The sequence below is a fragment of the Leptodactylus fuscus genome, chromosome 1, assembly GCF_031893055.1.
Source record: "Leptodactylus fuscus isolate aLepFus1 chromosome 1, aLepFus1.hap2, whole genome shotgun sequence".
Classification (NCBI taxonomy): Eukaryota; Metazoa; Chordata; class Amphibia; order Anura; family Leptodactylidae; genus Leptodactylus; species Leptodactylus fuscus.
In genome coordinates this window covers 83,937,713-84,009,801 of record NC_134265.1, presented here as the reverse complement: position 1 = coordinate 84,009,801, position 72,089 = coordinate 83,937,713, and the positions used below count along the sequence as shown (strand labels likewise).

Below are 72,089 nucleotides of genomic sequence, written 5' to 3'. Positions count from 1 at the left end.
TAAATCCCTTAAGCTGCTTTCAACATCGAAATTGTAATCTTACCATATGCCAAACTACTCTAAATGCTCTCCTGTTGTATTTTGTCTAGGACAATAACAGTAATACAAATTTAAACCATCAGCAAAATCCAGATATGAAATATATCCAGCTTTAATGCGGATTCTTACACTCCTTTTTTGGATACAGTTCATGAATTCTTGTACGTTAAGTATACATTGCGGACAACCGGTTGGCTATAACTGGCTAATATAAAGACCAATCACATTGTACAGATGTATTTAATAAAGCTTTCATATTAGAGAGGTTCGTCAGGAATAAGACATCTGAACAAGGACTGACCTTGGGGATGAGCACCTGTATGGCAGCTACTAACTCTTCTACTCCGCAATGCTCCATGCCTTTATTTAACCCCTAGACATCGCTAATCTGCCTATTTACGTTGCTTTATCTGATACCTGCTGCTGCAGTCACTTTAACTAAAACCAAAAACCTGTGATTTACAACTTATCCTCTACATGTGATAAGTGCTAAAGTTACTGTCTGGAAAGTACACTGTGATAAGGGAAGCTTTAAAGATTTTTTTATCATCACTTTTATCAACAAAATTTAACTCTTTATATGATGATAGTAAAGGGAAAGCGACTTTCCATTCACTTTGGTGCTAGCTGAAGTTGCTCCCCTGCCATCCCCTCCTTCACCTACTTCCTAGATGTTTGCTCTGTCCCATCAGGGAGCCTAGCTAGAAATAATACAAGCAATTCACAGTCATCTACTATACTAAACTACTGGGTACCTTACACATGGTCCAGAAAATAAGCCATGCTGAATATAAAACCTAATTTTTGTTGAAAAACTATAGAAATGTGTAACCCTTGCAATCAGAAGAACTAGGAAAGCAAATTTTAATATGTTTACATGCATTCCTCTTGGGGACCCCTGAACGGAAACCTATACGCATTAAAAAGCGGTTACCTGGGAAACCCGCTGACCCCATAGACTCTAATGAGGTCCGTGTGGTTTCCTCTCTGTTTCCGCACGAAACATGCAGATTGAAAAGTCTGCATGATTCATGCAGAAACTGAGCAGAAACCACACAGACCCCTTTATAGTCTATGGGATCCATGTGGTTTCCTTTGGTAACTGCTTTTTAATTCGTATAGTTCTCCATTTGGGGGTCCCCAAGTGAACGCTTCGAACGGAAACCCAAATGCAGATGTGAACCGGGCCTTATGTGTCCTAAATTATTATTTTTTTAAATAGTTGACATATGCAAAGCCATTAAAAAGATATTACTGTATAAAGCAAAAGGCTAAATTTGGCCTGAGCATTGGGCATCAATGACGCTTAGTCCTGAAGGGGTTAAGTTCCTTGTGTGAGAAAAGCACATACCATACAGTGGGGCAAAAAAAGTATTTAGTCAGTCACCAATAGTGCAAGTTCCACCACTTAAAAAGATGAGAGGCGTCTGTAATTTACATCATAGGTAGACCTCAACTATGAGAGACAAAATGAGAAAACAAATCCAGAAAATCACATTGTCTGATTTTGTAAGAATTTATTTGCAAATTATGGTGGAAAATAAGTATTTGGTCACCTACAAACAATCAAGATTTCTGGTTCTCACAGACCTGTAACTTCTTCTTTAAGAGTCTCCTCTTTCTTCCACTCATTACCTGTAGTAATGGCACCTGTTTAAACTTGTTATCAGTATAAAAAGACACCTGTGCACACCCTCAAACAGTCAGACTCCAAACTCCACTATGGTGAAGACCAAAGAGCTGTCAAAGGACACCAGAAACAAGATTGTAGCCCTGCACCAGGCTGGGAAGACTGTATCTGCAATAGGCAACCAGCTTGGATTGAAGAAATCAACTGTGGGAGCAATAATTAGAAAATGGAAGACATGCAAGACCACTGATAATCTCCCTCGATCTGGGGCTCCACCCAAAATCTCACCCCGTGGGGTCAAAATGATCACAAGAACGGTGAGCAAAAATCCCAGAACCACGCGGGGGGACCTAGTGAATGAACTGCAGAGAGCTGGGACCAATGTAACAAAGCCTACCATCAGTAACACACTACGCCGCCAGGGACTCAGATCCTGCAGTGCCAGACGTGTCCCACTGCTTAAGCCAGTACATGTCCGGGCCCGTCTGAAGTTTGCTAGAGAGCATTTGGATGATCCAGAAGAGTATTGGGAGAATGTCCTATGGTCTGATGAAACCAAACTGGAACTGTTTGGTAGAAACACAACTTTTCGTGTTTGGAGGAAAAAGAATACTGAGTTGCATCCATCAAACACCATACCTACTGTAAAGCATGGGGGTGGAAACATCATGCTTTGGGGCTGTTTCTCTGCAAAGGGGCCAGGACGACTGATCCGGGTACATGAAAGAATGAATGGGGCCATGTATCGTGAGATTTTGAGTGCAAACCTCCTTCCATCAGCAAGGGCATTGAAGACGAAACGTGGCTGGGTCTTTCAACATGACAATGATCCAAAGCACACCGCCAGGGCAACGAAGGAGTGGCTTTGTAAGAAGCATTTCAAGGTCCTGGAGTGGCCTAGCCAGTCTCCAGATCTCAACCCTATAGAAAACCTTTGGAGGGAGTTGAAAGTCCGTGTTGCCAAGCGACAGCCCCAAAACATCACTGCTCTAGAGGAGATCTGCATGGAGGAATGGGCCAACATACCAACAACAGTGTGTGCCAACCTTGTGAAGACTTACAGAAAACGTTTGACCTCTGTCATTGCCAACAAAGGATATATAACAAAGTATTGAGATGAAATTTTGTTACTGACCAAATACTTATTTTCCACCATAATTTGCAAATAAATTCTTACAAAATCAGACAATGTGATTTTCTGGATTTGTTTTCTCATTTTGTCTCACATAGTTGAGGTCTACCTATGATGTAAATTACAGACGCCTCTCATCTTTTTAAGTGGTGGAACTTATACTATTGGTGACTGACTAAATACTTTTTTGCCCCACTGTATATACTTGAGTATAAGCCGAGTTTTTCAGCACAGTTTTTGTGCTGAAAAAGTCCACCTCGGCTTATACTCGGGTCATTACGGTAATTCAGCAATATCATAGTTACAGACCCGGCATCCATCATAGCAGGAGCGTAGTGATGCTGCTGATTTCAAACTGCAGAAGTACTTACGGTACTTCTGCTAGCGGGCCTGGAATACAGACCCCCCCACTCCATCACACGCCGGGTGACGTGGCCACGTAAGCTCAGACCTGCACCCGGCTTGTATCTGCGTTCCAGGCCTGCTAGCAGAAGTACCGTAAGTACTTCTGCAGTTTGAAATTAACAGCATCGCTATGCTCCTGCTATGAGCGTGGCGATGCTGCCGCCCGGAACCTGCCCCGGTGTCTGTATGCCAGGTCCAGATGCTGGGTTTGTAACTATAATGTCGTTGCTCTGCTTCAGAGCGGTCACCATACCAACCGGCACCTCCGCTGTAACTTTTACAGCAGTAATGTCGGAGCTCCCTTCAATCATGCCTGCAATCAGAGATTGCAGGCATGGGGAGCTAGGACATCTCAGCTGTAAGTGTTACAGCGGAGATGCTCTACGATGTCCTGGTATGAGGGGATCGGGCAGGTGCCACCGTGCTGCTGGAGAGAGCAGACGTGACCGCTCTTTCAAGTGCGATCCTTTAGATAGGAATTGCGGCCGGCTGCCGGCAGAAGCGCTTCTGCCGGTGATTCCCCTGAGTGGTCCTGCCAGCGGCTGGCTGCAGTTCTCCTTCAGGTCCGGCCGCTGGGGATTCCCCTCAGAGCTCTTGCCGGGAATTCCCCTCAGCACTTCTGTAAAGGCTTCCCGGACGGCAGTGCTTCTCTTTTTGCAGGGGGTCTAATAAATGCAAAAAAAAAATAAAAATAATTAATTAATTAAAAAAAGTAAAAAATAAATAAATAAAAATAAAGTATTAGTAAATAAAAAGTATTAAAAATTAAAATCCTCACCCTTTCCCTAGAACACATATAAAACTAATACTGGGAAGCACATACACGTTAGTTATCCCTATGTCCAAAAACGCCCGCTCTACATATCTATAAATATATTTTTCCTGTACAGTAAATGCCGTAGCGGGAAAAAAAAAGTTGTCTAACTGCCCCTTCCCCGAGACTGAGTTTCCCCCCTTCCCCCCACTTGGAATTCAGCCTGACTACATCCAGGCTAAGTATAGGGTATCTGCAGTGCTCCTATTCCGTCGGGAAGGGGTTAATAGGAGCACTGCAGATACGCTATATTCAGTCAGGCTGAATTCCAAGTGGGGGAAAAAAACCAGTCCTCAAGCTCAGGGAAGGGGCAGACAGACAACCAAAACACCCCCTCCCCTTCCTCAGCGTCTACTGCACCCAAAAACTCCGGCCATTTTAATTTGTGAAATTTTCCAGTAGCTGCTGCATTTCCCCCCTAGGCTTATACTTGAGTCAATAAATTTTCCTAGTTTTTTTTTGTGGTAAAATTAGAGGGGTCGGCTTATATTCGGGTTGGTTTATACTCGAGTATATACGGTAACTAATTTTTGTCATTGTCATTTAACAATATAGATCATGGTCTCCTTGCCACCCACTATAGTCATAACTCAATTGCAGCAAATTTAAGGGGAATTGATAGATTAGAGGACAACGACAGATTAACAAACTTGGGGTTATTCAGTTTAGAAAATGGGAGATCAAATATCATTGTAAAAAGTACATGAAGGGCCAACAGAAAGAACTTTCTAATGATCTTTTTACCCCTAGGCTGATGACAGTGACATGGGGACATCCTCTACAATTAGAGGAGAGAACATTTCACCAACATCATAGATAGGGACTCTTTACTGTAATTCCATTGAGGCTATTGGATTTACTGCCAAGGAAGTGGTGATGGTGGAGATATTGTGCAAGTTGAAAGAAGTCCTGGATGTCTTGACCAGAAAATTATTACGGATTATGGGTTTTAGATTTTGGTAAAGACAAGTTGATTTATACTGATTGCTGGATTTGGGTCGGGAAGGAATTTATTTTCCCTGATGTGGGACAATTAGAATAAGTTACTGTGAGGCTAAGGCCCACGTTGCGGAAACACAGCTTTTTTTGTTGCAGATTTTGTTGTGGTATTTTGAACCCAAGCCAGTAGAGAATTAAGCAGAAGGTAGAAGTATAACAGCTTCATATATATTTCCCATTCCTTTTGTAGACATTCTTGGCTTTGGCTGAAAAAAATGCAACAAAAAAAGCAGCGTTTTCGCAAAGTGGGGCCTCAGCCTAAATTAACTCCATGCTGCTTGGTCACTCGATAGTTCTACTTTTAGTAAACAGTTTTAACTGCCAGCCTGTCTCCTGTGGCTTTATTTGCACCTAACCTCAAGTGCACCCTAAAACACCATCACACAGGAGACAAAATGGCAGGGAATACCCTTCATCACTGTGGCGATCTAGGGTGTACAAGGATGTGTTCACTTGGAGGTTATTGGAGCTCAAAAATGACTAAAAATCTGCCTCCCATTCTTTTCAGCTAGCAATACAAAAGATGCACGCTGCCTTGTCTTCGGGTGAATTCTGTCTACAATTCCTTCTCTATTGTGATTAACCCCTTCCCGACATGCGCCGTAATAGTACGGCGCGTGTCGGGTCTGTAACTATGGCGACCGCCCGGGAGCCGGGCGGCCGTCATAGCCGCCGGGTTTCTACTGCTTTAAGCAGTAGACAACCGGCTCTCATGCCTCCGATCGGTCCCCGGACCGATCGGAGGCATTAACCCCTCCGGCGCTGCTGTCAAAGGCGCCGGAGGCGCCATCTTCCCGGCGGCGCATGGGCGCCGCCATTTTGGCAGGGATCGCCGGCTCCTGGAGCATGCTCCAGGGCCGACCCCCCGTTGCCATGACAGCCGGGAGCCTTGTTAAGGGCTCCCAGCCAGTCTGCAAATTCTCTCTTTTGCAGGCTGGTGTATACAGCCTGCAAAAGAGATGATGATTTTTTGCAATGCATTGCAATGCATTAGCATTGTAATGCATTGCATTAGTGATCAGACCCCCTGGGGTTCAACACCCCTAGGGGGTCTAATAAATGCAAAAAAAAAAAATAAAAAAAAAAGTTAAAAAAAATATAAAAAAATATAAAAAGTATTAAAAGTTCAAATCACCCCCCTTTCCCTAGAACAAATATAAAAGTACTTAAAAACTGTGAAACATATACATGTTAGGTATCCCCGCATCCGAAATCGCCCGCTCTACAAATCTATAAAAATATTTTTCCTGTTCGGTAAACGCCGTAGCAGGAAAAATAGTCAAAAGTGCCAAACCGCCGTTTTTTCACTGTTTTAATTCTGATAAAAATTTGAATAAAAAGTGATCAAAGCAATAACATTTCCCGAAAATGGTAGAACTAAAAAGTACACCTGGCCCCGCAAAAAAAGACGCCCTATGCATCCCCGTACACCTATGTATAAAAAAGTTACGGCCGTCGGAATATGGCGACTTTTAGAAAAAAAATTTTTTAACACCGTTTTGGAATTTTTTTTAGGGGTCAAAATGTAAATAAAACCATATAAATTTGGTATCGCTGGAACCGTACCGAAACACAGAATACAGGGGACATGTCATTTTGGCTGCACAGTGAACGCCGTAAAACCAAAGCCCATAAGAAAGTCGCAGAAATGCATTTTTTCTTCAAATCCACCCCATTCTGAATTTTTTTCCTGCTTCCCAGTACATTATATAGAATAATTAATGGTGGCATCATGAAGAAAAAAATGTCCCGCAAAAATTAAGACCTCATATGACTCTGGGAGCGGAGAAATAAAAAAGTTATGGGGTTTAGAAGGAGGGGAGTCAAAAACGAAAAACGAAAATCAAAAAATGCCATCGGCGGGAAGGGGTTAAAGGATATAGGCAATACTGCCTGTGTCCTTGAAAGTATTGGTATATACCGGCTACCTCTGTGGGAGGCATATTCTATACCAGGGGTGTCAAATTGAAATATACAGTGAGCCAGAATTAAAAACTTGGAGTTATGGGCAAACTCTGATATTTATTGAAAAAATGTCTACAATTGAGTAAGTTAGAACGATAAACTTTTTCATGTGGAAACAAACTTAAGTTCTGCTTAAACATAGAACAAGCAAAGCTTAATTCAGTTTACTACTCTCTGATCTAGTAGCATAACTAGCAAAGACTGGGTCCCCCAGTAAACTTTTGACTTGGGGCTCCCTCCCCACGGCATGGCGCCCCCTTTCCTGGCCCCAATGCAGTATAACACCCCATTTACAGACACTATAATGTCCCAAAGTGGCCTTCAGACAGTATAATGTCCTATAGTGGCCCCTCTAAACAGTATAATGTATAATGTCCCACAGTGGCCCCTCCACACAGTATAATGTCCCACCATGGCCCCTGCACACAGTATTATCCCCCATAGTGGCTCTTGCACACACAGTATTATGCCCCATAGTGGCCCCTGCACACCACTGTATTATGGCCCATAGTGGCCCCTGCACACAGTCTTATGCCCAATAGTGGATCACCCATGAACTTCTGGAGTCTTTTCAGACTCCAGAATATAATGATTGGAGACCCAGGGGAGGATACAAACTTTAAAAACATTATTACTTACCTCTCCCTGGCTCCGGTGCACTCCCTGCTCCATTCAGCCATCTTCAATGTTGGTACAGATGTCATGTGAGCCAGGCTGGTGTCACGACACATAATGACGTTGGCCTGGCACACGTGACATCTGGGATGTCACCAAAAAGGCCCAAAGACTGCAGGAGCGCAGGAGAGGTAAGTAAAAGTGTTTTTGAACTTAACTCACCTCCCTGAAAAGACCCCAGAATATAATGATAGCAGTTCTGAGATTCGCAGGTCCACGGCTTCACTTACTGATCCATGCTCCTGCTCACAGCTGCCTCCACTTTCCAAGTGGCTCAGCAGGAGCAGGGATTGGTAAGTAAATAGGACCCGTTACCTTTTGGGGTTACTCGAGCAGGTAACAGCCTATTAAGAAATGTCCCGGGCCCTGTGGCTACTGCTGCTACTCCGGTCTTTACGCCACTGCTCTGATCTACTCTACTATACACCCTACTAAACATTTTATATGTTCTCACTGGACAAATATAATTACACTGCGGGCCAGTTCTATACTGAGCCTAAACTTTGTTTATTCCTCTAAGAGCCCCTGGCTTTGGGACAAATATCAGTGATAGAGGAATTTACACCCAGAGTGAGCTGTGGTACTATTCTTGTGAGGACGGGTGTAAAATTGAAGGCTTGTGTACACTGGGAGAAATAAGTAATCAGTGAGAGAACAGAACTTTACTCTCTGCCAATTTTTTTTTGCAGATTCTGCAAAACACTAGTGTGAATCCAGCCTTAGGGTCCATTCACACGGAGTAAAGAATATACGTGTAAAAATAAGACTCCCATTGACTTCAATGACATTTTTTACACGTGAATTTTGACGGTTTTTTTACACGTGTAAAAAAATGTCATTGAAGTCAATGGGAGGGCCCATTCACACAGAGTAAATGCGCGTGTATTTTGGCAAAATACACGTAAAAAATACATGTGTAAAAATAAGACTCCCATTGACTTTAATGACATTTTTTTACACGTGTAAAAAACCATGTCAAAATACACGTCAAAATACACATGTAAAATGTCATTGAAGTCAATGGGAGACTTATTTGGTTTGGTGGTGTTTATTCCCTAGGTGGGTTTAGATCTATTCATAATTAGTTTGTGATTTTATTTTTGGTGTTTGATAAAATCTTTTAGTAGTAAAATAAGGGTTAAGTTCAAATGAGAAAGATTTTTCACTAGGATGAGCTGTAAGTTTTGAATTTCTCATTGGATATCTTGGCATATGGTGGCTGGTTACAGTGGAGGCGCCTAAAACAATTATGTGTATTTTGTACAAGGGGTTTCATGATGTCCAGTGATCAATGTATTCATATATCAATAAAGAGTTATGATGAAAAATTCTCCAGACCTGTTATTTTATAGGGAATACCAGTATTTACTAAAACAGAAATGTTAGGAGAGGTGACAGGTCTTCGTAAACAGCAAGTTCAACTTTTCATCATTTTCTGAGAACAATTATAGAAACTCTGCTAGCTTCATTCAGGACAGAAAAAGGACTAGCAAGCAAATGGACTGTGGAAATGCTTGAGCACCACTTATTGGACATAATCAGTAATTTCAGGTACTAAAATGGTTTGTAAATTACAACATAACTACTAAAAAGGGTTGTGCCTTCAATAAAAACGGGATTAGTAAACTAAATGTGTATTGTAAAGTCATTTTACATTATTTACAAAAAAAAAAAAAATAATTATTTGCAGAAATATTGCAATTGTCTGCTTGTAATAGCACCCCCTGGTGTTTATAATTCATGGATCTATGCATCTAATTAATTAATACTGCAGCCCATGCTGGACTTCATCTTTAAGAGGCAGAGGATGGTATTTGTCCAGCCTAAATTATATGTTCCCTTTTTTTTTTTTTTTTTTTTTTTTGGGGGGGGGGGGGGGGGCGGATCTGTTAGATTTTTTTTTATGAGACTATTGCAGTTATTATTGAGGGTAAAGTTTATTTCAGCCTAAATTAGAATCCTGCTTTTTCAATGAAGATACAGCAGAAGCTGTACTCTATTCTACTTGGCATGCAAGACTATATAAAGAGCCGCACTAGAATGATTTGCACAGATCTATACATTTTAACATCAAGGGGTGATTTTACAGGCAGATCATTGTCATATTCTGACATCCACAAGGTGGTGCTACAGCAGGTTTTCCTATTTCTACGAAGGAGAACTTACTGTCATATTCTTTTTCCAGAATTCTTAGTAGCAGGATGGCTGTTCCGTCCACCACATAGCGGTGGTTCCAGTGAACTGCAGTGCTGCTTCTACTACGGGATAACAATACTTTACAAAGTTACACTAGGTTCACACTAGCGTCACCTTTCTGTTGTGCTAGTCCGTTGGAGGAATATCAGAGAGGTGGGCCGTTGTAATAGCAGTTACACACAGAGCCTGGTAGATCTCATTGTCTATAATGGGGTCCCTCGATGGAGATAGAAGTCCTTCATGCAAGACTCTTTTGTCTGCCATTTCAGTTGGACACTATGACAGAGTCTCCGGACAGATGTGAATGTAGTTTTACCCTAAAATGTATATATTTTCCGTTTTAGTGATGCCACAACATCTTCATTGGCAGAAATTATGACAATATTGCTTGCAAGTAAAAATAAATATCCAATGGTTTATGGGTATCTGGTTACCAATAAGGGCTCGTTCACATCTGCGCCCCAGTCTCCGTTTTGCAGGCATTTTTCAAACCCATTCAAACGAATGGGTTTGGAAAGTGTCCAGCCATGAGCGCCGGTGAGCGTTTTGTGCTCTCTGTGGCAAAACCGTTTTTTTTTTTTAACTGGACACAAAGTCCGTTTTGCTGCAGAGAGCACAAAACGCTCACGGCTGGACACGGTCTGTCAGGTTTCCGTCTTCTGTAGGCAGAATACGGAAACCTGAAAATAGAAATCGAGCGCTGGTGTTAACCCAGCGTAAACTGATGGTACAAGTGCAATAATCGCTGATATAAATAAAAGAATAAAATGATGAAATTGGCTGTGGCTGTAATACATAGCATAGTTTACCTAAGTATTATGGCTGTGTCAACCAGTCCCAATGTTGTGGTCATATTAACACTGAAAGCTCTGTTGGAAGCTTCTGCTTGCTGACAAATTAGCTTGGCATGCTGTACTTTTTATGTGATAAAATCCCTGGCTCACGATGCTGCACCGCACCCCTCCATACGTTACACAGGTCTACTGCACCCACTTATTCCTTACCTGAGTGACAAATGAAGGGGATGCAGTACAGCTGTGAGAGAAAGGAAGAGGTGCAGGCTGTAGCAGTCCTCTCTATGAAAAGGAGGGAGTCTAGACCCCCTGAGGCAGCAGTCTTGTGTCTCCTGAAGTCAGGACCCCCTTCTTTCCATAGACTGGACTGCTGCCTGCTCTTCCTGTCTCTCAGTACTTTACACGTTTCCTGCCCCTGCCTGCATACTATACACATGTTTGCAACATGCAAACCTTTGTAAAGTATGAAGGGAAAAGAACCAGACATGTGCAGCCCCTAGGTATGACACCCACCATAGTAAATAAGCCCCCAGGTCCCATACCTTTTACTTTCATGCTACGATTTGTTGGGGACATTAAAGTGTCCTCATAAGAGTATGTTGCAGAGTTCCAAATTAGATAATTAATTAACAGGCCTAGATGGACTGCAGCCATTTTCTTTAAGCCTGGAGAACTGATTAAAGACACAAGATGGTAGTGTATCAAAAGAGTTCTGATTTTATTATAAGAAAAAGGTAGTTTAAATACATTACAGACAAAGAGCTGGCTTGGCTATTCTAATCAATACAACCATGATTGGTTATAGAGATATAAGACAAGCCTGGCACATGGCTATTGGCTGAGGCCTGATATGATCTGCATCTCATTACAACTTTCCACACTGGGATGGACTTTCCCATGAAACAAAGAAGGATTCAAAATACTTATGTGTGAGCTAACATCCCAGACTATCTATATGTATATATCATGGCAAAAGAGATAAGATGACATGTTCCATAGACCCTGTGTCTATACACTCTAAGTGACCTTCATATACCATAAAATATGACAGAGTGCCCAGATACCATAAGATTAATACTTTTGTTGGTTATGTGTCCATACATCATGTAAAGGAGGTAAGAGATATACAAAGTCAGCTGCATCTTCTCAAAATGAGGCCCTTGAGAGATAATGATTAGCAACCTATGCATTAACGTTCATTATCACATTCCTTAAAGTCTAACAAAGGGCCTCCTTGACTTAAGCAGAAAAATCAGTTTATATGTGAAAGAGTACAAGATGGCTGCCAAAATACAAAGATGGAGGACTTAACTCTAACAAACCTGAGTGGCACAAGCGTATTACAGCTTTAAGCCCCATATGGGTTCAACATGGGCTTCTGGCTGTTACATTTATAACGCAGTGTTACTGTTCATTTACGTGGCACGGCAGTGCTTGTCCTGTGAGGATGGCTGAGCTAACACATCCTAACTCCAGCACCAGTGTCACAGGACAAGCATTGCTGTGTTGGACAAATATGGCTTGAGTACCATCTTTGGCCTGTGTGCTGGGGTTGCCAACATCTGGTGTAAGGTAGAATGTCTGTCCATTCTACCTCAGAAACTACATATCTCCCAAGCTCCTGGACGCAGCAGGATAGTTCCATATTTTGGGTGCTTTCCCACTGTCCAAGGTGGCAGGCATATGTACTAGCTATTCTCCAGATAGAACTCAATACAATGGTGAAGCAGAGAGCCGTCATGTCAGCTTCCTGCTCCACCATTCACATACTGCTAATAAGCATCTTGAGGACACAAGGAGAAAGAATTATACCATGTAGGGGCTTCAAGTAGGATATCATAAGTATAGTAAGTTCAAAGCTGTTATCCAAAGGGGTTCTACAGTTTCAAACCAAAACTGACAGACAAATGTTATTCTTTGTATAATTGTACAATTTTCCAGTATACTTTTTGATACCACTGGTTTCCTTAGAATGAGCATGTAGAAGGGTGATTTATCTTCCACCTTAGCAGCAAATGAAATGTACTTATATCCTGGTTGCCTGTTTCTTTGTGTGGACTGATTTATGTAATTTTATTTTTCTTACTAGCTGGTACCCGCGACTTCGTCTGCGGTGATTGTAGAAGTGGGTAAATACAGGCGCGGGTAAGGTTTTTGTACTGTGTATAAGGTATGGGATATGAAATGTAACTGTGTATCTTGTTTTTGCAATAATTCTGAGAATACGTGAGACTTTTGTGTTGAATGTAATTTGTATTTCAGCTGCTATACGGTGTTCTGAGAAACTGTACATAGTGTCTTTGGGACAGAGGTATTACAAGTGAATATACTTTGATATACGACATTGTATGATTTGTTATTTTCCGCCAGTACATGTACCGTATTTTTCGGACTATAAGACGCACTGGATTTAAAGGAGGAAAATAGGGAAAAAAAATTTTGAAGCAAAAAATGGTAAAATATTTAATATATGGGAGTTGTAGTTTTGCAACAGCTGCAAGGCCACATTGACAGGTGACCCTGCAGCTGTACGGGGACGCATAGAGTGGTTTTTATTTTTGCGGGGCCAGAAGTACTTTTTAGTTATACCATTTTGGGGAATATCTATTGCTTAGATCACCTTGTATTGAAAAAAAACCCGGTGGTTTATGATATATGATTTTCTACTTTTATATATATATATTCTAGGGACAGGAGGTGATTTAGAACTTTTATTTATTTCATATTTTTAAAGCTTTTTTTTTTTTTTTTTTTTTTAACTATTTTGTTCCCCCCCCGGGGGCTTGAACCTGCGGTCACTTAATTGCAAGTCCCATAGACGGCAATACAACTGTATTGCCGTCTATGGGACATTCTGTATATTAGTATTACGGCTGGTCATAGACCCAGCCGCAATACTAATATATAGCAGTGACAGGCCTGGGAGCCTCATTAGGCTCCCGGCTCTCACCCGAACAGGTCGGCTCCTGCAATATCGCCGCGCAGGAGCCGGCCTGCAACTTCACAGGTATGGGGCCGGTGGGGACCGGCCCCGGGGGAGAAGGGGCCACCGATACTGACCCGGCATCCGCTGTACTAGAGAGGTGGATGCGGGCTAGGGATAGACGCCGGGGCCTGAGACATCGCTGCGCTCCCCTGTCCTGCATGAAGCCAGCGGCGGGGGGACGATAGGAGAGGAATAGCATCGCCGCTGCCGCTGCTGGCTTCATGCAGGGCAGAGGAGCGCAGCGATGTCTCAGGCCCCGGCGTCTATCCCTAGCCCGCATCCGCCTCTCTATTACAGCGGATGCTGTAATAGAGCGCCACATTCGGACTATAAGACGCACCCTTCTTTTCCCCCCAAATTTGGGGGAAAAAAAGTGCGTCTTATAGTCCGAAAAATACGGTAAGTTTTGGGCACAGGATACTCTTGAGCAAGCAACATAAAGTTGTCCATGTGAGAAGCCTGGTGTGGCCAAATGTATTCCTGCTACTTTCAGCGTTTGTCCTTGGGATTTATTAATGGTGATTGTAAAAGCCAACTTAAGGGGAAATTGTAGTCGTCTGAATTGAAATGGGAAATGATTTGGTATAATTGGAATGCGTGGGGGTAACACACTGTCACCTGTAGCTGCTCCTGTAAGAATAGTGGCTTCAATGATATTTGTTCCTAGTAGTGTGACACGTAGCCTCGTGCCATTACACAATTGGGGTGCATCGAGATTACTCATGAGTAGAACAGGGACGCCAATCTTGAGTTCTAGTTTATGTGAAGGGACGCCGGGTAATTCTAAGGTGGGCAGTAAGGCAAATTGGTGACATTATTATCGACTGTTATGTGTTCGTGGTGTGTTGAAACGGTACATCAGTGACTTTGGCTCATAAAACCGCAGCAAAATTTGCAACCAAAACGCTGTGTTAATGCAACGTGGTGCTTCAGCCTTAGGCCTCCTGCACACAAATGGCACGGATATGGTTTTCACTGACCTATAGATTAAAAATAAATTGACAGGGCTGCAAATACGGACAGGTGTAGGAAAGGTATAGGACAAATATAGGACCTGCTGTATATTTTACAGCTCAATTTGTCCCGGACACACAGCCGCAAAAACAGGATCTATGTGTATGGGCCCATTGAAATGTACAGGACCAATTGTAGATAAAAGTCTGGCCCTGTGCATGACAGTTTAGTAACTCCATGCGCCTCTTATTAATAGCAATTAACCTCATCATGTCCCTCACATTAACCCTTGTGTAAGAGTTACTGATATGTGACAGACTTGGAGGTAATAATTAAGTATCTTCATTATTGAGGTCTTTTATTAGTACTTCCATATGTCTCACATATTAGTAACCTTTATATGAGGCACACAGGGGTTAATATGAGGAACATGATGGGGTTTATTCCTATTAATGTGAGGCATATGGAGTTACTAACACTAAACTAATAACCCCAAATGCCTGACATTAATGAGAAAAGGAACTAAAGGAAGGAACCTACCGTATTTTTCGGACTATAAGACGCACTTTTTTTCCCCCAAATTTGGGGGGAAAAGAAGGGTGCGTCTTATAGTCCGAATGTGGCGCCTGGCATCCGCTGTAATAGAGAGGCGGATGCCGGCAAGGGATAGACGCCGGGGCCTGAGACATCGCTGCGCTCCTCTGCCCTGCATGAAGCCAGCAGCGGGAGGAGTGATGCTATTCCGCTCCTCCGTCCCCCCGCCACTGGCTTCATGCAGGGCAGAGGAGCGTAGCGATGTCTCAGGCCCCGGCACCTGTGCCGGCGTCTATCCCTCGCCGGCACCCGCCTCTCTAGTACAGCGGATGCCGGGTCAGTATCGGTGGCCCCTTCTCCCCCGGGGCCGGTCCCCACCGGCCCCGTACCTGTGAAGTTGCAGGCCGGCTCCTGCGCGGCGATATCGCAGGAGCCGACCTGTTCGGGTGACAGCCGGGATCCTAATGAGGCTCCCAGGCCTGTCACTGCTGTATTAATATTGCGGCTGGGTCTATGACCAGCCGTAATACTAATAGACAGAATGTCCCATAGACGGCAATACAGTTGTATTGCCGTCTATGGGACTTGCAATCAAGCGACCGCAGGTTCAAGCCCCCGGGGGGGAATAAAATAGTAAAAAAAAAAAGCTTTAAAAATATATAATAAAAATATGAAATAAATAAAAGTTCTAAATCACCTCCTGTCCCTAGAATATATATATATATATATATATATATAAAAGTAGAAAATCATATATCATAAACCACCGGGGGTTTTTTTTCAATACAAGGTGATCTAAGCAATAGATATTCCCCAAAATGGTATAACTAAAAAGTACATCTGGCCCCGCAAAAAAAACCACTCTATGCGTCCCCGTACAGCTGCAGGGTCACCTGTCAATGTGGCCTTGCAGCTGTTGCAAAACTACAACTCCCATATATGAAATATTTTACCATTTTTTGCTTCAAAATTTTTTTTCCCTATTTTCCTCCTCTAAAACCTAGGTGCGTCTTATAGTCCGAAAAATACGGTATGTGTTTCTTACTTGCACTTTGCTAGCAGCTTCCTCTCCTCCTCGGGGAATCTTTGCAGGATGCAGACCACTATAGCAGGCAGAGACCTGAGCGATTAAGCTCCACCCCCTGGGTTTCCTGCACCCCTCTCAAAGGGGAGTGTCCTTATGCCTCAGCTCTAGAAGAGCACTGAAGAGACACTCGGACTTCATTTAACTCTTGCAGGTCCTGTGCTGCTGGCATGCCAGTGAAATATGGCAGGAGTGCCACTCTTGGCACGTGTGCCAGGGGTTGCTGACCTCGGCTGTAGAGGGTAATATGAATTTTGTGGCTTGCTATGGTCCAAAGTGTGTGAGATTGCAGAGATAGTGATGTGAGTGTGGGTTTTGTGGGGGTCCTGGGAAAAACATATGTGCGCTATTGTGACAAAAAGTAGCCTATTACGCAATCCAGTGTAGTAACTATGTTTGTGGAAAATTTCAGTCAAATCGGTGGAGCGGGTTTTGCGTGATTGAGGAACAAACATCCAAACACACAAACTTTCACCTTTATAATATTAATAGGATTTATTGTACTTTATAGCTAGTCAATAGATTCAGGACAATCCTGATCTATAGGGGCATATATGAACACCATGTAGTGCCTATTGTAGCTACTATTGGTTTGCAATATGTTTAGGCCAGGAGCTTAATTCCCCAATTAGGAGAGTGTTCAAGGCAGATGAAGAAGTGTAGTGTTCTGAGGTGAACCTAAGAAGCGGAGGAATACACTGTAATACTATTCAACACAGGAGAAAATGGGGCAGCAGTTGGGAGACATCACCCTGCAAGCATACCATGCCCTCCACTTGGGGTGTACATAGAAACCATGGGTCCACCCTTTCCAAAAGATAGAATGGGTAAAAAATGGGCAGTGGTTATAGAAATATTGTATTTTGCTTGATATTTTTAAGTGCCCAATCTTTGCCTATAGACCACTATAGACAAGCAGTAACCCTTTCAGTAACATCTCCACAGCCTCCTTTGACTATATACTACTGCTGCTGCTTTTTAATTTAAGAGTTAATGATCTCCTGATGGTGAGGGGGTCATGTCTGTCACATTGTATCATAAATCTCAATAAACAGAGGAGGGGGAAGGATTTATGATACTTGGACTGTCAGACATCAAAAGAAATTAGAGAGTTATAAGAGGGTCCTGCGGATCCCCTCCCTCCATGGGCCCCATAGCAATTGTTCTCCCTGCCATGGTAGATATGTTACTGCCCTCCATTGTGGGCTTTTCTGATGTGTGAAGCTTTTATCTATAAGTCAGACACAGTAAATGTGATCAGTTTCTTAAAAGGGACCAGGATACAACTGGAGTAAAATGAAATGGTAAATGTGTTACCACAGTATAGACTGTATATAATTGCAGAATAAAAGAGGGCATTTACCATGCATTTTCTAAACACCCTCCCCGTTCCTAAACACATGGTGTGTAGTAGGGGGGAATAGCAGGAGGACTTTGGTCTCCCATGGCCTGGCAGATTTACTATCATTTACACCAAAAACTAACCTCATGTATAGTCTAAATTTATACCAACTCCTTTGAGTTTTGAATGCTGCATCTTCACTCTGACAGCCAAAGGATCAAGACTGGCATATAAAGAAGTTTTGCTAAAAGGGTTATTGTTTTTGTAATGAAAAGTTATACAATTTTCCAATACATTTCTGTATCAGTTTTTCACAGTTTTTGAGATTTCTGCTTGCTGTCATTCATTTTGCTTACTTCTAGTGTATAATGTCAGTCCATGGTCATGTGATGGACACACAAGTGCACAAATCATTACAGTCACAGCACAGTAATCAGATGTCTGTTTTGGAACAAGCTGTAAATAGGGTTGAACGATCAGGAAAGATCGGATCCCGATAGGTGATCGAGCAAATTTCACGATTGGGATCAGATGGGAAAATGATCGAAAATCAGTTTTTAAAAACAATCCTGAAATCTCAAGATCGGCTCAACCCTACTCCATGAACATAAAGTAACTAGGGTTGAGCAATCGGGATCGTAAAAGATTGGATCCCGATTGGCGATCAAGCAAATTTCACGATCGGGATCGGCAGGATAATGATCAAAAATTGGATTTTACAAACGATCCTGAAATCTCAAGATCGGCTCAACCCTAGCTGTAAACCTGAGTGTCCATTACATGACCACGGACTGTAACAAAGACTGACAGCAAGCAAAGATCTAGAAAACGGCAAAGAATCGATACAGGAAATATATTGTAAAAATTGTATAACTTTTCATTATATAAACAGTAACATTTATTTGCCAAACTGGATAACCCCTTTAAAAGAAGAAAAAAATGCCATGTTCAATTATTTTATCCAGGGCCAGGAAGCTAAAGTAAGTAAAGTGGCATGTTCAACGTGCATATCAGTATTATGGGTGGTAGACATGTCACTATTAGTCTTTAGGATTCACAACTTATTATAGTTTTATTTAATGTGCTGTAAGAAATGTCGTCTATTTGAATAAGTTGTCCAAAAAAAGGAAAAATCAGGTTGGCAATCGTAAGCCTTTGTTGCGTTGTACAGTGCCATTGTGAATCAGCAGGCCAGCAGCGGGCATCATTAGTATGCCGGCCGGGCTGTGTCGCATGCTTCATTAGGTGAATACAGGCCACTCAAAGCCTGAACAGTAAAAGAAAACCAGTCTCACAGTCAGATCCGATTACTGGCCCATTTATTGTGGCCCAGGACGTGAACAGGAAGTAGGTAACAAAGGAGTCATTCCATTTACATTAGGCTTCAGGAATGCAAAATGAACTCTCTTATTACGGAGAGGATTTCAGCTTTATCTCCACATATTGTCTAGAACAGATTTGTTCATCATCAGTTTGCATAATATACTGCTAGGTGAGAAGGGATTTCTGCAGGCCTAAAAATACTGACACGCAAGCATTCTGTCTAATCACTTTAGTCACCATATAGTTACAATACTTGTCATTTTAACTGATGACTGACAGAGTATATTAAAAGGGGTTGTCAGAGTCTGGTTTACATCTGCGTATAGGTTTCTGTTCTGGGGTCCGCTTGGGGACCCCTGAACAGAAACCTAATCCATATAAAAGAGGTTACCTTAGGAAACCCGCGAACCCCATAGACTATAATGGGGTCCATGTAGTTTCCGCATGAAAAATGTGGAGAGAAAAGTGTTGCTTGCAGGACTTTTATGTCTGCATTTTTCATGCAGAGAGGGGAACGGAATCCCTGAATGCAGATGTGAACCGGGCCTTACTTATGCATGGAGAAACTTAAAAATGGTGACCTGGCGCCCGTCTGGTGGAAATAATAGACTCCAGTCAGGAGCCCACCAGGCCAATTGCAGCTCTTACCTGAACACAGTCCCACACAGTGGGGGTGAGGCAAAATGGAAAGGATATATAAAAAAACTGGGAAACGATAAAGTGCTAATGGAAGCAAAATCCGTAATAAACTTAAAAATAAACAATGTTAATGGTTAAGATGAATTGGTTCTGTTTATTGCTCCAAGGACCTGAACAGCAGCTTAAAACGGCTACGCATTTTGACACCGGGCAGGTGTCTTCTTCAAATGATAAAAGGTTCTATGTAACATATGCCAGTACTCAGAACACAGGTTTTACATTACAAATATAAAAATGGAATATAAATCCATCATAAAGATATTTGTAGTGTCAAAGCTACAAGTCCTAATTGAAATATCGCTAAAGCTATAGCACTGGAAATATTAACAATTATTTCCTATACAATAGAAGTATGTTGTCAGTATAAATTCCCCAGATACTCCCCATACAAGCAGTTATGAATGTACTGGTATGATGTGGTTCTCTTCAGTATGGTATAGGAATGAACCACAGTAAACTGAAAGCACATCATTTGTCAAACTAGCCATCAGTCTATGAACTGTTGACAACACTGTTGGCTTGCACCAGTTTGCATTACAAGTGAAAGAACAAAAAAAAAAAAAAGTAGAAAAATGGATAAAATGAAGGAGAAGAGTGGGCAATGGTATGGAAACTGATGGAGTAAGAGTTAGTAAACATGGTCCAAATGTCTGTCGCTGCAGACTGCCTGACCTTTAGAATGGTACCCATGTATTATACACCGTGATTGGGACAGTTTTTTTGGGACAGCAAAGACACTCATTGGTGACTTCCAGGAAAATGCTGCCAAAAACCTAAGAGTATTTGTTCCTAAGAGCACCTAGAAAAGTCTGGTATTGGTTTATTGACTCCTCTTCCAAGGATCTCCTGAGGTTGAAAGTTATGCATACAGTTGTATGAAAACAATTTCTGAAAGATAATTCATGTAAGAAGATTGCACAAAAGGCACAGGCTCAATATCACACGCTGATCACAAGACGACCTTATGTGTTGCCACATCCCAAGAATAACATATAATCCAATAGTTTATGGAGCTGTAGCCAATAATATAAATGTTCATGGTACTAAGAGATCACCAAAAAAGAGACAGATTACCATAAATGTAGTCAGGATTTTATTACTAAATTCTTCAGTTATAGTACATCTGACAATAGCATTCTCAGATTTTACAAATAGTCATTTGACTGAAAAACAAAAATATCCTATTTTCTGCTTATTCTCCAGTTTGGTATTCATGATATGTTGATTTGTAACTGTATAAAATACACAAAAGTGACTGTGATGACTGGGATTAAACTGTTCTAAATTTATAGCGATATTACATATTATCAGACAATTGTATCGCTAGTAAAACATAGCACTTACTGAAACATAAGTAATACCGCCATATACCAGGAGATGCGACTCTAGCAAGGTCAAATGAACCTTCTCTGGTGCATTTATCTGGTGCCACCTGAACTTGTATGTGTCACACTCTCAATGCCAAACTATGGTCTAGAATAAATTCAGTCTGCCCCTAAGGAAATCACAGGACCAGGAAATCTAGGCTGTACTAAAGAGGACCTTTTACAACCTCCACCAACTCTTTGCACCATTCGCTAGGTGCCCATTCACTGATTCTAGCCCAGTTGGAATTTTCATTCTAGTCACCACAGTTCCTCGGCAATCATTTGTTAGTTTCAGCACCCAATGCCAATTAGACTCTCTGCTATCACGTGGGCTGACCTAGACTGGAACAGACATCCTGGGACTGCCCACCTGACACTAGATAGACTATTTAGCATATAGAGTGCTGAAACTAATAGAAATCATTGATCAGGAATTGAGGTGGCTACAGAAAAAATTTCAACTGCACCAGAATTAGTGGATCAGCATTTATTGAAGGCTGCAAAGTATTGGAGTTGGTGCAGATGGTGCAAAGAATTGGAGTTGGTGCAGATGGCGAAAGGTCCTCTCTTAGGAGATTGTAACATATTTATCAAGACCCTATGCCAGAAAAGTAGCCTCAGGTTTGTAACTTTTTGAATGTAAGCGGTGACAAAAATTGTTGCCATTGATGCTTTTTAAGCCTCCCACGCTACTTTTCAAAAATGATGCCTGGCAAGGGAATAATTGATGGCTGAAATCTATATTGATACATTTCCCCATTGTTTTATAAGATTCGTATTTTCTTTTAAAGGGATTGGTTACTTTATCTTCACAGGGATTGTAGCGTTATAGGTTGGACTTGATGGACTAATGTCTTTATCCAACCTCATCAACTATGTATGTATATGTATGTAATTGTCTGGAGGCTAGGTACTAGGAGTCAATAATATGTGCTTATTAGCAGTTAGGCACTGATGGTTTCCTCTGTAAAGTGGGTGTTGATGGCGGATCATGTGTCCTGGCACATGCACCAATAAGCGTCACTGAAAAACACTGCACATGTGCAGCATGAACACACAGATTGACGTGTCTCGTCACATGACCCTCCACCAGTAGTCATGTTTAGGACCAGAGCAGCAGGCAGTACAGAAGTCTATAGAAATAATAGAAGAGATTGGTGCTGAACGGCTAAGAACATCATATTAGTAAACCTGATTCTAGTAGCTTTGTGAATATGATAAAGGTGGAAAACCCTTTAAATTGAGTTTTATATGTGGGTCTTGTGTGATTTCCATAATAACTGTATTGTAATAGTAAACTTTGCGTCAAGGGAAAATATTCCTTAATACAGTGTATGGTATAGAAGTAAAGATCATGTCATGTCTTTTGAACTTCTGTATACGGTAATTAATATTTCTGCGGTTCCTCTGTTGCTCCTCCTGGAAACGCATGATGAAATTTACAAATAAGTGTTACCTTTACCAGTGTCAAGCTGACGTCTCTGCAGGTCCTAGTTAAGCAAACCAAGATGAGATTTAACCCAGTCTCCTGGACTAATAATGAAAAACAGGGCAGAGAATTTAGAGAGAAAAAAAAATGAAGGTTTCCTTAGACCCCACCACGGTGAGACAACCACTGATGGTTGGCGCTCCTACAAAGTTATGGTACATTAATAAACTGATGGTCGGCCTTGTAAAGGAATGAGATGGAGACAATGTCTGAGTCATGAATAGTATTGTCCATATTTTTAGTATTATAAAATTACATATGAAATGAAGGTACAAGTATGTTTAGTACTGTATATCAATGTCAGCACATTTTTTGTAGTAGTGTCATTGTACAGGTGTGAAAAAGGTTGAATCACATATATACAAATGCTATGTAAGGACAATGTACCTACCCCGTATTTTAGCAGTAACCATTAATTTCAATGAAGCATAGAAACCTGGTAAACACCTGAAGCAGGTTAAAACATCACAGTTTCAGTATTTCAGCCAGTGGAAATATTATGCTTGTACTGCACAAATAATTGAAAGAAACTTATAGTTTTAACAGACCATTTGTGATTTTATCATATATGTCTTTGGTCATTGGCACGTAAGACTTCTGAGAATCATCTAAGAAGTAAAGCGGATCGGATATTACTGACGGATCGAACCCTTGTTCCACGAGACGGAATTTCTGTTGTTTGAATGTCCCAGTGACCTCCATGTTTTCCTACAAAAATATTTAAAAAAAAATAGTAATTAACCTATTGAATTCTAGACATCAATTCTTCAATGTTAGTACTAGTAATATCTGTAAATTGGTGAGCTTGCAAGAACAGCGGAGTTCAGAACATTGCAGCATACATAGGTTGTCTAATGTAATTTATACAAGCCTTGGATTCATTCCATACTGAATGTTTAGGCTAAAAGTTAATCCAATAACACGCTCTTTAATAGTGATTATACTGCACATGGCACCATCTTTAAGGTCACTGGAAGCTGGTCTCTGAAGTTCATGATGATATAAAATGCATTGACTACTTTTTCATTTTGCATGATGATTTACAATATATTGCTTGTATCGCAGAGTCCAATGATATGACATAAGGTAAAGTAGTAAAACGTATTAAATATATACTAAATGAATATCCATTTGGTATATATTAGATGAATAGAATAGAAGGTCTAGCCAATAAATAAACGGTAAGGTGGTTACATAATCTAAAGCAACACTGCAAAATGTTCTCAAGTAATAGGCCTAGAGCACTGATGCATGGTACAAGGGTTCATGTTTAGGCGTTTTTACTTTTTGACAACAGTCGTTCCTTCCAACCTGCCCATAAACATGCATACATAGTGGGTTTAGTTAGTATTCATCTAATGCATATGGCAACCTCAAAGGTGTTTATCAGCAGCATCGGCAGGAACTGAGATGAAAAGTTCTTAAAATCAATCCCTAGCTCCCACCATTTTGATGGAGCACAGAGAACTGGGCACTAGTTTTTTTTTACTCTGCAGGATATGGTAGGGAATGCCATTCATTGGCTGTCACAGTGACCTGCCTAAGTCAGCGATTGGATGAGCAGATATTTTCAGCTGTTTCCTGCTGTCGGGACAGGAGAAGGAAGTGCAGCAGAGACCTTAGATGGATGCGAGTCGGAGCCCCTTTAATGCTCTGTTAACATAATAGTAGCCACTAGCCATGAAGAAGTCCCTTGTACGATCTATACAAATTTTGCTCCATGGACCCTACTGATTTCCTTTAACAAAAAAGCAAAGTCCTGTAAATCAAGTACTGCAATACACTAATAGAAGCAATGGAGATTTTTAGTGGTAATACATTTCAAACTGAACTTCAGAAACGTTTCAGACTGCAGGTGCATTAGGCTCTAGGATGTGTCATAACCTCCTATTTATAACAGAACAATGGCAGCTGTAATGGATCTCAGTGAATCCTGACATTCTATAGACATATTATAGGATTCCAGCAACCCTGATACTTTTGTCAGCTCTGCTAGCTATATTATCCTTACAATTCAAAGCATAAGCAAATCTTTAATTTCATTTAATTATATTTAATAAAGCTAGTACAAATAAAAGGTAACAAACGGAGTATGCTTTATTAAAGAAAATTGCCTGCGTCTAATTATTTTCTTCCTCTCGCCTGTGCTCTTATCTTTCTCTGCATTCAACAATCCTGTTTGTAAAAGGATCAGTCTGTGTGCAGACTTCTGTGTGTACAATGAAGTCTCAGGGGAAGGAGGGGAGGCAAGGGAGACAGAGGGCAGAAATGACGGACTGCAGCATCTAATGAGTCATTTCTCTCACAGCAGCATTGGATGTTAATTATAATCCAGCGCTATTGTGAATAAAACTGTCACTGTATACTGCATGAATTACATATTTATAAATTGAAAAGAATAGTTTTAAAACTTTACATATGGACCAAATCTCCAAGACAAGATTATAGCACCAAAATACAGGTCATTATTTTTTAAGCAATAGATACTTTGGAAGCAACAGTACCTGTAGCCTTAAGAATCGTGGATATGCATATCCAGGAAGGTAGTTCACAACATGCTCATAGATGCTTTTTAAATCTAGTGACATGCCAGGCTTTAGAATAATTGACGCCATTCCCACTTTTCCTTCGTGTTCTTAGAGAAAACAAAAGTTATATACATAATTCAGAAAGTACGTAAATAGGCGCAGTCATTTCAACAACCTTTACATAGATGAATAGTACAAGCAGAGCACTTGTACAAGTTGCTGAACTATCTTTTATTGCTATATCCATCTCAAGATAGACTGTAGATCACATGTCTGACTCATGTCCATAGAGAGGGAAGATGCTAGAATGAGGAGGAAGAGAGAGAAATGAGACAAGAAACATAGCTTTTACTATGACCCTAGAATATTATTCCCATCAGTACAGATCAGTAATAACTATTAGAGATGAGCGAGTAGTGAAATATTTGAGATTCGATATTCGTTTCGAGTAGAGCCTCAATATTCGACTACTCGATTGAATATCGAATCCCTTTATAGTCTATGGGAAAAAATGCTTGTTTCAGGGGAAAGCACTATTCGACTAAAGGAAAGTCACTAAGTCCACGAGTAGCAGGAGCAGAGTGTTTAGGAGGAGCGCTGTGCAGTTAAAGCGCACGGACCCCATAGACTATAACGGGTCCGTGTGCTTGTAGCGCACTGCCCGCACGAATGATTCGTGTGGGCAGTGCGCGGCAAGCACACGGACCCCATCATAGTCTATGGGGTCCATGTGCATTAACTGCACAGTGCTTGCAGTTGCGCTGATATTCCATTCGGGAGGGGGAGTCCTCCTGCGGACTCCTTCCGGACGGGAGGCAAGCGCTAATGTGAACCGCCCCTTACTCGTCCTGCAGAACTAGCATTGATTGGCCGAATGCTATACACTATAAAGCATTCTTCAAATCAACGCTGGTTCTGCAGCAGGCTCGTCCTTGCTAGTCGGGAGAGCTGGCAGTTTGCGGTTATGCGGGAGCTGACTTTTTCTCATAGGAATGCATTGACCAGTGTTGATTAGCTGAATGTTATACAGTGTACAGCATTCAGCCAATCAACGTTGGTACTGCCGGAGGCTCGTCTGTGATGAGGCGGAGTCTAAGATCGGACAACAATGGAGACTGCTGTGGTCCGATCTTAGACTCCGCCTCCTCACAGATGAGCCTCCAGCAGAACCAGCGTTGATTGGCCGAATGCTATAGCATTCGGCCAATCAACGTTGGCTCTGTATCGAATCTTTACTGCGAATAGCGAGTAGTATTTGAACAAGTACGAGTATTTTGAATACCATAGTATTCTATCGAATACCTACTCGATCAAACACTACTCGCTCATCTCTAATAACTATATATGTCCTGCATGATCCTGGGGTTGTTTCTAGAAGAGAAATGGTTATAGAGCAGATTCATCCTCTACTCACTGTATTATAGTGTATTGCATCTAGTTTCCACCAACCAGTTCAGAGAGAACTGAAAATTCCAGGGGGAAACTGCTAAAAATTGTTGAATGAAAATGCCACTGTTTATGGCGCCGAATTTACCGCACGTAACATCCTATTGATTTCAATGGGTGCTGCTTGCTTTTTTCTAAATATGGAATTTACCACACAGTAAATTCCACGTGTAGAAAAAAGTGAGCGGTACTCATTGAAATCAATGGGACACTTTTTTTTTTTTAACGCGCGGTAAATTTGGCGCCATAAAAACGCCATTTTGCCCCGTGTGCTTGGACCCTAAGGGTCCATTCACATGGAGTTTTTTGGTGCTGATTTTGATGCTGAATCTGTGTCAGAATCCACGCAGGAAAAAAGCCTCCCATCTACTTCAATGGTTTCCTTTTTCTGCTCGCGGAATAGAGAACCCACTGAAGTCAATGGGAGGCTTTTTTGTCCATATGGATTCTGACGTGGATTCAGCATCAAAATCAGCACAAAAAAACTCAGTGTGAATGGACCCTTATTCATGCTCAGTAAAAACTATATAGTGCTTAAAACAGGGTTAGACAACCTTTGGCACTCCAGCTGTTGTAAAACAACTGCCAGCATGTATACTTGCTTTGCTGTTCTTGGAACTCCTATGGAAGTGAATTGAGCATGTTGGGAGTTGTAGTTTCACAGCAGCTGGAGAGCCAAAGGTTGCTGACCTCTGGTTTAAAGCATACCCAATGTTTTAGACAACTTCATGATAATCTGCAATATGTATGAGCTTTACTCCAAGTTGGTCTCAGCGGAGATTCCAGAGTGAATATCAGTTTAGGAGAATGGGAATAGAACAAGAGCGAGCCTGACAAGTTGAGAAAGAAACTGTTTTCGCTAATAACATATTTTAAAGATTTTTATTTTTAAATTTGCATGTACTATTGATTTTTACAAAGTTTGGTGAAGAATTAGTGACCATTAAACAACATAATTAAAATGGTAAAAGATTAACACCCTCTCACCCCAATCACACATACACTTTCACACAGTATATCTGTCTAGTTACGCCTTTTGACCGCATTCTTTAGGATGGAAAAGCCAGACATATAGATTATGTAGACATGTTGCCCTTTCTTCCAAAAATCTGTACATGGATTGCATAAAAGCTACTTATATATTGAAAGTGCCAAAAGAGGTTTACAAGGTTACTATGATTTAATGGTGCTCCGAGAATTAATATTTATAGCACTGCAATGTTGATTGGGAGGAAAAAATGACATCCAATAGAGCAGGGGTGCTCAACTATGAGACTGAAGTCCAAGTAAAGGTCCATGATGAACACATCCAGGATTTGAGGTATTTTCTTGGACAAAAAGATGTGTCTGACTATAAACTACACAAGAAAAATTAGGAAAAAGTATTTCCTAATGTGGTATTATATTGTGCAGGGATCCCTAAGGAGCATTAAACTGTGGATGAGGGCACCAAGGAGCTTCATGCTGTGCGTGGTGGGCACTAAGGAGTATTATATGGTGGTTTGAGGCACGAAGGAACATTATACGGTGGTAGGAGCATTATACTGTGGGGGTGACAATGAGACATTGGTGCCCTCACACAGTATAATGCCCCATTATTGTGCCTCCTCCTCAATATAATCCCCATTAGTGCCCCTACGCATAATTGATTCATCTCCTACACGCTGTCTCCATTCTCCATTGTGCAAGAGCCCTATACAAATGTAGCAGAGTTATCCAGACTGTCTGCATTGGGATAATTGCTGCAGTGTTATGTCTGATCACAGAAGACAACAAAATGATGGAAAGATGTGACTATGGGGCTTCTACCTTGCCAAATCTAAACAGGTCACCGAATCTGTATCTAATGAATTATAGTTAGAGATATCAACTAATAAATGCTAAGTATTCATTTGGGCGTCAACAGGAAAACAAGCATACATTGACTTTATCAATAATACTAATGTTCATCAGTCATATATTTTGAGTTTTTAAAAAGGTATGCCACTTATGATATTTATACCCCATCCACAGGATTGGAAAAATAAATCAGAGTTCTGGGGGTCCGACATCTGGGACCTCCAATGATCTGAAAGTTCCCCTGAATACTTCATGTGAATAAAATGCTGGTGTACATACATGGACAGTGTTCCGTTCACTTCTATGTGGCTGCCGTAGATCACCCTCCTTGCATTAGCATGGAGCATTCATCGAATTTTGGGGCATCTGCTGTGCTTATCACTGGGTGATCCAAGTGGTCAGGTCCCAATAATCTGACATTTATTACCTACCTGTGTCCCCCCTTCCTGATATATACAAAAATGCATTCAATGCTCATCATTGTTGATCCAGTCTGGATTGTTTAACAAGATTTAATTCTGCTGTGTATACAAAGAAGAAAGTATGACCAAAGGTCACAAACTAAATCTCCCTTCCATGAGAAGGGAATAACTCTATTATACTGTAGCTATAAATTACTTGCTACCTAGGGTGAAAATCTAAATCTGTTGTTCACAATAGAAGAGCAGCAGAATCAAATACAGGAATCTACTGTATATGTGACATAAAAGAAGATGAATAAAAAGGGTTTAAATGGTGAATCATATTAGACCAGCAACACAGATAGTTCATGCGTACCTAAATGTAATGTGTTTTTCCCCATAAAAATATGTGTCTCTGTTGCAGAGATATTCATATATTACATAATAAGCAAATTAACAATCTGAAGCACTGACCGGCCCCTGTTGCTCCAAACTGCTTAGCCCCCCACTGCTGTATTACACCCTCTTTCTTCCCTTGCTTCTTTGAGTGATAGGACCAGGAAGCTATGCTGAAATCTTGCCTGGCCATATGTTCTCATATTCGTGCCGGCATATTAGAGCAGTTTGGAACAAGGGAGTCTCCCTCGGTGCTCCAGCTTACTCATATGCATTATTATGAGTTAAATAAATAAGTCAGCAATGGAGGTGCACATTTTAATAGGGAAACATTACATTCAGGTAAGCCTGACCTATCTAACTGTGTTGCTGGTTTAATATGCTTCACCTTTGTGACAAATTCCCTTGAAAGTGAGTCTATTAGCAGTCAATTGGTTATAAACCTAATTCCATTATCTTGTAGATGTGATTCTACATTTTCCAAATATGTCTCTGTTATTTAGCGCAGGAGCCCCATTTTATGTAAATCACGGTTTTATTTATATGCCAATGAAATGAGAAATGCTTTGGAGGTATGTCATAGCTTGATTGGGGTTTGGTCTCAGCTATAGATTCTTGAGCACACGCACAGCATTTGCCTATGAGTAAAACAACTATTTCCATGAAAATTGGACTCCAAAAATGAATAATAGGTATATTTGGAAACTGTAGAATCACCTCGACAAGGCAATGTGAATAGGTTTATAATCAATTTACTGCTGACAGACTCCCTCTAAATGAAGATATTCTGTATTGGATGCTGCACTTTGGCTGTCTTAGTGCAAGGATTCCAATATATTTATATGCTTGGATGTCTTATGTGGCATAGGGTTGTTTCATATAGTCGTGAGATCACTTTTCACCAAGACCTCAATTCTATTTGAACAATTGGAATATATTTCTAATAATGCTTTAAGCAATATGTAAGGATTTTTGTTCTCTTTTTCACATTCAATTTAGTGAGAATGATTCCATAGACATTAAGTCCAACACAATAAACATAGCGTGTGTTGGGATTCACAGAGGCAATATAGCATTGCTGAATGATATAGTTGAGTAGCAGCAGCTTAGAGTCATACCTACAAGTTAGTTAGTCAGGGGATAGGGACTAAGTCGGGAGATCATATCCCACCAGTTAGTCTCCACCAACAGAGGCAAGTTCCCCAGTTTTGTGGACAACAAGCGAGTATATATGGTGGAGAGGAGACCAACTCCCAGGGCCTCAGAGAGAAAGATACCAATAGGGAATCGAGGGACAAAGCAATGGTGTAGCTATGGTGTGTAATACTTGAAGACATTACCCGTGTGTCTCTCGCAGACCAAACTGATCAACCATTTGAGCTGCCCATTCTATCCAAAAGCCATAATCCTGTGCAGTGTTAAAATGGATCTGACATTGATTAAACCAAAGCAGAAGCTCTGTAACAATACCATTGCATCCTGCTACTGACAGACCTATCTGGGCAGTCTATGGAGAAATAGTAGCAGCCTTAGGAAGAAGTTGTGGGGCTTCAGAATGGACTAAATACTACAGAAGGAAGACATGAGTCAGATGGGTCACATTTGACAGGGGGAGAAGAGACTTCAAGGAACAGAAAACAAAGCTCATCAGTCCAATAATAAAGGAAATAAATCAGGGAATGGCATTTCAGCTTCATCCTTAGGTCATATTGCCAGCTTAAGATTGCGTTGTCCACCATAACACAAAATGGGAGACCAGGGAGCCTACTTAAGAGAAAAATCACCTGGGGATGACAACATCTGCATATTTTAGGACATACTGCATCTTGGGGAGCACCATCCTGAAGCTAATCCTGCTGGCTACTGAAGACAATTTGCTCTTTAGATAGGACAGTAAAGGATATACATTTAGGTCATAAGACTGAGCACTATCCAGGGCTATGAGATTGCCTAAGTACTTAAAGTCTGAAACAACCTGCAGCCCACAGAACTTAGCACCCTAACTGCGGTTGGTGCTATGGAGGGGCATAAAATATGACTCTTGCAGGTAATCGGTAAATCTAAGAATACCCTGAATAAGCTAATGAGGGTGTTATGGCTCTAAGTAAAGTGGCATTACAGATAGACATGAATATATAGGCATATAGAGCTATATGATCTTACTGGGGTCCGAACCTAATACCCAAATATGCAGAGTTCTGCTTATCTTTAAAGAGCAGGAGCTAGATCACAACTGCAAACAATAGATGGGGAGCCCTGTCTGAAAGGAGGAGGACAGCGGCCCATTCACCACCTGTGCCAAAGGGGATTTATACAAGATGGACACAAACCAATCCCCATCACTGACTTTATGTAGGACAGCAAGAAGGTATGACCATTCTACAGAATCAAAGATCTTGGCCGTGTTCAGCAAGGCCAGGGCCTACTCTGGTTGCTCCCACCAACCTAAGTCTCCACTTGAACCCATCTAGTGTTGCCTGACATAGACTTTCCAGGATAATTCCGATTTGGTTAGAACGGACAATGTATAACTTGATTCAGACTGTTAGCAAGTAATTTGGTCAGGATTTTGTAGTCCACATTTAACAAGAAGATGGGAATGTAGAACCCATACTCCTCTTGAGGCCTGATGGATTTTAGGATAACAATATTGATAGCAACCTGGAAACATGGAAAGGGAGAGAGACTACCATTGATAGACTGCCTGGAATACTTATAATAGCTGTGGGCATAGATATGGATACTGTAAATATACCTCAAGGAAAGGCCAGGCCACAGATCCAGAAGCCTTCCCTTTGGCCAAAGAGGTCAAGTTGTCCTTAATCTCTTAATGCCATGAAGTGACATTTTCCTAGCAATAAGACATCAGTTTTTGAGATTGTAAATACCTCTGACTGCCATGACACGAGTAAAAACTAACTTCTGCTACCCCAACCCCTGCAGAGTGATTGAGACCTTAGTCTATATGCTAAGTCAGAAGGAAAGTTGTTAATCACTCTGGGTGGTAGAAGTAGTTGACAGGGAATTGAGGGAATTATAATCCCTAAAATAAGTGATATATCTTTTTATGAGTGTAGAAAATGTGAAGTTTAATCAAATCCATATATCTCCAAGCTCAGCCTCTCCCCTGCTATTCTATACTATGATCAGATTACTGTATGTAGCATAGACATCTTACAGATCAGTTTAATTTATGTAAGATATATTATTACCTGGAACGCCCACTCCATAGATATTGGCTTCTTGTATGAAGTCAAGCATTCCAATGATATCGGAGACTTCAGTCGTAGCAACATTTTCTCCTTTCCATCTTGAAAGAGAATCCACAATTTTATTAAAAATGTACTTATCATACTTGCACTGGGTACATTTAAAATTTTTTGGTTCTAGTACATTTGCCTTCAATTTTTAAAAGTTAAAAACAGACCTTTCACCACTTGGGGCACGTGCGATTTTATATACCGCTAGAAAGCCGACAGCTATCGGTGCTGGTACCATAGCTCTTCACCGTCAGAAGGGCATTTCTGACAGTTAGTCAGGAACGCCCTTCCTCACAGTAGCGCCTATAGCGAGGAAGGCCTCCCTCCCCCTGATAGTGCTCGTCCATAGACGAGTACTAGGAGGGGATGTTCCTCACCGCTCTCACAGTACAGCGCTATAGGCGGTGCTGTGAGTAAGTGCATTCCTGACTGACTGTAAGAAACGCCCTTCTGACAGTGAAGAGCTACAGTACGCACTCAGATAGTTTTTCACCTGGGGCACAGAACATGAGAGCCGATGCGGAGGGAGATGGATTGCCATCTCTACTGCGCATGTCTTGAACTCCCCTCCAGACTGCGCAGGCGCTGAAAGAGAGAAGTAGAGGAGGACCCGTTCCAGACACAGGAACACACGCAAGTATTGATGGGGATGATTGGAGAGGGGGAAGAGTACTGGTCACGTTCCATTTCGGAAGCGGTGAAACGGAACATCACCGGATTATCAGAAAGTGTCCCTGGGGTAATATAGGTAGTTATACTTTTTTTTTTAAATTGATGTAAATTAGAAGTTAGGTGGGGGGAGGGAGGGAGTTTAGTTTATAGGTAAAATTTGCGTTTATCCTGGAAACCCCTTTAAGGCTAAGTCCCCACGTAGCAGGCCCCGCGAAAACCTGCAGAGGAAACGCATTGTAGTTCTTCCCACAGAGCTTTTCACAGAAAGTCCACAGAGTCTTCCTCTACAGACCTTCTGCGCATATGGAAAACGCCAGTGTAATTGACATGCTGAGAACTCCAAAAATGCACCGTTTTTTTGAAAATCGCAGCATTTCTGCTACAGGTATTTTTTGCTAGAATCCCATCTACTTTGTAGGGACTGTAATACATTGCGTTTTTTTTACACGTGGGGCTTCAGCCTAAAAGTTAAAATACCCTTTAAGAAAGTATTATGGAAGGATTGTTGTAGAGAAACAAGACTTTTTTGTTGCTGGCATAATAATAAAAGTATGCTATCTTGAGATATTTCTGCATATATGTTAAACTTATTATAACTAAATGTAAGTCTTATGATCCATGAACTTCTCACAGTCACTGATGTAAACACTGAATGATGGCTGTTGACTTCTAGCATACTGTACATTCTGAATCAGCCCCAGCCGCCTCAGCCTCCTTGTGTCTTCTGATGCCATCACAATAAGCCTAGTCATCCAAGTGTTGATAGCCTAGTTTCACAATGTTCTGAAAGTTGGCAGCTTTTCAATTTCCTTTTCCAGTCTACTGCCGTACACTGGTCCTTGTTAACTATGTAGGGTAAGTGCTAAACATTATATAGGAATTTTTGTAAAGTCATATATTTGTATCTTTATCTATATGTGTTTATTTGTCATTGTGTTAGGGGGGCTGCCACCTTTCCCGAATTTCTCCTCAGCTCTGTGAACAGCATTTAGTGATAGGCTTTGCAGTATATCATGGCCATAGGCAACAACAGACAACTCATTGAAGTCTATGGGAGTGTATTCTAGAGCTGCACTGTGCAGAGAAAGGGAGTAGGTGACTAGTTGGATCATCTACTGCCAATAGTTGATATAATGTGTAAATAATGTTATCTATAGAGGTGTTATCTTCTATTGTAAGCCTGCCTGTGATATAAATGGGATGACAGCTGCAAAAAAAAACTTAACAGAATTGTCAAGTGTCAGTCTATTACTAGGCTTAGTGGTCAAAGTGAAAACTGCAGAATATAGTAAAATGAAAAAAAAAAAAATTAAATTAAATTAAAAATACTTAAAAAATGTTTAACATAAAATTTTAGTTTAAAATAGGTGACATTTTGATGACATTTCCTTTAGGCAGTAATAAAATGTAATAAGATATTAATAAATATGTAATAAGATGTATTTTCTGTCTACTGTGAAGATAGCAGATGTGTTAGCGGTGTCTGTTCACATGAGTCGTGATTATATTTGTAATAGATACATAATGTTGTGCTGGATCCATCATATAATGGATACAAATGGAACCAGGTAGTCCTCACTGACATGAAGTTGGGTTGGTTGAGGTGCTTGCTTGCTGTGCTGTTTTTGTGATCAAAAGTGACAGAACCCTTAAAGGGCAATGTCCTCTTGTCAAACTTGCTTGGCCAGAAACAGGAAGCTTTGTCTTAGGCAGAAGTGAAACACACATGTTTCTAAACTGGCAAAGACCGCACACATGCAACTCACATAGCTCCCTCCATTCTCGCTATTTATAAAATGCTGAATCAGGGCATGTATCTGTTACCAAAACAGAAAGCAGGATCCAACATATTCAGGTATTGCAACGACTTGCTTGTGACCTCAGTGTTTCTGTAAGGCCGGTTGCAGACAACTGTGCTGAAACCGGCCTGCCATGAATTAAAAGCATGGGCTACACGGGGATGTCCTAGTGTGCTGTACGGTCCATTCTTCCACGGCTCCTTTCATTAATGAATAGAAGCCACATGGCACGCGCTGCAAAATAGGACAGGAAAAGCACCTGTCCTATCTGATGCGGCCTGTACTGTCGGCCTGCACACAAGACCGTGAAAATCATGGTCAACTGTACGGGCCCATATAAAAGAATGGGTCAGTGTGCTGTCTGTGAAATACAGGGATAGCATACTGACCCACACCACAGTCGTCTCCAAGGGTCCCTGGAGCTAGAGTGTTGCAAGTAACATGGTAATGGCTTAAATTCCAGTAACTCAGAATCTGTAATAATATGCAAATCACTTACTTTTTCAGATTATACGATATATATTCCAATATACATACATGTTTTTACTGACCTAAACGTATCTCCAATTCTGTCACGGAAGTAAAGAAAATTATCGTGATCTTGAACCATCAAATCTCCAGTGTTGAAATACACATCTCCTTTCTTGAATATATCACACAGTAGTTTCTTTGTTGTGTGCTTTTTATTTCCGGCATAACCAAAAAAAGGATTAGCATGATTCACCTTGGCTATCAGAAGTCCTGTTTCACCTTGACAAAGAAGTGAGAATTAGGGTGGGCGGAATAAAGAAAATATTGTCATTATTATTGACAAATGTCTGAGTGGTGGGGATTGATTGCTAGGACGTCCTGCAATCATGTCAATGGGGGTCTGCAAATACCCCTGAGTGTTTCATGTGAATGGAGTGGGGTTGTGCATTTTTGGGCACTGTTGCATTCACTTCTAAATTAGCAAATTCCATTGGATGGGATATGCATCCATGAGGGGAAACCCACTGTATTTATAAATAAAATGTAGCAACAAAATCATACATACAGTATAATTATACATAGGTATATTCATACCTCCCAAATTTCAAAGGACAGAAAGAGGAACAATATGTGTGGCGCACTATACACGCCACGACAATTTTAGCCTGCCCACTTATACATTGACTCTGCCCTTTCACACCCATTTTTCTTTGTGCCCTAACACAGTATACTGCTCCTACAGTCACCCTAACATTATATGACCCCACATCATAATGCTCCCATCCAAATGCACCACAGTATGAAATCCATCTCCTCGTGCCCCAGTTTAAACTGGGAGCCAATAGAGAGGGACATTAAATTGGGGCAGCTGGAAGGGGACATGTCCCTCTTCAGCTACTCCCACAGTTTAATGTCCTCCTCCAGTTGCCCCCATTTTAATGTCAACCTTCATCTACCCCCCTAATTTAACCACATGAGGACCGCCGTACGTAAATTTACGGCCTCATGTGCTGGTACCTAAAGACCGGACTATTGCCGAAATACGTCCGGCCTTTAGGTACCTTTCTGGCAGGGGGAGGGGTGCGGGGGGGACAGGGGTTAGGTGTTACTAACACCTAACCCCTTCCTCCATAACGTCCAGTCGGAACTGAGTCCGACTGGACGTGTTAACCCTTTCGATCGCGCCGTCAAACATCACGGCGCGATCGAAAGGGATCCGCCGATATTTGAAAGTGATCGGCACCCCCCGCGGCGAGATCGGGGGGTGCCGATGTCAGTAGAAGGTAGTCTGGGGTCTGGCCAGTGACCCCAGACTACCGGAGCCCCCACATACCTGGTGATCCTGCCAGGCGGTGGAGGAAGTGAGCGATGTGTCTCACTTCCTCTGCAGCTTACAGGACACGAGCAGGCTCATGTCCTGCTCGTGTCCTGTCTGCTACTGTGCTGAATCAGCTGATGCTTTCATCAAAGCATCAACTGATTCAAGTGTCCTAAAGGGACACATGAAAAAGTAAAAAAAAAAGTTTAAAAAAAAAAAAAAGTGTATGAAAAAAGTAATAAAGTTCTAAAGTCCAAAAATCCCTTTTTTCTATACAAAATGAATTATATAAAAAAAAGCACTAAAAATTAAAAAAAGCAATGCATATTTGGTATCGCCGCGTCCATAACAACCTGTACAATAAAACTGAAATAATATTTAATGTACACGGTGAACGTCGGGAAAAAAAAACGGAAAAAACTCGCCGGAAGTAATGATTTTTCGCCATCTCACCATACAAAATATGCTATAAAAAGTGATCAAAAAGTCATATGCATCCGACAACAGTACCAATAAAAAGCACAGGTTGTCCCGCAAAAAATAAGCCCTCAACCAACACTGTCAACCGAAAAATAAAAATGTTACGCCTCTTAGAAGATGCGATGCAAAAAACATTGATTTATGTCCCCAAATGTGTTTTTCCTCTGCAGAACTAGTAACACATAAAAAAATAATATAAATGAGGTATCGCCGTAACCGTACCGACCTGCAGAATAAAGGGAACATGTTACTTATACTGTACGCTGCATGGCGCAAAATTAAAAAAGTAAAACTCAATGCCAGGATTGATTTTTTTTTTTTTAAATCCAGCAAAAAAGGGTTAATAAAATGTATTCATAAAGATGTAGACACCCAAAAATGGTGTCATTACGAAATGCATCTCATCCCACAAAGAATAAGCCCTTATATGGCCGCGTCACCAGAAAAATAAAGAAAATATAGCATCTCACAATGTGAAGACAAAAACCCTCAAAAATCGCCAAATTATTAGAATACAACTGGCGGCGTCAGGAAGGGAATATATAAGCTGTGCAAGCGAATATCAGGGGACACCCCAGATTTACAGCTTATGAGGGAACAGACACCAGAAGTGACCCCCAGAGTGACCCCCCAATCATAGGAGCTACTGGGACATAGTAGGGAATTTGGTGTTTGCAATGTCCTCCGCAGAGCTTATATATTCCCTCTTCGCCATCCGCTGTGCAGTCACGTCCGGGATACTAATACTCACTACACCCCCTGATAAATTCTTTGAGGGGTGCAGTTTTCAAAATGGGGTCACTCCTGGTACCCCATGGAATCCACTTTTCTGGTACCTTACAGGCTCTACAAACATGACATGGCGTCCAGATACCAAACATCTGAATCTGTACTCCAAAAGCCGCATAGCGCTCCTTCCCTTCTGCGCCCTGCTGTACGTCCAAACTGCAGTTTATGACACATGTATGACACATGTATGACACTGGTGTACCCCGGATAATGCACGTAATGTCATATGTGGGTATAAACTGATATTAGGGCACAGCCGGACACAGAAGGGAAGAAGGGTCATTTGGTTTTTGGAGCACAGACGGTTTGGTTTTTGGATGCCATGACACTTTTGTAGAGCTGAAACGCTAGTAAAGTGGAATCCCCTGATATGAGACGTTATTTTGGAAACTACACCCCTGAAGGATTTCTTCAGGGGTACAGAGAGCATTTTTAACCCCCAAGTGTTGCTATAACTTATTATCCATAAATGAATACGAAGCTGATTGTGAGAGGTGAAAATGACCATTTTTCCAGGAATACGTCCTTTCAGTGCGTAATATGTTGTGTCCACCTTGTATCAGAGATGAACGCTCTAAAAGCTGTTGTGCCTGGGATACCCGTTTAACAGTTTTTGGAGTGTCTCTGCTGACATAAGTCGGGCACAACATGTTGCACGCTGAAATGGCAAATCTGTAAAATTTTCATTTTTAACTTCTCTATCAGTTGCGATTTCATTTCTGGAAACTAAATAAATGCAACACTCAAGGGTTAAAAATTCTCGCTACACCACTTGATAAATCCCATCAGTGGGGTAGTGTCCAAAATAGGGTGACATGTCTGCGGATTCCACTTTATTGGCAATTCAGGGGCTTTGCAAAAGTGGCATGACGTCCAAAAACCAAACTGTGCTCCAAAAACCAAAATAGCGCTCCTTCCCTTCTGTCCCCGGCTGTGCCCAAACAGCCGATTCTACCCACATATTGGTATTAAGTCTGTTATCCGGGGTACACCAGTGTCATACATGTGGGCATACACTGCTATTTGGGTACCCAGCAGGGCGCAGATGTGAAGGAGCAATATGTGCTTTTGGAGTGCAGATTTAGATTCTTCGTTTTTGGACACCATGTCACATTTGCAGAGACCCTAAAATTGCCCCTACAAAATGGGGTCACTTCTTGGTGAATTCCAGTTTACTGGCACCTCCAGGGCTCTGCAAAAACAACATGGCACCCAGAAAGTCCCTCTAAATCTGTACCCCAAAAGCTAAAACGCACAGTGGTCCTTCCCTTCTGAGCCCTGCTGTGTGCCCAAGCAGCAGTTTACACCCACATATATAATTTGACCCCCGGGATGGCCCCTTAATAGTTTTAGGAGTGCAGGTCTCTGACAACACAAAGTGGGTGCAACGTATTGGGCACCGAAATGGCATATTTTTAAAAATTTCAATTTCCATTTTGTACATTAAATTTTTGGGAAGCATTTTAGGCTCAAAATGATAATACCTCTTGATACATTCCTTGACAGGTGTAGTTTCTAAAATGGGGTCACTTTTGAGGGGTTTCCATTGTATTGATACTTTAGGGGCTCTGCAAATGCGACATGGCCCCTGAAAACTATTCCAGCAACATCTGCCCTCCAAAATCCAAATAGCGCTCTTTCCATTCTGAGCCCCACCATGTACCCATACAGCAGATTATGGCCACATATGGGGTATTGCCGTGTTCAGAAGAAATTGTGTAACAAACTGTGGGGGGCTTTTAATTCTTAAACTATTTGCAAAATTAAAACTATGGCGCTAAATGGACGATTTATTGGGAAAAAAAGTAATTTTTCATTTTCACGTCCCAATGTTAATAAAATCTGTGAAACACCTGTGAGGCCAAAATACTCACTCTACCCCTAGACAAATTCTATGAGGGGTGTAGTTTCCAAAATGGGGTCACTTATAGGGGGTTTCCACTGTATTGGTACTTTAGGGGCTCTGCAAATGCAACATGGGACCTGAAAAATATTCCAGCAAAATCTGCCCTCCAAAAGCCAAATAGCCCTCTTTCCATTCTGAGCCCCGCCATGTTCCCATACAGCAGATTATGACCACATATGGGGCATTTCTGTGTTCAGGAGAATTTGTGTAACGAACTTTAGGGAGCTTTTTCTCCTTTATCCTCTTGTGAAAATTAAAAATTTGGGGCTAAATTGACAGTTTGTTGGAAAAAAAGTAATTTTTCATTTTCATGGCCCAATGTTAATAAAATCTGTGAAACAGCTGTAGGGTCAAAATGCTCACTCTACCCTTTAATATGTTCTGTGGGGGGTGTCGTTTCCCAAATGGGGTCACTTTTAGGGGGTTTCCACTGTATTGGTTCTCTAGGGGCTCTGCTAATGCGACATGGCACCTAAAATTATTCCAGCAAAATCTGCCATCCAAAAGCCAAATAGCGCTCCTTCCATTCTGAGCCCCGCCATGTTCCCATACAGCAGATTATAGCCACATATGGGGTATTGCCGTGTTCAGGAGAAATTGTTTAACAAACTGTGGGGGGCTTTTACTCCTTTAACCCCTTGTGAAAATGAAAACTTTGGAGATAAAGTGACATTTTAGTAATTTTTCATTTACACATCCCAATGTTAGTAAAATCTGTGAAACAACTGTAGGGTCTAAATGCTGACTATACCCCTTGATGAATTCTGTGAGGGGTGTGGATTCTAAAATGGGGTCACTTTTGGGGGGGTTTCCATTGTTTTGGTACTCTAGGGTCTCTGCAAATAAGGCATGGCGCTGAAAATTATTCCAGCAAAATCTGCTGTTCAAACACCCAGTGTCGCTCCTTCCCTTCCATGCACTGCCGTGTGCCCAAAAATCAGTTTACACCCACATGTGGGGTATTTCTGTGCACAGGAGAAATTGCACAATAAACTGTCAGATGCATTTTCTCCTTTAACCCTTTGTGAATGTGTTAATTTTGGGTCTAAATGAATGTATTAGTGAAAAAAAATGAAATGTCTAAATTTCACTGCCATATTATTTTTATTCTTATGAAATGCTTAAAGGGTTAACAAACATCCCAAATGCTGTTTTGAATAATTTGAGGGGTGCAGTTTTGAAAATGGGGTAATTTATGGGGGTTTCTATTATACAGGCCTTTATAATTACTTTCAGAACTGAAGTGGTCCCTAAAAAATTGGTTTGGAGAATTTTCTTGTAAATCTGGAAAATTGCTGTTACACTTGTAAGCCTTGTGACGTCCAAAATAAATTAAAAGACAATCAAAATATGATGCCAATATAAAGCAGAGATATGGGAGATAATATTTATTCATGTATTTGGATGGTATGACTATCTGCCTGAAAAGCAGATAATTTCACATTTTGAAAATTGCAATTTTTTTCAAATTTCCATCAAATTTCCTAGTTTTTTTATAAATAAATGCAAAAATATTGATTAGTGTTTACCACTAACATGAAGTATAATGTGTTACAAGAAAACAATCTCAAATTCATTTGTGTAAGTTAAAGCGTCTCAAAGTTATTGCCATTTAAAGTGACACGTCAGTTTTGAAAAAAGAGGCCTGGTCTTTAACATACTTTTGGGCCTGGTCCTTAACCGGTTAACGTCCACTCCTCTATCTGTCCCCAGTTTAACGTTCCCCTTTCATCTGCCACCAATTTAATGTCCCCTTTCATTTTCAACCAGTTTAATGCCCCCCGAACCCCCCTTCATTTGCTACTAGCTCCAAGGCTGGAGCATAGGGAGGGGAACTGTGGTGAAGCAGGATCTGTCCTTCACCAATATATTCAACTCCTCTGCGTCTTGTCCGGATGCAGATGAGTTGCTACCGGGACATACCTCCCGCCGACTGGAACCCACAATCCGGGACAGTTGGGATGTATGTATATACAGTATACAGTGCATGGGATTGTGTTTTATATGAATCACCTCATTTTTAGAGATGTGGTTTTAGTTTTGGAATACGATTTTTACTAAATGCTTTTTAGATGCACCCTATGTCGAAAATTTAATATAATTTAAGATGGCTACATATGTAGCCTCAGTTTTTTGCCTACAGCAATATTAATGTCAATATACATGGGAGGTATATGTAAGGATAAAGATAAAATGTGTCTTGTTAAAGGGTACCGCCAACAACTTTTCATAAATACAGTACATTTAAATATAAGAAACTTTGTAACATATTGTATTAAGGTTATCTGTTTCCAGTGGTGTAATTAGCAAAGACTGTGCTGTATAGAAAACTTGTGACTTTGACCTACGGCGTTTGTTGCAAATATTGAAAATTTTTGGGGTTCACCACTCACAGACCATTATTATACTCACTAGGTACACTCAACAAATACTCTTGCCGCAGTCCCAAGGCCCTATCTATCGGTCCCCATTCCTGCCCATAGTTGCCTCCACTTCAGGCCTCCAGTGGTCCCCGTACATCCCATATCATGTCGCTGTCAGCGACTTCCTGATGCTGTTCAACATTAGAGATGTGATAAGGGGTGCATGGGGCCCCTTGGTGGGCTGAAAGAAAATGGAGAAAGTAACTGCGTGAAAAGTGGAGAAGAAAACTTAATTTTTTAAAAAATATATTATTTCTTTAATACGATATAGTAGAAAGTTTCTTATATTAACCTGCCATTTATGAGAAGTCGTTTATAACTGGAGGTATGCTTTTAGAGTATAGCTATACATCAATTAGTAAGATTTACCTTTTTTAACTCGCTCACACCAGCCATCTTTGTTTTTTATTGGTTCATCTTTTTGAATGTCGTATTTGATGAGATCAAAAGGAAAGACAAGCTGGAAACAAACAAACAAAAAAATTTCCAAAATTTAGTTGTATTATAACGTGTAGGATTTTGCCTAACTATTAAAAAGACATGGCCATTATCATTATACAACTCTCTGCTTATGTACAGAAAATCCCTGCAAGAATAAAAAGCTGCAATATCTGGCCGCGGATTCTGTGGCTGACTCAGCTACGGCATCCGCGGCTCGAGACTCCCTCCTGATTAGGCCCATTCATTCAGGCCTAATCCGGAGTGGAATGTCGCGACAGGATGTCGCGAAAGGGATTTCTCGAATAAGGGAAAGTGACACAATACAAGGTTGTCACTATTTGATTATAGATTACAGCAATTTAAGCAGAAAAGTCAAAATGTCATTGCTGATATTAGTATTGGATATTAAAGTGAGTATTGATGCTCATATCTTCGATTAATATTGGTGAATTTCAGAAGAATTGATGTTGTCTGATCTATGTGGGCCTCCCTGTCAAAGAAAACAAGTATTGGACTTTCATGATTTCAATATGCTGAATTCTTGTGCTTTGTTTTGAGATCACTGGCTAAACAGGTTTCTGGCAATGACTTCTTTCCCTTGTTCGAGTGAAATAAGCATGCATGCTCAGCCTAGAAGGTCAGGAAAACTAGATGAAAAATATACAAATATTTGTCTGACAGCTTTCTGGATAATAGTCTCTTTCTATAACTAGAGTTATACAATTTTCCAATATACCGTACTTTTTGTATAAATTCCTGACATTTTTCTAGATCTGTTTATTTTCATTCACTCCAGTGAATAAAATGCAGTCCATGGTCATATAGATATATGTTCCATATATGGTAATAGACACAAAGGTGCACAACTCAACACAACACCGTAATCAGAGCTCTGTTTTTAGATTTTGGTTTTAGGTTTTAGAGGAGGAAAATAGGGGAAAAAAAATTTGAAGCAAAAACTGGTAAAATATTTAATATATGGGAGTAGTAGTTTTGCAACAGCTGCAAGGCCACATTGACAGGTGACCCTGCAGCTGTACGGGGATGCATAGAGTGTTTTTTTTTTCCGGGGCCAGATGTACTTTTTAGTTATACCATTTTGGGGAATGTCTATTTCTTAGATCACCTTGTATTGAAAAAAAAACAGGAGGCGATTTAGAACTTTTATTTATTTCATCTTTTTATTATATATTTTTAAAGCTTTTTTTTTTTTTTTTTTTTTTACTATTTTATTCCCCCCGGGAGCTTGAACCTGCGGTCACTTGATTGCAAGTCCCATAGACGGCAATACAAGTGTATTGCCGTCTATGGGACATTCTGTATATTAGTATTACGGCTGGTCATAGACCCAGCCGCAATACAAATATAGCAGTGACAGGCCTGGGAGCCTCATTAGGCTCCCGGCTGTCACCCGAACAGGTCGGCTCTTGCGATATCGCCGCGCAGGAGCCGGCCTGCAACTTCACAGGTACGGGGCCGGTGGGGACCGGCCCCGGGGGAGAAGGGGCCACCGATACTGACCCGGCATCCGCTGTACTAGAGAGGCGGATGCCGGCGAGGGATAGACGCTGGCACAGGTGCCGGGGCCCGAGACATCGCTCCTCTGCCCTGCCTGAAGCCAGCAGCGGGGGGACGGAGGAGCGGAATAGCATCGCCGCTGCTGGCTTCATGCAGGGCAGAGGAGCGCAGCGATGTCTCAGGCCCCGGCGTCTATCCCTTGCCAGCTTCCGCCTCTCTATTACAGCGGATGCCAGGCGCCACATTCAGACTATAAGACGCACCCTTCTTTTCCCCCCAAATTTTTTGGGGAAAAAAAGTGCGTCTTATAGTCCGAAAAATACGGTATATTGTAAAATACAAACAATAACCATAACCCCTTTAATGAGTTGCACTATATTCTTCTACCTAATTCCACTCATAAAATGACACATCCTATGTTTATTCAGGGGCTGGACTTAACTTCCTCTTCATTGAACAGATATGGATGCTTCTAGTTGTCAAAGGTTAAATCTTGCACAAGAAGATCTTTGGTATATGGTAAGCATTTTTTTTTCTAATGTAGATTGTGAGCCCCACATAGAGCTCACAATGTACATTTTTCCCTATCAGTATGTCTTTTTGGAATATGGGATGGAAATCCATGCAAACACGGGGTGAACATACAAACTCCTTGCAGATGTTTTTTTGCCCATGGCGGGATTTGAACACCAGGACCCAGCGCTGCAAGGCTGCAGTGCTAACCACTGAGCCACATGGGGCCCTATGGTAAGCATATTTAAGGATGATATGGACACGTATTGATCCATGCTGGAAAATAAAGATTTATGTGTCGATTGTTCTAACTAATAATATGAATAATAATTTTATTTATATAGCACCAGCGTTTTCCATGGCACTTTACAAATAAGAGGACACATAACCAGACAATATTAGACATTACAATGTGACAAAATAATTAGTATATCAAACAATAGGAGTGAGGGTCCTGCTTGCAAGAGCTTAAGTTTTATAAGGAAATATGGGGACATAAGAGGCAAAAGATCTTGTTTGGTACAGTGGTCCAGTCATCTTTTAATATACAATGTCATATAACTGAAGCTGTATGTGCCGTCACCAGACGGTATGTGTGAATATACAGCTGCTAAGTACATGGAGTGCAGGGTAGAGGGTCAGGTTCTGAGGAACAGAGCAGAAAGGATAGCTTAGGATAACAAATGTTAGCTTAGTGTGAAGAAGTGTAAAAGAATGTCATCAGGTCATGTGGTCACAGTGACGGAGATGTGACAGAATGGTATCATTTGTGCAAGTAGTAGGGTGAGAAGACGATGATCGGAGCGGGCATATAGTTTTACCTTGTAGAAGAAATTGCTGCGCCCAACAGCTCCGATTTTTCCAGTGTGGTTCATGAAACAAATGTTACCCTCTGTGGCACCATATAGCTCACACATTTTTATATCTCCAAATCTCGTGATGAACTCTTTCCATACATCACTACGGACACCGTTTCCAACAGCCATGCGGACCTTGTGATCCTTTTCATCTTCTCTCTGAGAAAAACACAAAAATGCATAGACAGTAAAAGACAATATAATATAGAGGCTACAAAAACTTATTTAATATAGCAGTAATAAAGTAGACGTGCCAGATGAATAAATAGTGGCAGTATTAGTTACTATACTATCTATATTGTTGCTTCAATGCATTGGTTACCATACAAGACATGAAATCCTATACAGCTTAGACACCTCCTTGAGAAACCCTGTGAGTCTAAACTGATGACGCATCACTTGACCTGAATGGTTGGGTCAACCCTTGTGCCACTGCCATAATGAACTGTAACAGCAGTCAGGATGTGACATTATCTAAAGGTGGGCTATGTAGAGAGTATATATCAATGAAAATGAGCTGCACTAAAGAAGCCCCACTAAAGAAGTCATATATAGTGTTAAATATTATATTTACAATATTCTCTAGCAGACATGGGGTTAACACTCTACTGACATCATAGTCTTATATTCTGGGAACATGGGTGCGGTTAGAGTACACCATTTTAGAAATCTCCTTACATAGCTACAAGATGGAAGGTAACACCCCCTCTCATGAATATAAATGAGTAAGAAATACACGTCTGGGTCTGTCTTTGGGGAAGACCAGGAGGTCTGTCTTTGGGAACACCAGGGTGGGTGGTCCAGGTAGATGGACATCCATGGACGTCGTAACCAGCCCAAGTCCACCAACCAGATGACAAGCATGAACCAAGCTGTAACTACAAGATATCCAAATGATTTAACTTCTCTGAAGGTGTAAGCTATTGACATTGACTGATATATATGTGATTTTGGACATTTTCCCTGTTCCTGTGTTTTCCTTCGAGATGTTTAATTAAACTCTACATTTTTATAACAAGCTGACTTCTTCCTATCGTGGATAAGGCCTACAACACGTGACACAAGTCTATCCCACAATTTCAAGGATATTTAACAGTGGACACAAGTCTCACCGGCAAATACAAGATATTTAACATATAGTCATTGTAGCAACCACTTTGTTGTAATGACTCAACTAATCACAACACAAGGTTAGTACAAAATAACTGCCCCTGTATCCTCTGTGCTGCTGTGAATGGTCCACCATGATCAGCAAGCAGTGTGCAGAAATATGGAGAACCCAGCACAGATCTCTGAGGTTCCAGTGAAGTCACCCAGGAATAAATGATATTACATGGGAAAAATTTTATTATGATCCAACCAGCATACAGTCCACTGTAGGAAACTGGTAGGACTGGTGTACAACAATTTTTGGGAATGATAAATCGACTTAGCAATGTGTTTGTAGGATTTACGCAATAAACGAGTAATTATGACCATGCAATTTGTCTCTATGGTTTCTTCTGTCGTGTATAACATGCTGGCCTTCTTGTGGCTCTTCCTTAGTTTATTCAGTCTTCCAGATTACCATTCAGACCGTGTCCTTGTGCTTTCTGGACTGCGCTGTTTTTTTTTTTTAATGATGTCCAAAATCCTTTTTATTTTTCCAGCTGAACTTTACTAGATCCCAGTGTGATCCTCCCCCTGTTACCTTTCTTGGATTGTCAGATACCTTTATAGGTTTACTTTGGTTAAAGACCAGATCAAAATTAATTTAAGTCTCTATCAAAATATACATTATGGTCCATGGAGGACTCACTCCCCATTTTTTAAAGGGGAAATGAAAACAATAAATGCGGCCATATATTCCGATATAATGGTGCCAAACTGTGAAGACATGACAGTCCCACAAAGTACACAAATAAAACCTACCATAGAAGAATTTTAGTGCAAAATCATGATTCAATAATGCACACCATACATGCTGTAAATTGGAGCCTTTCGTTCATGCTATCATTTCCACTACTTTATGTACAGTCATGATAAAAGAGTACACCCTTTTTGAATTATATGGTTTTAATCAAACAGGACATAAAACAAAATTTGGTCTTTAGAAGGTCTTTGAATTAATGTAACAACTTCAGATTAACATTGATAACTTACACGGGCATTGTGTATTAAAAAAAAAAAAAAAAAAAAAAAAAAAAAAGTAGTCCAAAATGCAGAAGCAGGCTGTGAGAAATCAAAGGGGTATCCCAGGAATATTTTTATATGGCCAATCCTGACCCCCGAACGGACTACTGAACACATTGGCAAGCGGTGTGCAGTGAAAACACACGGAACACCATAAACTATAATGGAGTCCGTGAGCTTGCCGCGAGATCCCTGCAGGGAACATGCGGACATGAAAGTACTTCTCAATCTCCTTTCCTGTCCACAAATTCTGTGTGTAGATCTCGCGGCAAGCACATGGACCCCATTATCGTGTATAGGGTCCATGTCCTTTCACTGCACACCACTTGCAAATGCGTTCGGTAGTCCATTCGGGGGGTCCCCATGCGGACTCCTCGAATGGATTACTGAACGCAGATGTAAACGAGGGGCAAGAGAGATTATTCACAAGTAGAAAACATACAGAACAGCTGACCATCATCCCACTTGTGCACATCCGAATAAATTCACCTCAAGGTCAAGCCAATGCTCAGAGACATTGCAAACTGAAGTGTAGCTTGTTTGGAAGGGTTACCAGTAGAAAGCCTCTTCTTTTCTAAAAAAGAACAAGGCAGCATGGCTTCACTTTGCAAGTTTTCAACTGAAGAAACCACAAAACTTTTGTAGCAGTGTCACAAGATAGACCAAAGTGGAGATGTTTGGCCATTATGCAAAGCGCCATATTTGGTGAAAGCCAAACACAGCATATTGGCACACCTCATGCCAACTGTCAAGCATGGTGGTGGAGAGGTCATGATTTGGACTGGTTTTGCATCCACAGGACCTGGGCATCTTGCAGTCATGGAGTTGACCATCAACTCGTCTGTACATCAAATTATATGTGAGGCCATCTATCCAGCAGTTAAAGTTTGGCCAACACCGAGTCACACAACAGGACAATGATCCCAAGTAGAGCAGCAAATTTACAACTGAGTGGCTGAAAAAGCAAAGACTCAAGGTGTCATAAAGGCCCAGTCAAAGTCTATTCTTCAGTCCAATGGAAATGTGTGACGGGACCTTAACAGAGCTGTGCATAAACAGACTTCTATGAACTAATATGAAGAGAGGCAAAATTCCTCCAGAACAGATTGGTGTTTCTGAGCTTGTATTTACCTACTTTAACCCATTCCCGAAATCCACCGTAATAGTACATTAGATGCTGGATATTTAAATATAGTGGTACTCAGAAACTCAGAAACCGCCATAGCTGCCAGAGACCCAGCGCTAATACTCAAGATCACTGCCCCCTGGCATTAACACCCCATATGCTTTGGTCAAAGGCTGACCAAGATACCATTTTGGGGAGAATCACTGGTCCCTGGGATGAGAACCGGGCCTGTGATCAGTTGCTATGACAGCCAGAAGGCAGCAGGCTCCCAGGCTTGTCTGGCATTCACCTCTATTACAAGTTGCTCTATGCAGGATGTAATAGAAATTTCGGCAATTTGTAATATATTGCAACATATTAGCATTGTGATACATTGCATCAGTGATCAAATCCCCTGGGGTCCAAGACCTCTACAGGGTCTAAAAATTACTATAAAAAAAGAATTAAAAATACAAAATCACCTGCCTTTTCCTAGAACACATATAGAATTAAAAAAAAAAAAAAAAAAGTCAAAACACATACAGATTAGGTATCCTTGGGTCTAAAGAGTCTCATCTACAAATGAACTGCAGTTATTGAGGTTTTGCCTCTATTAAAAATGTGAATAAAAAGCAATAAAAGTAATAGACATTCTCCAAAATAGTACAAGTACTTCTGACCCCCTTATGCATCCCGGTACACAGAAATATAATAAAATGATGGGTGTCAGAACATTTTTCTTTCTTTCTTTATTTTTTTAAGGGGATAAAATGTAAATAAAGCTATATAAATTTGGCCTCCCCCAAATTCGTACCAACCCATAGAATACAAATGACTTGTCACTTTGGCAACATAGCGAATGCAGAGAAGACGAAGCCTGTAATATCCACACAATGCATTTTTTTTTCCAATTTCACCCCATTTTGAATATTTTTCCAGCTTCCCAGTAGATTCTATGGTATTTTAGAATGTACCAATACAAAGTACAATTTATCCTGCAAACTTTCACCGATTTGGGCACAGGCAGTTCTATATACTGCTGGAAAGCTGACAGTGCGCTGAATTCAGCGCACTGTCGGCTTTCCCAATCTGTGCCCCAGGTAAAGAGCTAGCGGTGCCAGTACCGTAGCGCTTTACAGTCAGAAGGGCGTGCCTGACAGTCAGTCAGGTACGTCCTTCTTCACAACAGCGCCTATCGCGTTGTACAGGGTGAGTGGGAAGGAACACCCTCTCCCTCTGCTCACAGTGCTCGTCCATAGAGGAGTATTATCAGGAGGGGAGGGGGCGTTCCTCTCCGCTCACACTGTACAGCGCGATAGGCACTGCTGTGAAGAAGGACGTACATGACTGACTGTCAGGAACGCCCTTCTGACTTTAAGGAGCTACGGTACTGGCACCGCTAGCTCTTTACCCGGGGCACAGATCGGGAAAGCCGACAGTGCGCTGAATTCAGCGCACTGTCAGCTTTCCAGCAGTATATAGAACTGCCTGTGCCCAAATCGGTGAAAGGTCCTCTTTAAGCCCTGATATGGCTCTTTGAATGGAAAATAAAGCTGTGGGGTTTGGAAGGCAGGGAGTCAAAAACAAAAAATCTAAAAATGCCTGTAGTGGAAAGGGGTTAAAGATCTCGTAAAGACCAGGTATTTTATTATTATGTCCTGAAAACCATAAAATTCAAAGAAGATGTACTTTTTTTATACTCCTGACAGTACTTATAATCCAATACATAACAAAATCCACCTGTGTCTCCTGAAACTTTTCTGTACAAAATATTTTTTTGCATTATAAATTCACTGTCCAAATAAAGAATATTTTTGTGGATTTTACTTCTGTGTTTTTGCTTGTAATTGCCAATAAACATCTAAGATAATGAATTCAGTACTATTTGATTCTCGTCTCCACATGTTCATTGACATATATCCAAGGCTCAGATATTTGGCAATGCCTGTGATGCATATGTTTATGTCCTAAGGTACAAAGTAAATGTGAAAACAGATGGCAACATGTGCTTCAAAGTAAATGGCAACCTATTATCTCTTGCTAGTCCAGTTTTACTATATACCATAACAAAAGCAGTTCAACTTATCACACAAATTTGAGACACATTATTATGACCACCATCTAATATTTAGAGTAAAAGCTGTGTGCACCATGGACCGCAGCTAGATGGGCTGTCAGTGATTCAATGAGGTGCTGGTTGTGTCTTAGCACTGCATAGACCATGAAGGAAGTGATGTAGCATGGGCTTGCTTCGTGGGTATTTAAGTTGTCTGGATACTAGTCACTTTGTTGTCATGGCCAAATTGGGAAAAAGGATGATTATAGGCTCTAAGGCCCAAGGTGACACTACTTCATAAACAAGTTTATGAACTGTTCACATACGGCTGTGGTGAAAGTGTATCCTGAGTGGACAAATGTCATCATTGAGAGCAACCGATGAGGAATTTTTGGGGCACCATGTACTATTGATGTGAGAGATAAAAGTCAGCTGCGAAGGTATGTTAGGGCCAACCCACAGTCTACAATGGAGCAGCTCACCATGAAAATGAACCTGGGGGGTACCACGTGTGTGTATAAAATAACAGCTCAGGGCTCGTTCACATTTGCGTTTTGCAGGTTTCCGTTTCCTGCATAAAACAGAGCAGGAGACGGAAACCTGCAGAAATCTCTCACCCATTCATTTGAATGGGTGAGAAAGCTGTCTGGCCGTGAGTTGCGGTGAGCGTTTTGCGCTCTCCACCGCGAAACCGGGTTTTTTAATCCGGGCACAGAGTTGGACATGCAGTACTCTGTGTCTGGATTAAAAAATCCGGTTTCGCGGCGGAGAGCATAAAACGCTCACCGCCGCTCACGGCCGGACCCGGTCTGTGCTTTCCGTCTTCTGGCATGCAGAAGACGGAAAGCACAGAATGGAGAGTAGAACGCAGGTGTGAACCTAGCGTCAGTGATTTAGGTATGAATCCATCCTTGTAGGTCATATACACCCATACATGCGGTTTGACTTCTTGAACGTTCCAGCAAGGCAATTTAACTTGTTACATGATTTGAAATGACAATGGCTGAAAAAGCACGGCCAAGACTACCAATTACTTCTCTGGTCCACAAACTTGAGACCTATTTGAGCATCTGTGGGACCACTTTGATTGTCGTTTTCGCTCTATGGATCATCCTCCAGGAAATGTGGGATGTACTACTATCACTATGGCTTAGGAAGTCTGGGAGGTGAAGCTTCAGCTAATAGCTGCAGAGCACACAGTGATATTAGAAAAGGGGACATTGCTTTAGCAACTTCTCTTCTACAACCCAGTAAAGGTTGGTGCACATGGAGTCTTTTGGCACCGATTTTGACGCTAAATCTGCCTCAAAATCAGCCTCCAAAAAGCCTCCCAATAGAGTTCTATTGGGAGGCTTTTTTTGGAGACTGATTTTAAGGTGGATTCGGCACAAAAAACCTCTGTGCGCAATGACCCTAACACGTTGACACTTTTTCATTACTTGTGGTGGGTACACAGTGACTTCTAGGAGAGCAGAATGAAAGAATTAATGATGATAGAATATTAAAGATTCATTTACATAATTGTGAAAAAAACTAAGTTTATCAAAACTACAGAATCCCTTTACATCATGTATATGTTAGGCAAGTGTCTAGCCGAAACAGTATTCAGAACAAATTAGAGGAAGAGACATGGCTCGCTGGGCTGGAGAGACCACATTCCTGTTCTTTATTCAATGGAGAATTTCATTCTTTTTGCAACAGATAACAAAGAGGGTCTTTCAGCTGTAGCAGCTGGTAGAAATGACAAACACCTACGTGCTGCAGTGCAAACTACAGAGGCATATTAGCCATAAGAATGGGCCAGTAAGTTTAGACTGAATAATTAATGGAAGAATACTAACATGCCATTATACAAGATGGACAAACAGCACCAAGGAAACGTATAGAAACTTCTCATTGCAACCAATCACAGCAAACCTATGTGAAAATGGGTCGAACTGTGGCCAAGTACCAGCATCTGGCGTCTAACTATACGGTGGACTTCATGCACTAGACTGAGTGTACAATGTATTAGACTGCTTAGGCCACTGCTGAAGCTTCTTTTGAACATTGTGGGACATTATTCTTTTACAAAGGTAAAGGTTCAGCAATCAGTTGACAAAGGAGGAGAAAGAAATAATCCCAAAAGTCTAAATAATTGAGAAATAAAACCTGTCTCAGCACTCAGCGATACTTAAGTAAATTCACAACAAATCCTTTCTAAAAAGAACTCCACCCTTTTCATGTAAAAAGTAAATGCTCATCCGTTCTTGTGTTTTTAGTCATGCGCTATGACTGCTCTCTGCATGGCACTGTAAAGACCAGCCATACTACTAAAGATACAGGAACGTGCATCTGATGAGCATTTACGTCTTGCATGAATAGAATAGAGTCACTTTTGTAAAAGTTTTTTTTGCTGGATTCACTGCTGAAGTATCCTTGAGCAGTGTGACGATCTTTATCTATTAATTGTATTGCATTGTTCCTGCTAAACCTTTTGCCTCATTGTGGGATCACTGTCTATAACTATAATTCAAATGTCTCATTCCATGAATTTCATCTGCAACCATCAAGACCAGTTGCCTCATTGTAAGTAAAGTTTCCATGAATTGTCACGTTACAGCCTTCTTCTGTCATTCTGCCATTCCTGAGAGGGGAAAGAGCTCATAACATTCCATTCAAGCCTTGAGTTAACTTAAAGAGAACCTTGCAAAAATTCTACCAAGTCCAGCTCTTTGCATCATTTAATAGGTGCCCAATCTTTAGTCCACACCATTCACAAGATTAAGTGCTGTTAGTTTTGGCATCTGATCTGCTATTTGGGCTCTACTGCCAGATGGGCAGGTAAGGGCTAGGATTCTGAGCTCTGAGATGATCCACCTCTGATTGGAGATCAGAATCACACTGCTTTCCTGCTCCTACTTGACACCACCCACGTGACAGTACAGAGCCAAAATATCTTGCCTCAAAAATAACTGCACTAATTGCTCTGGAACACTGGGGACTAGAGAAAGAACTTCAATTGTGCTGGAATCAGTGGAGCGAAACCTATTCACAGATGCTAAGAAATAGAGTTGGTGGAGGGGGTGAAAGGTCCTCTTTAATTATGCGGAAGCACAGTGGAAGAGTGAAAAATAATTTCGGCTCTGTTACATCTTTGTATTCCCCTAGATCAGTGATGGCAAAACTTTTAGAGTCCGATTGCCCAAACTACAATAAAAACCCACTAAATTATCACAAAGTACCAACATGTCAATTTAACCTTTATACTGTGCAGATCCACAATTGTGGACAATTGCGGTCCCACAAAATATGGTTGTGTGAATGGGGCTTTACCTAGCTTTCAATACACAAACAGCTCTGTACTGCATTTAGTATAATTTTGAACAATTCATGTTCACCTTTTACACAGATTTGTTTTCTAATGACCATACAAAGTTATTGTAATAATATCACGTCTGCTGTAAAACAGATGTGATATAAATAGTGTAGGGCCCTCACTCAGTCCAATCTGCTCCAAAGTGACCCCCACAGAGTGCCATAGGTTCTCCATCATGGCCCTAGATCATATGAAGATGCAGGCAGGTTTTTTTATGAACTATTTCATATAGAATTTTTCGCACATGTTCTTTACAGAAGTATTTTTCATAAACACATGGGCAGAGTCATCATATTGCAGTTCACATAGGGGCATACAATTACATCATGCTGAACAGTAAAGTCAATGTTCTACTGTAGAGGCGTCATTGTTGTAAATGTATAAAGTACACACAGTACAGTCACTGTAAAGTCAGAACGATATACAGTCATAATATATCATACATTTTTAGACTTACCACAGGCTGTTTACATAAATAGCGACACAGCTCTCCAATGTATTGAAACACTGTAACATTATACTTTTTGCAGTCAACCCAAAACTGGCTTGCAGAAAACTTTTTCCTCAATACACACGTTGCACCTGTTCATTATATATAAAAATAAAGACATCAAGATAAATGGGGACATTTGGCTGCATTACTAAAGCAAATACATCACGCAACAAAATATGTTATCAATTCTACATAACTGAGCACACCCAGACTTTCAGGCTAAAGAATAAGCAAGTAGGCACTGCAAAGATTTCTTCACCTTCAAGGCCTGGCGTCTTTTGCAATTCATTTACATTTAGCATATAGAGATTGTAGAATTTACATCTGGAGGGCATTTCTGAACTATAACACTGGCAAGCAACACTCTGTTAAGACTTGTGAAAAACTGCAGAGCTATTTCACCCCTATTAAGGTATTAAAGTATGTGAAGTATATTAAGAGCAATATATGTATATAAAATATGTATAGCAATCAATAAGATCAAGAAACTAAGAAGACATAACACAGTGTGGGCGCAAACTTTACCTTTTGCACACAGACTCTCATGTTCAATGGTTGTCTTTGGCTTGAGGGAATAATTTGTGTCCTTGTATTTATGTGGTATACTGTATAGCATGTTGCTGCATCAGTCAGATGGATATGCCCATGGATATCCACAGATGTGTGAGGTCTGCGCTATTCATGGACAGCACCGCGCCTTGTCAATTGAGGTCACTGAGCTGTCCGTGGTTGATGCGCTTTTCAAGTCTATGAAAAGCAGATCAACTTTTTGGGGTTTCATTTTCTATATTTTATATGTCTCTTGTTCCGTGAAAAATGGATGAAGCACCAATGTCATCTATTTTTTCATGGAACCATAAACTTTCAAAGGTCATTGCGAAAACTGTGTTTTACAGTACCTGCAAAGTTGATGAGGTTCGGGCTAATCCCATCCACACATTGCAGAAAAATATCGCAGTGGAAAGGCTGAGATTGCAAATACTGTTGAGTTTTCAGAAAATCGCAGCATGTCAATTATATCTACGGAAACGCTGGAGTTTTCAATATAGGTATAATAGGGACAAATAGAACCTGCCGCGGTCATTTTCACAAAGAGGTGACGGCATATCTATTACAGCCCTCAGCAGCATACTTTTGGCAGTAGTAAGTCTCCCATGAGCACCAGATCGATCTCACTTATATCCATATATGCTTGATATGCTTATATCCATATATGCTTGATCCTTATTTCCCAGTGGCATTAGGAGGGTGTTGGAAGGCTCAGATAAACTTTTTGTAATTGGTCAAATCAGACTTCTCCAATGTGCTTAACCATCTTAAAGGCATCCTCTACAAGCCAATGGCATCCAATAAACTGAGAACCGATGCATGTAAACCTTACAGCTACAGTCCAGTCCATTTGTGGGTACCCTCGTCTATTTGTGCAATGTACAGAACACTGAAGGGCTTTTGCTGCACATCAGCCATGTGACACAACTGCAGCACATAAAGCCTCTACATGAATGCATAAGTGTACCAGACAATTCATAGACAAAGAAGTTGGCCAGTCCCGTATGGTCTGGAGCATTGCTGCAATGTCAGTGTCATGAGGTTGGAGGTAATTTTTTTTAAAGTTTTTAATAAACAAATTGCAAAGTGCTCATATTCTTCAGGAAAAAGATATTTAACCCAACCGACATATACACACATGGACAAAATTCTTGGTACCCATTCTTTAATTAAAGAAAAACCCACAATGGTCACATAAATAACTTGATTCTGATGAAAATGAGCAAATGAAAGTCACACACTGCTTTCCGCTTCAATTATACTTTTAAAAAAATAAAACTCATGAATCAGGCCTGGACAGAAATGATGGTTCCCGTAACTTAATATTTTGTTGCACAACCTTTTGAGGCAATCACTGCAATGAAACGATTCCTATAACTGTCAATGAGACGTCTGCGCCTCTCAGCAGGTATTTTGGCCCATTCCTCATGAGCAAACTGCTCCAGTTGTCTCGGGTTTGAAGGGTGCCTTTTCCAGACGACATGTTTCAGCTCCTTCCAAAGATGCTCAATAGGATTTAGGTCAGGGCTCATAGAAGGCCACTTCAGAATAGTCCAATGTTTTCCTCTTGACCATTCTTGTGTGTTTTGGGTCATTATCCAGTTGCAAGACCCATGAACTGCGACTGTGACCAAGCTTTCTGACACTGGGTATCACATTTCTCTCTAGAATCCCTCGATAGTCTTGAGATTTCATTGTACCCTGCACAAATTCAAGATACCCTGTGCCAGATGCAACACATCAGTCCCAGAACATAGTAGAGCCTCCACCATGTTTCACAGTAGGGACCGCGTTCTTTCCAAGATATGCTTTAATTTTCTGTCTGTGAACATAGAACTGATGGGCCTTACCAAAAAGTTTTATTTTTGTCTCATCTGTCCATAGGGCAATCTCCCAGAAGCTTTGTGGCTTGTCAACATTGTTTTATTTATTATTACTTTTGTCAGATTCAAGTTATTTATGTGACCATTGTGGGTTTTTCTTTCATTAAACAGCAATTTTGTCCATGTGTGTATACAACAGTGAACTTTGTAAAGTGTTTAGAAAGGTAAACTGGTGTTATAAGATGTAATAGCATGTGAAAAAAAAGACATCAAGCATACCTAGATAAACACATCCGCCAATCCCAATGAGAGAAGCAGCACTATGATACAAAGGCAGAGTGACGTATACAATGTCATCTGGGTTGCCTCCAAATGCCCATATGCCAGCAGCCCCTCGTAGTGCTTGTAGCTGACTAATAACAGCCGCTTTCGGTAAACCTGTGGAGAAATAAAAGAACATTACTCTCATAGTAACTTCCCTGTAGAAAATGTCAGTGGATGTAGCAATTGAAGAGGAATGCAGATCAATCATATGTCATAATCATATAACAGGTGAATCCTATTTTCACTAAAATTGCCTCTAATGATTACAGAGATTTTCCAGGACTATGATCGAGATCAATGATGGTGTAACACTCGGCATCTCTGTCAGTCAATTGTTTGAAGAGGTTTATAAATATCTCAGTGGTTAGCATTGCAGCGCTGGAGTCCTAGGTTTATATCCAACCTAGCACAACACTGCTATTTGCTAGTTCTACCTGTGTTTCTATGGGTTTCCTCCCATACGCCAAAGCCATACTGATACAGTGTTTACATTGTGAGCCCTCTATGGGACTGACAAAGTAAAGTGTTGCAGAATATGTTGGTGCTATACACGTCACGTAAGAGAAATAGAGGTTGTGGTGTTTGGACAAGGTCCTCTTCACTACATACCAAGCACAGTGGTTTACATATTATGGTGACTGTGCTTTATACTGCAGCTCAACCACTTTCATTTGAAGGGTAGTTAGCTGCAATATGGTAAGTGACAAGGGAGTCTGATATCACTGACCTGAGAAAAGGCCAGTCATAGTCCTGAGAAGCTTAAATTTAACTAAATAACAAATTTATCATGTGTCCTCGAATAAGCTCCATGAGTTACTGTATGGTTCAGTTATGAAGTTATGCAGTTCTTGCAGTTGACTTCATAATACCTCATACTGATGTTACAGGAATGGAGCCAACGCCATTCGCACAAGGTACCGGCTGCACCATACAGCCGTCATCCTGCTCTACCATGAATTGTCACAGGGAACATGGCGGCTCTGTAGTTAGTACTGTTGCCTTGCAGCACTGATATCTTGGTTGCGAATCTGACCAAGCACAGCAACAATCTGGATTATTGTCACTTCTATGAAAACTCATGATATAAAATAATCACTTAACCCATGTGGCAAACACCTTAAAAAGAAAACAGATTACACGGGGCCTTAGTGTGGAAAAGTAGCAAAAAACAAACAACTATTGGACCGTGTATTGCTGTAATTTAATTGAACCACTGAGTAATATTCATATGTCATGTATACCATCCACTATAAAGCAAAGCTCAGAAAATTGTATATACCAGTAATTAGTGATTTTTTTTTCATCCACCCTAAAAACATAAATTAAAGTTTTTCAATATATTTGCACCCTAAAGTGATTCTATAAACAAAAAAATAAAAAAAATAAAAACACATTATGGAAGGTAAAAATTAAAAGAAGAAAAAAACCTGTAACAAATACTTATTGAATCATAGATTGAATAAGACTAGGCCCCAATGTTTTTGCTGTGTTTTTTTGAGCCAAAGCCAGGAGTGGATTGAGCAGTAGGTAGAAGTATAAGAACTTCCTATATATTTCCCATTGCTATTGTAGCCATTCTTGGCTTTGGATCAAAAACCTGCAGCAAAATCTGCAACAATAAAAGCAGCTATTCCGCAAATTGAGGCCTTAGCCTAAAATGGATTTATGAGGGGAGTTGTAGATGATTCATTGGTAGAATTCTATTACAAATAAGGTTTCAAATGAGGACCTTTACTCCATTTCCGAGTGTTTATGAATATGACAAACATAAGTTCTACATAACAAGGCATTTGAGGACATCATATGTTCATACCTGTAGTCCCTGAGGTGAAAATGAACAGTGTTGCAGCTTTTATGCTGTTGACATCGCGCAGGGTTTGGGGCAGTGGTTCATCCGTTACAGTGTCCAGTTTGTCTAGGATAGTGTTTGCACCTGGAAGAGTAGTTTCTGCAGTCATAACCCAAACGGAAATGTTGTCTTCCTGTAGACTTGGCAGGATTTCTTCCAATGATTCTAGCATATCTAGGAAATAAATCAATACCACAAATAAACGCAAAGTCATTCAATGAGTGAACCAGTAAGCAACGGCCTTTTACTACTGCAACTTTTGAAAAGAAGGCTAGGTTCATACTGTCATTCGGGACAGAGAGCCAAAGGTTACCCCTGGACCCCATAGACTATGTTGACTGTTTATACACTGGACTTTTCTGGTGCAGGACTTTTCTTTCAGCCAATTTGGAAGAATCTGCCGAAGAGTCTGCTAGGGAGACTCTGTCCCCAAATACCCAACCCTTGTTCGTAAACTGAAAGGATGTTCTGGCCATAGCAAGGCTTAGGCTAGGTTTCCCACAGGGTTTTTTGGGCTGGAATTTGATGCAGAATTCACGTCAGAATCCGGCTCAAAAAACCACCTCCCATTGAAATCAATGGAGCCTGTCACTTCCTTTTTCCACGAGCGGTTTGTTCCCGCTCACAGAAAAAAGAAGCGACCTGCGCTTCCTTCAGGCAACACCATTCATTTGGGCCTAATTCGGAGCAGAATGCCGGCTAGCCATTTTTTGGACCAGAATCTGAGGCGGCCTCCATATCAAATTCCGGTCCAAAAAACTCACGTGTGAAGTTACCCTTAGGCTGAGGCAGATTTTGTTGCATTTTTTGAGCCAAAGTCAGGAATGTACTTGTACTTCTACCTTCTGCTCAATCCACTCCTGCAACAATAAAAGCTCCGCTTCCAGAATGTGGGGACTCAGCCTTAAAGTGGTTGTCTAACCCCAAATGGATTTGGTCTTAATCTTAATCCTGGTCCTTTCTACATATATTGAAATATCCTAATTGTTAAATGCAACCAATAACTATTCAGGTTTTAGGGCTTCTGTAAGCATGGTGGCCCCTCCAGTCTCAGAAGAAAACCCCCCAAAAACAACAGTAGTACAAATGGAAGCTAAACTAAGAAAAGGAGTGCACATATCCAACAATGGCCTAACATAGACAAAGGATAGCCTGTAAAGAACCCAAAACATTGTGCAATGAAGAAGGCAGACAAGACAAAGGAAAGAAAAATAAGTGTGTGGGGGGAGTGGGGAGTAAATAAGGCAGAGGGAAGATCATGTGAAATCCCATGCATTACACAATAAGTATCCCAGTGAGACTATACAGCCCGAAATGCCACAGTGTTGTTGAGGGTGGCAGTCATAAACTCAAGACTATGTATATCCTTCATTCTGGTCATGAAATCAGCACCTGTCGGGGAATGGGTCTCATTTCAATGAAGGGTTATAAGAGTCTTGGCAGTCGTGTAGAGGAACAGAAACAATTTAGAGGTTTTCTAACCCAGGAGTCTGGATGGTAGGTTGAGTAAATATGAGGGGGTCTAACGGAACCCCTTGTATAAGAAGAGCATCAGTAACTACCTTAACCTGCTGCCCTTAACATCTTCACTGTTGGGCAGGGTTCCACAAATCTTTTTCCTTTTATGATGAGAATAGCTGAATTCCCAGATATTAGATAAAGCAATCTCGCCAGCAAAAGTTATAATTTTGATGAAGCAATTATACATTCGAAGGGGACCGAGAGAGGGCAGGGGAGAGTCATATGAGGCCTAATGAGGGTAAGGAGAGCCTCATTGGCAAAAAGGCTAATCTTAAATTCCCTGTCATGGATGGCCACCCCAGCAACATCCGGGATAAAGCGAATTTTAGACGGCAGGAGTTCAATACAGAGAGCGAAAATAAGCGGGGACAGAGGCAGCATTGGTGGGTGCCGTTACAGATAGGAAAGGGCAAGGAAGTGGTGTTAGGGAGTTTGACAACAGGCGAGGTGAAAGCGCCTTGACCGGCATAAGGAAAGCTTCCGAAAAGCCAAATCTCTTTACAGTAGCAAGCATAAAAAGACCAGTCTAATCTATCAAAGGCCTTCTCAGCGTCAAGGCTTAGAAGGAGGGGGGGGGGGGGGGTAGGAACTGCCTTTCTGGTGTTGTCTCCCCACTGACGACAGGGGATGAAGCTCACCTGGTGTATGTGCATGCGAGATGGAAGCCAAGCATTAAGCCTGTTAGCTAAAATTTTTGTAAAGAGCTTCAGGTCAGTGTCCAAGAAGGCTATGTGGTGATGGTTTGAGCACACTTGGGGATCCTTAAAGGGCTTAGGGATCAGGGTGACCTGAGAGTGAGGCATCATGGAGGAATGCAGGCACCATCTAGGAAAGAGTTATGTGTGGTATGAGGTCAGCCTGAAAGGTCTTGTAATAAAGGTATGTAAAACCATCAGGGCTGGGGGCTTTACCATTGGAGAGGTCCTTCAGAATACTAGCAATCTCCACATCAGTAATTGAAACATTTAGGCCAGAGCCCCACTTTGCAGAAATGCAGCTTTTCTTGTTGCAGTTTTTGTAGTGTTTTTTTGAGCCTAAGCCATGAGTGTCTTTGGTTCAAACAACTGCACCAAATTCTGCAACAAAAAAAGATCTGTGTTTCGACAATGTGAGGCCTTAGCCTTAAAGAGTCAAGAACTGAGGGAGCGAGTTTAGTAAGATGGCAGGACAGTAAATAATCATGTAAGGCTAGGTTTACATCTGCATTCAGGGGGTCCACTTGGGGACCCCCTGAACGTAAACCTAATCAGTATATATATATATATATATAAAAAAAAAAAAAAAAAAAAAAAAAAACAGGTTACCTTAGGAAACTTATGGACCCCATAGACTATAATGGGGACTGTGTGGTTTCCGCCTGAAAAGGGCGAAAAATACGCTGCTTGCAGCGCTTTTCTCTCTGCATTTTTCATGTGGAGAGGGGAAAGGAATCCCCGAACAAAGTACAAGCACTGGTACGAACCCAGCGTCAGTCCCGCACTCTGCGATGGACCTCATACTAGGAATAGTAGCCCGGCAATGTGACATCATTGTTCAGATATGGGAAGGAAAGGCTTATAAAAAGTAGGAAATGAAGTCTAAGTCTAAAATTTTCAAAGAGAAGGTCAGATGTATGTGTATAAACATGCTAAGTACTATCTCTTATTACATTATTGTACTATATGGATGCATACTGCAGCACATGTTTGCTTTTTGCAGATTTTTACTTTTGGCCCATGTTGTATTGTGAAATAAATCTGAGGTTCTTTGTAGTAAAAGAACACATGGCAGCGAGAACACAGAGAGAACAGGAACCCGGCCTCCCCTGACTGAGGCCCTGCCTTAACCCCTTCATCACTGAGCATGACATTTAAAAGGGAAAGTACAAAAGTCTGCACAACTGTTATATTTAACAGCCCAGTGGCCTGTCTATGGAGTATAAATAATCCAGTATTCATTGCCGCTTCATGGTACTTATTTCTCCACTTATCCAACAGCTGCACATGCATTATATTTAGATGATATTTAGTTCAGTTTTACACATTGCATAATAACTATGAATACACAGTATATAGAGCTATAAAAGACACAGTGTACCCAGTTGCGCTGCACAGATATAAAACTGTTAGTAGCCAAGTATATCAGACCCTGGGAACCTGTATTCATCAGTAGTTTATGTAGCAGAGGATTCTTTAACCGGTTAAGGACCAGGCCCAGAAGTACATTAAGGACCGGGCCTCTTTTTTCAAAACTGACATGTGTCACTTTAAATGGCAATAACTTTGAGACGCTTTAACTTACACAAGTGATTTTGAAATTGTTTTTTCGTAACACATTATACTTCATGTTAGTGGTAAACACTAATCAATATTTTTGTATTTATTTATAAAAAAAACTAGCAAATTTGATGGAAATTTGGAAAAAATTGCAATTTTCAAAATGTGAAATTCTCTGCTTTTCAGGCAGATAGTCATACCATCCAAATACATGAATAAATATTATCTCCCATATCTCTGCTTTATATCGGCATCATCTTTTGATCGTCTTTTAATTCATTTTGGATGTTACAAGGCTTACAAGTGTAACAGCAATTTTCCAGATTTACAAGAAAATTCCTCAAACTAATTTTTTAGGGACCACTTCAGTTCTGAAAGGAATTATAAAGGCCTATATAATAGAAACCCCCATAAATCACCCCATTTTCAAAACTACACCCCTCAAATTATTCAAAACAGCATTTGGGATGTTTGTTAACCCTTTAAGCATTTCATAAGAATAAAAATAATATGGAGGTCAAATTTAGACATTTCATTTTTTTTCACTAATACATTCATTTAGACCTAAAATTAACACATTCACAAAGGGTTAAAGGAGAAAATGCATCTCAAATTTTGTTATGCAATTTCTCCCGTGCACAGAAATACCCCACATGTGGGTGTAAACTGATTTTTGGGCACACGGCAGTGCACGAAAGGGAAGGAGTGACACTGGGTGTTTGAACAGCATATTTTGCTGGAATAATTTTCAGGCACCATGTCACATTTGCAGAGCCCTTAGCGTACCAAAACAATGGAAACCCCCCAAAAGTGACCCCATTTTAGAATCTACACCCCTCACGGAATTCATCAAGGGGTATAGTGAGCATTTAGACCGTACAGTTGTTTCACAGATTTTACTAACATTGGAATGTGTAAAAGAAAAATTACTAAAATGTCACTTTATCCCCAAAGTTTTCATTTTCACAAGGGGTTAAAGGAGTAAAAGCCCCCCAAAGTTTGTTAAACAATTTATCCTGAACACGGCAATACCCCATATGTGGCCATATTCTGCTGTATGGGAACATGGCGGGGCTCAGAATGGAAGGAGCGCTATTTTGCTTTTGGATGGCAGATTTTGCTGGAATAATTTTTAGGTGCCATGTCGCATTTGCAGAGTCCCTACAGTACCAATACAGTGGAAACCCCCTAAAAGTGACCCCATTTTGGAAACTACACCCCCCACAAAACATATCAAAGGGTAGAGTGAGCATTTTGACCCTACAGCTGTTTCACAGATTTTATTAACATTGGGACATGAAAATGAAAATTTACTTTTTTTCCAACAAACTGTCAATTTAGCCCCAAATTTTTCATTTTCACAAGAGGATAAAGGAAAAAAAGCTCCCTAAAGTTCGTTACACAATTTCTCCTGAACACAGAAATGCCCCATATGTGGTAATAATCTACTGTATGGGAACATGGCGGGGCTCAGAATGGAAAGAGCGCTATTTGGCTTTTGAAGGGCAGATTCTGCTGGAATATTTTTCAGGTGCCATGTCGCATTTGCAGAGCCCCTAGTGTACCAATAAAGTGGAAACCCCCTAAAAGTGACCCCATTTTGGAAACTACACCCCTCATAGAATTTATCTAGGGGTTTGGTGAGCATTTTGGCCTCACAGCTGATTCACAGATTTTATTAACAATGGGACGTAAAAATGAAAAATTACTTTTTTTTCCAATTAATCGTCCATTTAGCGCCATATTTTTAATTTTGCAAGTAGCTGAAGAATTAAAAGCCCCCCAGAGTTTGTTACACAATTTCTTCTTAACACGGCAATACCCCATATGTGGCCATAATCTGCTGTATGGGTATACGGTGGGGCTCAGAATGGAAAGAGCGTTATTTGGCTTTTAGAAAGCAGATGTGGCTGGAATAGTTCTCAGGTGCCATGTCGCATTAGCTGAGCCCCTAAAGTATCAATACAATGGAAACCCCCCATTGTGACCCCATTTTAGAAACTACACAGGTGACAGTAAACTGGAATTCACCAAGAAGTGACCCCATTTTGTAGGGACAATTTTAGGGCCTCTGCAAATGTGATGTGGTGTCCAAAAACAAAGAATATAAATCTGCACTCCAAAAGCACATATCGCTCCTTCACATCTGCGCCCTGCTGGGTACCCAAATAGCGGTGTATGCCCACATGTATGACACTGGTGTACCCCGGATAACGGACTTAATGCCATATGTGGGTATAAATGGCTGTTTGGGCACAGCCGGGCACAGAAGGGAAGGAGCGCTATTTTGGTTTTTGGAGCACAGTTTGGTTTTAGGACACCATGCCACTTTTGCAAAGCCCCTGAATTGCCAATAAAGTGGAATCCGCAGACATGTCACCCCATTTTGGACACTAGCCCACTCATGGGATTTATCAAGTGGTGTAGCGAGCATTTTTAACCCCTGAGTGTTGCATTTATTTAGTTTCCAGAAATGAAATCACAGCTGATAATGAGAAGTTAAAAATGAAAAATTTCCAGAGATTCGCCATTTTAGTGCCCGATATGTTGTGCCCAACTTATGTCAGCAGAGACACTCCAAAAACTGGTAAGCGGGTATCCTGGGCACAACAGCTTTTAGAGCGTTCATCTCTGATACAAGGCGGGCACAACATATTACACACTGAAATGACGTATTCCTGGAAAAATGGTCATTTTCACCTTTCACAATCAGCTTCGTATTCATTTATGGATAATAAGTTATAGCAACACTTGGGGGTTAAAAATGCTCTCTGTACCCCTGGAGAAATCCTTCAGGGGTGTAGTTTCCAAAATAAGGTCTCATATCAGGGGATTCCACTTTACTGGCGTTTCAGATCTACAAAAGTGTCATGGCATCCAAAAACCAAACCGTCTGTGCTCCAAAAACCCAATAACCCTTCTTCCCTTTTGCGTCCAGCTGTGCCCTAATATCAGTTTATACTCACATATGACATTACGTCCGATATAACGGGTACACCAGTGTCATACATGTGTCATAAACTGCAGTTTGGGCGCACAGCAGGGCGCAGAAGCGAAGGAGTGCGATGCGGCTTTTGGAGTACAGATTTTGATGTTTGGTATCTGGATGCCATGTCATGTTTGTAGAGCCTGTAAGGTACCAGAAAAGTGGATTCCCCAAAGGAGTGACCCCATTTTGAAAACTGCACCCCTCAAAGAATTTATCAGGGGGTGTAGTGAGTATTAGTATCCGGACGTGACTGCACAGCGGATGGCGAAGAGGGAATATATAAGCTGTGCGGAGAACATTGCAGACACCAAATTCCCTACTATGTCCCAGTAGCTCCTATGATTGGGGGAGTCACTCTGGGGGTCACTTTGGGGGTCACTTCTGGAGTTTTTTCGCTCATAAGCTGTAAATCTGAGGTGTCCCCTGATATTCGCTCGCACAGCTTATATATTCCCTACCTGCCGCAGCCAGTTGTGTTCTAATAATTTGGCGATTTTTGGGGGGTTTTGCCTTGACATTGCTAGATGCTATATTTTCTTTATTTTTCTGGTGACATGGCCATATAAGGGCTTGTTGTTTGCAGGATGAGATGCATTTTGTAATGGCACCATCTTTGGGTGCCTACAACTTACTGATTACATTTTATTAACTCTTTCTTGCTGGATTAAAAAAAAAAAAAATCAATCCTGCATTGAGTTTTACATTTTAAATTTTTCGCCATGCAGCGTACAGCATAAGTAACATGTGTCCTTTATTCTGCGGGTCGGTACGGTTACGGCGATACCTCATTTATGTTATTTTTTTATGCGATACTAAGTCTGCAGAACAAAAACACATTTGGGGACATAAATCAGTGATTTTTGCATCGCCATCTTCTGAGAGGCGTAACATTTTTATTTTTCGGTTGACAGTGTTGGTTGAGGGCTTATTTTTTGCGGGAAAATGTGCGCTTTTTATTGGCACTGTTGTGGGGTGAATATGACTTTTTGATCACTTTTTATAGCATATTTTGTAGGATGAGATGGCAAAAAATCATTATTTCCGGCGAGTTTTTTCCGTTTTTTTTTTCCGACGTTCACCGTGTACATTAAATATTATTTCAGTTTTATTGTACAGGTTGTTACGGACGCGGCGGTACCAAATATGCATTGCTTTTTTTAATTTTTAGTGCTTTTTTTTATATAATTCATTTTGTATAGAAAAAAGGGATTTTTGGACTTTAGAACTTTATTACTTTTTTCATACACTTTATTTATTTTTTTTTAACTTTTTTTTAACTTTTTCATGTGTCCCTTTAGGACACTTGAATCAGTTGATGCTTTGATGAAAGCATCAGCTGATTCTACACAGTAGCAGACAGGACACGAGCAGGACATGAGCCTGCTCGTGTCCTGTAAGCTACAGAGGAAGTGAGACACATCGCTCACTTCCTCCACCGCCTGGCAGGATCACCAGGTATGTGGGGGCTCCGGTAGTCTGGGGTCACTGGCCAGACCCCAGACTACCTTCTACTGACATCGGCACCCCCCGATCTCGCCGCGGGGGGTGCCGATCTGGTTAACCTGTCGGCGGATCCCTTTCGATCGCGCCGCAATGTTTGACGGCGCGATCGAAAGGGTTAACACGTCCAGTCGGACTCAGTTCCGACTGGACGTTATGGAGGAAGGGGTTAGGTGTTAGTAACACCTAACCCCTGTCCCCCCCGCACCCCTCCCCCCGCCAGAAAGGTACCTAAAGGCCGGATGTATTTCGGCAATAGTCCGGTCTTTAGGTACCAGCACATGAGGCCGTAAATTTACGTACGGCGGTCCTCATGTGGTTAAAATCTCAGTATATGGATCCTTTGCTCATCATAGTGCAGCTCCAAATAGTATTAACTACAGAGTGAAATTAATTAGCTCAGGTCCTTATTGGCCTGCTCAGACTGGGCTCACCTCCCGGCTCACACTATACAGCGTGATTGGCTGTGCTGTGAAGAAGGACGAGTCTGACTGAGTGTCAGAAACGCCCTTCTGACCATAGAAGAGCTACGGTACCGGACCGTAAGCTCTTCACACTGGGCCCACATCGGGAAAGCCAACAGTGCGCTGAACTCAGCGCACTGTCAGCTTTCCGGCAGTATATAGAACTGCCTGTGGGCAAAATGGTGAAAGGTCCTCTTTAAGAACTGCATGCGGTTCTTAAAGAAACCTTTCACCCCACTTTTGCAATTTCCAGCTCTCTTTATCATTTGATAGTCACTCCTCCACTGACTGTGGCACAGTTAGGGCTCGTTCACACGTGGGCAAAGGGGAAGATTTTGACAGCAGATTTCGCTTCAAAATCCGCTCCTTTACAATGGTGGTCTATGCAGACCGCCAGGCTTCTTTTTTCCTCTAGCGGCGGATTGCTGCTAGTGGAGAAAAGAAGTGACATGTCCTATCTTCAGGCGGAAGCCGCAGCGCGCTGGGCCTCGGCTTCCGCCTAGCGGCAGCACCATCCTGTGTCGGCTCATTCATTTGAGCAGAGATAGGAGAAGAAAGCCACAACCGCAATGGTCGCGGCAGGCGGGTTTTGACCAGAGAGAGACGTGGCTTGCCGCGTCTCTCTCTGTGTCAAAACCCGTGCGGACGGTTCACATGTGAACTGACCCTTAGAATTTTTCTTCTCTCTCCATCTATTACCAAGCAATAATCACTGCTGTTAGTTTTGGTGCCTGATATGATATTTAGACTCTGCACTGTCAGGCAGGCAACAGGCGATGATTCGGAGCTCTAGCCTGTCCTCCTCTGATTGGAGGTCAGAGTCATATCCCCTTTCTTACTCCTGACTGACACTGACCATCTGACAGTACAGATGCCTGAGTATCATATCAGGCACCAAAACCAACAGCCTAGATTTCTCTGGAATGGTGGGGACTACAGAAAAAAAGTCAACTGTTCCTGAATCAGTGGAGTAATGCCTATTAACAGATACTAAAAACTGGAGATGGTGGAGGTGTTGAAAGGTCTTCTTTAATTGCAGTCGTCATGAATAGCAGATTTCTACTATGCCAGTAAACCAGAGATTTTCTCTTTGACATCCATTAGCTTACAGGTGAATCTTCTTAGAGTAGCAGTGGCCTGCGCTTGACCTACTAGGTTATTGTACAGCTGCATAGGTTGTACAGCTGTATGGGATGTCTGTGTCGGTGTTCTTGAACACAAATACTTACAGTGCCTTGACTTTTAGTAGATACTACCCTGAATTTGGTGTACTCTATATATTGATGTATATGGCCTATAAGAAGACCAGAGCATTCTCCAGTGAGTACAGAGTGACTGCATAGCTCATGAGGTTAGGCAGTGGACAATGGCAACTAAATTGTATTATATTTAGTTATTTGACTACTAATTTATGTTCTGTTTGTTCTGTATGTACAATAATAACAGCAGGATTTACTATGCAGTTAAGAGTGGAAATGAATAAGAGTGGCCCCTCACAATTATTTGTCCGGGGTGTGCCTAAGGAACTCCTGGCACTCTCAATATGTTGAACATTTATACAACTTCCATACATTGCGAAAGTATGCTAGACAATAAGACCCACCCATCTGCAGAAAGCTTTTGTGTAGTGTCCCTCACTCAGTTCTCCACTCCTTAAGAAGAGTAAGTAATCCATGTTGACAAAGCCAGTGATGACTTACTGTATAGTAGCTATTCTACCAGAAATAAGGTCAATATCCTATGTAAGTTCCATAGGCAAACAGTTCAAAGTCATCATACTATTCTATAAAAGGCAATGGAAACAAATTGACCAGATTTACTAATAGGTAACACCTGAAAAACGTGTGAAACCATACACCAAATTGGGGCATTTCAGGTGCACGATCACGCATCATATCTCCTGCACCCTGCTCACCAATTTTTGTCTCAGAAGGCCTATTGTCAAGTTTTGTCTCCATTAAGGCCAAAATACTGTTCCAATAGCCATGTCCTGGTGGCTTTTATTACATCCCTAGAGCCATACAATTTACTTCTGAATGGCACAGGAGAGAGCATTCAGATAAAAGTGAATGGACAGACGCAAACCTTGCCCATTGACTAGCTAAATCTTGCCCTTCCTGCAGTTTGAAATTCCCACCAGATTTTCACTTCATGGTACCCTGATGTCAGACATGAGAACTAGTTGATGGCAGGAGGAGCCTAGGAACGGTACCCTGCCACAGTAGTCTCCTAGTTGGATTTTCTCAATAAATCTAAAGTATATGAACCAAGTATAGTACTGCATTCATCCAATGTCTTAACCATTACACACTATTTTCATCAGTCACTATACAAAGAATACTTTTGTGATATATCTTAGCAATTGAATCTTATTACGGGTATCATATTAATACATTTAGACGGATATTTAATGACATGTTGATGGTATTACCTTCCCCTGCAATAAGGATCTTGGCTCCGCAGCTGTGAAAGCAATGCAGTAAGGATCTGGATCGGATGTTGTAGTTAAGAAACGCCACTAGGCATCCAAGTTTAACCAAGCCGAACCAAACATTAATAAAATCTGGTTCATTATTCATAAGCATAGCCACAGTGTCGCCCTTCTTCAGTGTTGTGTATTTCATAAAAACGTTGGCCACTCTATTGCTTCTTCTATCCATGTCACGGTATGTATGGACCTGTCCATGGAATATGATAAAAGCCTTATCAGGGATACGCTGGGCTTGCTGCACAAAGCGATCCACAACACTCACTACATGCCCCGTCCTTTTATACTTCTCAATCTGGAGTCCATAGCAGATTACTTTCAAGAGATATCTCAGATCAAGCCAGAAGTATGGGAAAAATCTCTTCTGTAGGAAATGAAGAGCTGCCAAGCCTGTAACAAGTCCTGTTATCCAACTTAGAGCCATAGAGCTAATGCACGGGGCAAATCGTATATAAATAAAGTGCAGAAATGACAGGTATTCTTATCAATGAAGAACTGCACGAAAAGTAGGACAGGCGTGTCCGCAAGGTGCCATAGATCACTAGTGATGGTAACTGTCCTTGTCTCCAGGAACCTGCAATAAAAGAAAGTAAGGTATCAGCAACCAGCCTTCCTGTAAAAAGTAACTACAGCAATGAATTCATAACAAGATGAGATGTACCTTGTGACTGAGTATTAAACTGCAAAATACAGGAATAATAAAGCAATCTATGTTCTCATGCGGCTTTCAGTGTCTCTGTGGGTCTTGTGCACAAAGAGTTCCTTACATAACTTGATACAAGGAAGCACACTTTGTTCTCGATTCCATGCTTTTCTCTGCAAGTCTGCAGGGCTGCAAAATCTCCCACTCAGCCTGAGACGAAAGCATTATGGGCTTATTTCTTTCAAAAAAAGGGGATGGGATCTGACAGTGAGCTATGGAGTATGTCCACTCCCAAGTGAGCCAAGCACTGCCTACTTGTTTACAAGCCAAAGCTTAGATAACACCCAGCTAAAGGGAGGGGGCAGAAACTAAGGAAGTGCAGCATGTTATACAATAAAGTCTTAAGGTAAAGAAGCTTCTCAGGCTCGCAGCGTAGGACACGAGGATCTCAGATGTAATAATAGGAAATAAGCTGATTATTCACATCACATCTATTTGCTAAGCATGCCTGGCAGATAAAGAATCAAGCATGTCTGTCCCTGGAGTGGTTAGAAAAGATTTCACGTCTGCTTTGTTAAAATTGTTACTTAATGATATAAACAAACTAATATGTTTCTAAGCAGTAAACACTTTAGATCAGAGGTACTGGATATATATCATATAACACAGGGATGTGTAAGGGTGCATTCACACGATGTAACGTGCAGCGTGATCTGGCACGCATACGGCGTGTCAGAGTTTGCGCGCCGTAAAAGCTCCCATTCATTTCAATGGGAGTTAGGATCATATACCCCACGTTATTTTGCGACCGTGAAATCACAGCCGCAAAATAACATGGCGTATACGATCCTAACTCCCATTGAAATGAATGGGAGCTTTTACGGCGCGCAAACTCTGACACGCCGTATGCGTGCCAGATCACGCTGCACATTACATCGTGTGAATGAACCCTAAAAGTTAATAATAATAATACATTTTATTTATATAGCGCCAACATATTCCGCAGCGCTGTACAA

At 41.2% G+C, this 72,089-nt stretch overlaps 1 protein-coding gene across 1 annotated transcript; it reads right to left on the bottom strand.

The window, feature by feature from the left end:
* Positions 1-20,651: 20,651 nt before the first annotated feature.
* SLC27A6 (solute carrier family 27 member 6) lies at positions 20,652-71,371 on the bottom strand. The gene is made up of 11 exons (XM_075272299.1): positions 71,092-71,371; positions 70,374-71,004; positions 59,178-59,387; positions 57,320-57,478; positions 54,633-54,757; positions 45,449-45,643; positions 42,525-42,615; positions 35,320-35,518; positions 32,250-32,347; positions 24,932-25,062; positions 20,652-23,135 (listed from the first exon to the last, which is right to left on the bottom strand). Exons 2-11 carry the CDS (start codon positions 70,852-70,854, stop codon positions 22,959-22,961), a joined length of 1,866 nt encoding a protein of 621 aa, XP_075128400.1. The 5' UTR covers positions 70,855-71,004; positions 71,092-71,371; the 3' UTR covers positions 20,652-22,958.
* Positions 71,372-72,089: the final 718 nt, after the last annotated feature.

Coding starts and splice junctions, on each gene's coding strand:
- SLC27A6 (XM_075272299.1), bottom strand. CDS start 70,854: ATGGCTCTAAGTTGGATAACAGGACTTGTTACAGGCTTGGCAGCTCTT. Junction 54,758..57,319: donor TGGCGGATGTGTTTATCTAG/GTATGCTTGATG, acceptor TATAATGAACAG/GTGCAACGTGTGTATTGAGG. Junction 35,519..42,524: donor GTGTGAGCGAGTTAAAAAAG/GTAAATCTTACT, acceptor TTCTTTGTCAAG/GTGAAACAGGACTTCTGATA.